This window comes from Tinamus guttatus, unplaced genomic scaffold, assembly GCF_059628265.1.
Source record: "Tinamus guttatus ecotype Peru unplaced genomic scaffold, ASM5962826v1 Tinamus_guttatus_pri_ptg000110l, whole genome shotgun sequence".
Classification (NCBI taxonomy): Eukaryota; Metazoa; Chordata; class Aves; order Tinamiformes; family Tinamidae; genus Tinamus; species Tinamus guttatus.
Window position 1 is genome coordinate 310,434 of NW_028288644.1, and position 69,128 is coordinate 379,561.

Below are 69,128 nucleotides of genomic sequence, written 5' to 3' on the forward strand. Positions count from 1 at the left end.
AAATATATTATTACTAATAAAATATATTTTTAGTTTCAATTACATTTTATCAAGTTCTTAACTTTGAAGTAGTATTTTAGTAGTTTTTTATTACTTTGCTACGTGAATTAACACATATCTGGAGTCAAAACACCATTTGGAATGAGGACTAGAAACTTGACTCTACTAAAAATTAGAATGTTGAATTAAAAAAAAATGACTGTAATCAATAACCATGAAAAATTTAAAACGGAAGTCCCTCCAAAGGAAGAAGCAAATGTTCTTTTTATCTGTTGGCAATATTCTGCTCTCAGCTGGTGTAATAATTTCAAAATAATCATCATCTGTGTGCTTCTTTTTCTTCTCAGAGTGACTCTTAGCATCTTGTTCCTCAGTGTGATGTATGTCACAAAAGAAAAAAATGAAGGACTTATTTTACTATGTATATTTTCCAGTTTTACCAAATTGAGAGATCACTTTGAGAGTAATCCTGTAAGCTCGCAAAACTGTACTCAGTTAAAAGATTATTGTGACATTGTTATTATTGTGACATTGTTATTATAAATTACTGGAGCAACAACTTTCCAAATGAACCATTAAAAGCAAACCAGATTCACTGAACCACAATAAAATTCATTAAAACCTGCTTGGGGCAATGTACAGTGTTTGAAGGCCTTTATCTTTTTACGCATTCATCTATTCTGGTATCTGTGACAAAGTCCTCCACCTCTCTTTTATGTGATGTGAGAGTAAATATTTATTTCAAAAAATCCAACTTCCATATTGTGACAAGCTTTAATGACAATGGTGATGTGTCACAGTTAAATCAGACAACCTACTGTCACACAGAGGAATGGATGAGGGGGAAAAAAGAGTCTTTTTACTACTGAAAGAAGAGATATCATATTCCTTCTGCTCTGGGGACTCTTCTCGAGGCCTTTTGTCTATTGCTGTCTTCCACGTCTGTTCTTAGTGTTTTATCAGGAAGAAGCAGTGATGTTGATTTTCAACAGGGTCCTGTGACACTTCACCCTCTTCTGTTGCCTGCCACAATACCCGCAGTGCTCTTATATTTTGATGTACGTATCTCTTCTCCTTATTCTTCTGTGTCATGTGTTATACCATGCATATATCTCCTTTTCCCACTTTAGGTTTTTTTTATATTACTATTATTTTTTCGCTATGCTATGATCTTGCTGGTATTTTCCAAATTCGGTATTCCTATAGCTCTTAATTTACAGGCGTTATTGCATAAATAAAACACAGGAAAATAAAAGCATAAAATTATTACAAAGCAGTTGGAAGGTTATGTTAAACTGCAGCTTGAAATTTCCTAATTCAAGCATTTTTGAACATTGTTTATTGCAGGAATTAAGCAGTTACATTCTAATTCCCTTGTAGGTGTAATTTGGAAGGAAATTATTATTTTTAATAGATTAAACAGACTTACACAAGAATCTGGCCAAGACTTATCTGTTTGTCTAATGATGTTCCATCTCTTTTTATCTGTTTTCAATAACTTTCATTAATCAAATGAAGAGCAGCATTAGCTGCATCTTTTTGTATTCCTATCAACTTCATAATTAACATGTATCCCTGGGGACTGCTTCATGTTAGTGAGGCAAGGTCTTATTTGAAGGAGAATCTTTCATATCTATTGAAGCAGCTGTTTGAGTGGCTGTATACCTGGCTGAATCAATTAATCATTTTGTTAAACAAAACTGCCTCTCAGCTATGCTAATCAAAAGCAGGCTGATCTCAGTTTCTCCAAGCAACCTCCTGAAACCAAAACAAAGAAAACAGTTTAAGCCTAATAAGCAAACTTTGCTGTTGTAAATAGGCAATGCTTTATTAAGAAGGAAAAAAATCTGAAAGTGATTTTACCAAATTTATGAATATATATGTTTAGGGATATAGACATTAACAAAACAGATATCTCTGATGATCTTGCCTGAAGGCTTATGCTGACTAAACACACAATTTTTGTTTTCTATATCATTTTGAATGTGACATAAAACAAGCTTTTTCTGTATGTTTGCTGTTCTTCACTGAATGTTTGTGAGTAAAGGCAGTAGCAGAGAATTTGAATGGGGAGGGAGGAACAGCATATGCTACTGGTCATAATACAGTAATTAAGCACTGGTTGAGATTTAAAAAAAAAAAAAAAGTCATCGCACATCCTAAGAACTGATCTATTGCAGTTAATCTACATGCAAAACGGTCTGTGACGTAAGAATCTCTGCTGCCAGAACAGTGCCTTGGGAATATTTTACTAGCAGGAGGCACTTGCAAAACGAGTCAACAGTAACTGCAGGCAGCCATTCCCAAATGCCATCCCGAACTGCTGGCTGCCTGAGGAGGACAGGTCTGCAGGAGAAACAAAATCCATGTTGGCCACTGATCTTGGAGGGTGAAACATCAGCCTTAGGTAAAATCTCTTTCAGAATATGTAACTGAAAAACTCAGGCTATATCGGAGTACAAATGCCCTCATCTATTTTATGAACTAGTGGACAAATGAACTAGTGGACTAGTTAACAACTGTGAGGATCTAGAACAGGCAGTGCAAACCAAAAGCCAGTCGGCAGATTTTCAGTATAATACTTAGTAATAGGAATAACAGAGCAATACGTAGCAACCTTGATTTTTGTGGGAAGTGTAGAATTTGTTTCTGATGGACTTCTCTGAGAAATTAAGCAAAATCTGTTTAGAATTGCTACTCTGCTGACCCAACAGAGAGCATTAAAGCAGATCTCTATACTGCCATAACGTGATTGTGTCACTGTATCTAATTGCAGGTGTCTGTGGGGAAACAATCTCGACTCAAAAAAAAATGAAGGCAGGAAGGAAGCATCCAGTGGGTACTGGGCACATGTATGGCCGCACAAGTAAGAGAGTAAACCAGGTGTTAGGTATGTGTAGAATGAACAGGAAATTCATGTGTTTTGTTACGGACAGGAAAGATTGAACATTATAGACACTGGAGAACTGCATGTGAAAAAAAAAAAAAAAAGTTTCTTTTTGAGCAATTGGTTGCTTGTTTGCAGCTTCTTCAACTATGGATGTGTGGTGCACATGCCCTGTGACTGCACAGATGTTTATGGATACAAATGTCAGTCATCTACACGGATGATATGTGCAGTGCATTTCTCTATCAGGCATATGGCATTCCAAATGATATCCCCTCCCCAGTTTGAAGTGAAAGGTGGGAGACTTCTCCATCCTAAAGAATGGAGGTCCTACATCCCTCAGGGGATTACCATTATTCACAGGATCCAGTTTTCTTTCAGGCTGACACTGATAGTGTAAGATACCAGCATATGTACTGCAGAAAGAAATCTTTGTAGAAGGAAGATGGGGCAATGCCTTAGAAGACTGATGAAATATTATGAGCAGGATAATACTGTTAGGGACAAAACAAACAAACAAAAACACACACACACACAGAAAACCTCATTTATTTAATAAAATGCTTTTATGAGGGAGAGTGGAAAGGACAGGTAGGATAGTTGGTGGGCATACAAAATAATGTGTAGCACAGGTTCTGTTCATCTATGACACAATCTCCTTGTCTAGGTCAGTTCCCCCTCTTGCACACACACAGAGTCAGTGAAATTGTTTTAGAGAAGATATCTGACTTTTTACAAGCATTTTTTTTTTTCCTGAAAAATGGAAAATGATGCAAAGTGCTTTTTGTTTGTTTGGTTGGTTGTTTGGTTGTTTGGTTATGTTCCATTTTGTTTTGTTTTTATAAAAGACTCTTTCTTCCATCTTCTCTTAGTGAGGTCTTACTGTCTTTGACCATTCAGCTTTTTTCCTTCCCAGAGGTTGGTCATTGCTTTCAGGAAAAGGCAGTAACCAAGCACAGAAACTGCCCAACTGGCCACACAGTAGGTCACATGGGAATTTAATTTAAGGGATCGTTAGCCCAGAAATTCAGTATCTCACTGTAATTACTGCTGAATGCACTTAGCCTGCTGCCAATTTGCTATCACTGCAAAAGTAAATCTCAGGATCGTTGTTTTTCCTGTTTTTCAGCCAAAATAACTTAGTCCAAACTTTTTCTGAATTTTTTGATAATAATTTCAGTGCCATGGAAGCATTATCTGATGGGACACTTTCTAATGGGGAGTGTAGTTATGTAGTGGGCATAGAGATTGTACCTCTGAATTTTCACACTTGCAACTTACAAGAGACTAAAAAAAAAGTGTAAAGCTATAAATGTATATGTCTTTAATTCCATGTGTAAGACATTTTCATTGTTCATGCTGCCACCTTCCTCTGTACACTGTGTAACTGATAACATATTGCCCTACTCTTTAATAGCCAGCATTTGCTCTTAGTTTTCACACATCGAGCATTCCTGTAATAACCAGAGCCTATCATTCACGTATAAGGCAGTGTGACTACTGTGTACCTAAATACACATTCATTCCAAATGTTGGCCTAATCCAGGCCGAATATGTTTTAGAAGCAAAAGTAATCTAGTTGTTTTTAATATGGTGAATTTTTCTCCTCAGGATTGGCTGTAATGTTTTGTCTCTTCCTCTCTAGTGGCAGATGGTTCTAATCTCCATATTTTTGAGGTCATAACATTAAAACAAAATGTTCACAGAGGATTTTCACTTGTTGAGGGAAATGTCATAGCCCTACCTCTCTCCCATAGAGAATGGAGGCTTTGTTAAGGTTTGCTTTACTGTATAAGAACATTGTTGTCGCTCACTACACCTCTGTTCTTTCCATGTCAAATAAGGATACTACTTCTTTTCCAATCTTTGGAAAACAGTTGAAGCTCTAGTAATAAAATTACACTAACATTTAATGACAGAAGAAAAAAAAAAAAAAGCCAGTCCCGAACACACTGCCAGAGTTGAAAGCGGTTAAAACTGAAGAAAAACATGACATAGTGACTGTGAATGGATTTATTTAATTGATTCCAGCTGCATGTATTGCACTTAGAATTCAATGGACTAATAACGGCTTAATCTCAAGCCTTATGTATAAAAAAAAAAAAAAAAAAGAATAGCCGTGAGGCAGACTGAGACCTAGTTGTGGGACATCTTGACTGGTCTCTCAGAGTGGGAAGAGCTGAAAGAATTTCAAGGTCACAAAGGCCATGTTCAGCCACTTTCAGGGCTGAACATAGTATTTACATCATAAATCTCTCCAAGTGATGAAGGGATCCACAGGTGAACCTTCTAATTCCTCGTCAGTTAGAAGGATGCATATTTTACAGAGAAGAAGATTAAAGCAGAAGATGGAAGTCAGAGAAATGGTGAATGGCAAGGCAGGAGACACTCTCTCTAGATGTACTGCTGCTTTTATACCCTGAGGCCTGATTCTGCCACAGACTTCCTGTGTAATCTGGGCTAAGGCTGTGAATCCAGTTTAATTTAAATATAGGTTTGGTTATCTACATTTCCCAGAGGATATGGGACTTGACTGCTCTGTCATGGCACAATTAAATAAGTTTGGCAGCTGCTAAGAGTGATAAGATAGATACCCTTACAACCCTGCTCCCACCTGTGGGAATTTCTCAGGTCCTTAAAGGTGTTAACAGAAATAGAAAGCCCAGCTTCTCTTCTTTGTGCAAAGGGGGGGTGCTCATGTAACTTTAGCTCATGTCTTGCAAACAATAATTATAAAAATAATCATGAGCCAAGCAGAAAAGGTTATCCATTCAACTTTCTGACCCTAGCTATGTGCTGGGCAGTCCTCCTGTCTGAGTCTCACTGATTTCAGGTGGAGGGAGAGGGTTCTGATCACACAGGCAATGGATGACTTTTGATGCTGTGATCCCTTTATCAACACCTTTAGTAAATGACATCTCTTTGCAGGACAGGAGATCTAAGTGGATGGGCTCTTCCATCTGTGGTAGCTGGAAGGTCTCCACTAAAAAAAGCCTAGCTACATTCAGCATATAATACTCAAGGGAAAGGGACTGTAAACTATGCTGATAGGGTGCTTTTCTACATGCCAAACTAACATGAGACCTATATTAGGTCTCACTCTAAAAAAACAATGAATAAAATCCAAGCCAAAGGTATACAAATAGTCCAATTATCCTGGGCAACATATTACAGGCTTTGGTATCCTCTTCTGTGAAAAGAATACTGAGAAGACAAGAATAAAAGTTAATGCTTATCAAGGTATACATGGTACAGAGTTTTCAGGCACAAATTTACTTTTGAAGTGAATGCTGGAAGGTGATTATATAGTTTCTGTCCCTTACCAAATAAATCTTTATTTTCAAAAAGACTCTGTGGGGAGAGAGGGTGGCCTTTCCTGAGGCATTTTAAGGGCAAAATTTAGGCCAGATCTTTGAGCATGTCTTTGAGCATCTTATTCAGGTCTGGGAATATGAGGGACCAAAATGCCTGGCAGATTTGAGTCTCATTGTAGCAGAAAATGGGTGTTGACCTGAAATTAGCTGTAAGTACTTTTGTTGTCCAAATGTTTCTCTTTGTTGTATCTGAGTGAATTCACCTGTTAGAAAATAAAGCAAGGGGCTTGGTTCTATAAATGATTCCTTAAAAAAAAGTCATTACTGACAGTTAAACCGAATTCTTCAAAAATAAAGAAGACAGTCTCTGGATTTCATGAAGTGAGTCAGACAACGAGGCAAGTAAGTCACTCAAGCAAAAAAAAAAAAATACTGCAAGTTGCATCACTGCCTATACTTTGGATGTGGTTGCAGCAATTGGTAACTGCTCTTAAAAGGGGACACAAACAGAGTTAACATAAAGTAAATGCTTGATTCCTATTGCTTAGCACATGCTCAAAAGCATGTATCTACTTCACTAAATAGACATTGCTACTTCTTAAAGTTGTGTGTAGTGAAGCATTAAAATAGTACAGGAGAGAATAGTTTCTTCCAATCATATAGGAAGCCATTTGTTGTTTCACTGTGGTACATTGAGAGGATTTAATCTCTGGTGATTTTCCAGTTCCTAAAATGGGAATGAGCATATTTAACAGCCCCAGTGCAATACTGCAATGGTAGTTAGTTAAAAGCTGCAAAAACACTAAACATTGTATACTAGTTGGATTAATTAAGAAAACAAACACTTAAAGCAATTACATGAAAAAATAGCATGAAAAAAGGCATTTCATTCACCACAACAACTATATCTGACTGCTTTCCCTCCATCTACAATTTGTCCTCATAGATTCTAAGACCCGTTGGAGGGGCTCTGTTCTCATCAATACCACAAAAAAGTCACCAAATTGAAATAATGCTCTAAAACATATCAATCAAGGGAATCAAAAATGTCAAAACCTTGTCATTTGAACATCTTCACAGCTGAGTATGTTCATGCTTCTAGAACTTTTGTGAGATGAGGAAGTGCTGTTATGCCCATCCCACATGAAGACAGAGAGTGGTGAAACGCCAGCAACTGTGTCACAATGAGGAAGTCCCAAACCTGGGTGGCGCACCCTAACCCTTCTGCATAATCAGGCTATCCATAGGGAGGTCAGCAGATATGACTCAAGACCTACAATGGGACACTTCCGAACAGATGGGACCAGCAAAATACCCTGAAACAGCCCAAATAGCACTTCTTGCCAAGGTTCAACACCAAGCATGCATTTAGCACTCCATGTCTATTTTTAGGCACCTTAGCCCTGTCCTAAAATCCACCCTAAAAAAGGTGCCAGAAAAAAAAAGTGACCTTTTAGAGAGCTGTGGGTGCCGAGAGGCAGCAGCCATCTTCATTTTTACTTCGTTAGCTGCTGATGTAGGCCCTAAAAGCCCACAGAATGTGTAAGTAAGTCTTATTTTGGAAGGAGCAGAATTCCAAAGCAAATGCCACAGATATGAATTTTTCTCCATTTTAGACTTAAAATAAATGTTATGAACTTGACTCTAACTTGACTATTGTCAGTTTAACCTTCTCTTCTCTGTCCTTTACTCTGTTATGTTTCACCATGTCCTGACATTTTCTGGTGGTACTTGTTGTTATCCCTATTATTTATTATTCATGAAATTTTGTCAGTGTTCTCCAGGGTAGATGGATATTCAAGAGGGTGTGTGCATTTCCTTACCAACCCAGGGAATTACTGCTGTTTCATTTTCCTTGTGAGTATCTCAAAGACTTCCTAATGGTGTTTCCAGAACCTCTGCAGTTCATATAAAAGGTTCACCAAGCTCTGGATGATGTTCCAACATACTGATATGAGTTATATTTTCCACTGTGCTGCTTTGAACAGGGCAATGTTTTTCACAGCATGTCACATTGTCCATTCCTTCCTGAGTTAGCAGTGGTTTAAGCACTCAGGGTCACACTGGAAGATCAGCAGGTGAGTTTGGATATGTTCTTCCATACAGCTAATTTATCCTGGAAGAGGGCAACTCACTGTAAAATATTCAGCAGTCTGGTCAAAGGAAGCAACACAAAATTCTGGCTCAGGTACTAATTGTCATGGACTACTTATGATCCAAAGCTTTGCTGCTTCTGAAGTTGCTCAGGTAAAGATCCGGAAATGATTTATAAACCCACAGATGTGAATACAGTAAAAATCGATCTTATGAGTCTTTTGTACTGGGATCATGTTTCCAGAGGGCAGTTCTGGCTATATGGCTTTTGTGAGCTCTGCACAAAAGCAGTCCCGAAGCCTCCAGCTGTGCACTGATGTGTTGCCAGTGTTTCAGCAAGGTGCTCCTGCAAGTAATTCTCGTCTGCATTGTTAATGTCTTTTTTTTTTTTTTTCCTCACAGTTGGGCTTTTCATGTCTCATAAACAAGCAGAAGGAAATGTGTTTAGTAAGCAAGATTATGTGTAACTCCTAAAAATGTGTGCTATTTCTATTAAAAAAGGCAAAGAAAAGCACCAGAACAAAATTAATCTGGTGAGACACACTCTGCCACCTACAGAAAGATTATTGTTTTCCATATTTTTCTGTCTTCAGATGGAATAATTCAGAGATTTTAATTCAAGAAGAGAATCGTGCAACCTGAGCCATATCTGAGTGGTCAGAGACAGCAGATCTACAGCACTTTTCAGACCTGCATGCATGCTGGTGTAGTCTGTCTTCTCCAAACCCTCTGTCCTGCCTTTAAGCTTGTCCTGCCTGCTCTGCTTTCTCTGCAGATGTTTGCTGTGATACTCCCTGCATAAACAATTGACTCGTCCTTCAGACAAAAGTCCCTGGGTTAGATGTGGTTTGGACTTCAAACCTGTTGGATTCACTGCTGTAATCTATATTCTTCTATAATACAGAACAATAAAATTTGCACCATCTTTTCTGCAGATAGCACAAAATGTCTGCCCTGAGCTACAGCAAGTCTTTTAGAAAGATTTACAACTGTCTTTGAAGATCTCAGTTAATCTGAGACTCTCCCATCCTTGGCACTTTGCTCCAATGTACAATTAGCCACTCTTTTTTTTTCTCTCAAGTGCTCTTGCCTCACACTTCCCTGCATCACTTACACTAGCCTGACTGAAGACAAAGAAATACTCTGAACTGGTCACAGCACTTTTTGCTTCAGAAAGTGACCATTTATGACTTCTAACACAAACACACACACAAGAAAAAAGGCAGCATTACCCCACTATATGCTGAACAAGCAACTGCCCCTGTAAAATGGGAAGGGACAGCTCATTGACGACAAATGTGTATGTCCTTCCTTTCTTCTGGAGTGTGTGGGTTTCCTCCATCATCCTTAAGGTGCATAAAGCACTGTGGAACAAGCATGCCATCCTTTCTAAATAGCAGCCTGCTTTCTGGAGTGAAAACCATAGTCAGGCTTAAAGCTGCTAAAACCAAAACTCAGAACAAATCTAACAGGAACTTTTACACTATTTACCTGTACTTGAAGATGAACTGAAAGCTAAAACCAACACTGCATTCCCTTCAAGAGCTCAGCAGCCAAGCACATATGTTTTAAAGGTCCAGTTTAGCTGGCAACACTTCTCATCATCTGTGCTGACTTCTACAGGCGCACCGAGTTAATCAAGCCTCACTAACTGTGAGCTTTCCTTCTGTTATGCCATAACCTCAGCGGTAAATTTTCAAAGCAGTGCATAAGGACTGAGGCCCATAACATTAAAGGGGTGTAGCTAAATCCATATGTGCAGCACAGTCAGAGTCTCCCTTGACACTCCTTTAGAATTCAGTCTTTCAACTGCAAACAGGCAGTTCATAGCCTTGTTACAGAGAGCAGCTGAAGCTACTTTCTAAGTGTAATACAAGCATTAATCTTACTGAAAAAAAATACATTTATTACACAGCATTTTCAGAAAGAAGCAGCTCAGCTTCATAATAAATGAGACAACTTATGTCTCATATTTTTTTAATGCTGCCTTTTTAAAATTTTTTAATGTTGCTTTTGATGGTATGGTGGAGTTATATTCTCTTATTTTTAGAGATCCATATATTTCAGAATCACTTTCAATTCAAAAGCTTGACCCTGGGCAATGATCTTTATGGCCTACACTGCAAGACAAGCTTGTTTTGTGTCATTAGGAGTTCTGGACAAAAGCTTCAGAGTGAAGATTTACTAGAATATAAGAAACTGAATTGAATCTAAAATTCAAACTTCTCAGATTTCTCTGGTTATGTGGAGTTCTTCAGTGTATGTTTTATGGTAATTTTGAGAGTACAATGCAGAGACTCTTCCAGTTGAAGGTGGCAGTTACAAAAGCTTTGGATGCACGTGATATTAATCCTTGCTCTCTTTAAAAACTACTGTTACTATGCAAATAGTGGAGGCAAGCAGAAGGGTGAGCTGCAGAAGCAGAAGCTTAAAGCTATGTCCTACCCACTAATCTTGAAAGAATTTTTCCCTAGCATATAAAGGGCTTTGATCTCATTTCTGTATTATCTGGGAAATTAAAGCTGGTCATTGCTGCTGCCATCATCCTGACACAACTTCAAGTGCACAGCAGGACTTGGAGCTGAGTGTTGGAATTCTGGGTATTCCTTAGGCCCCTGGCACAGACTGCTGATTGGCGCTGTGGTAGTAGTACAGAAAAGAAGGAAAACAGAATCTGACCAGGGTGTAAATGAATAAACTCCTGAGGCTGTTCTCAACATTTGCAGAAAAAACACACAGGGTCACGGGGTCACAGAATGGTTGAGGTTGGAAGGGACCTCTAGAGATCATCTAGTCCAATCCCCCTGCTCCAGCAGGGACACCTAAGGTGGCACAGGGGGGCATCCAGGTGGGTTTGGAAGATCGCCAGAGAAGGAGACTCCACAATCTCTACGTTAAAAAGCACAGGTTCTCTCTCTGCCTCCTTGCTGTCTCACTATGAAAGATGGATATTTTCAGTTGTTTCATCACTGAGCATTCATGCCCTTTGCCTTCATCTTCCAGGTAGCAAAGATGCTATTGTCTTTAGAGGCTGTTGGGATAACCACCCCTGAGCAGCAGGTTCAGTGTTAAGGAGAGAAGCTGAGAGAAATTTGGCCAGGGTTTCTTCTCTCCAGCAGGCACAGCTGCACCCTGGACGGCTGGCAGTCAGGCTTGGGAGCAAGACCCAGGAACATTTTGCCATCTTGTGGCAGTTTATGGGTAAAACATCTCTGAGTGAGGGTGAACACTCCAACCCGTGTGATGAGGATGTGTCAAATGAGGATGTGTTTTCAGCTGGGACTAACTTAGATGGTGACATACTTGATGCAGGGAAGGAATGTGGCATCTGACTGCTTATATTGATAGTGGTGTTCTCCCTTGCAGGAGATCACCTGGATCCCTGTTTTCAGTCCTGCTAAGTCTCCAGGGATTACTTTCTTCTCAATGTCTCTTCAAACTCTGCTTGCTTGCAACTAGTCTCCTCTGTGGTACAGGGACAGCTGTTAAGAATCTGCAGCACCTCAAATCTAGCAACTTCAGATCACCAATGTCTAGCCTGAATTTTGGGTGCATTTTGATGCTTTGGAAGCAGGTTTGGGCTCAGGAGTGGAGAGGACGGAAACACCTTGTATCTACCCGCCACTTATGGGGTTCCTTCTGATAAAACACAGAGGAAGCAAGCAAGCAACTAACTGATCCCTGACAACTTGCATTTCCAAGCTACTCTGTGAAGTGTTTTTTCTCTCCTCCCATAACTTGCCTTTCTCGCTCAGAAGAGTGAGCTATCGCAAAAGATGTCCTCATCCAGACCTTGCACAGTAAGAGGATGAGAACACTTTGCAAGCTTGACCTGGCCAGGTTTTACCTCCCCATTGCAAAACAGGAAGGTAGCTAGCCTGCTTGACCTCCAGTCTCTGGAGCTACCTTCTTTCCTAAGGGTGCAGGAGGTCTGTAGAGAAGGTGTGAAGCTGATTGCATCGTACCACATTGCACAATGCATCCTTTACATGTTGCATGAAGTGCTACGCTGGCCTTTGTAAATGGCTTACACTCTAGGCATCCTGAGCTCTTAAGACAGTGGAGGGCACCGCTGTTAACCTCCTCCTATCCTGTTTTGCAGTTCTCAGAATTGCCTTTAATCTCTTTGCTTCAGAAAGCTCCACTTGTAGCCCATTTACCATTCTTGCCCACAGTTAGGTGATTTTTCTTTCTCGTGCTCCCTTTGCTCCATCTGGCTGAGCTTCACAGACTCTCTTTCACTGACAAGCCCTGGGTAGCCTACTTGTAAAGGAGAGGCAGTGAGATTTCTGAGCCAGCTGAAGAAATTGCTCTGCCTCACAGTCTGCTTGTCACCTACTACCTCACTAAGCCCTCCTAACCAGGTTGGCCAGCCTTTTGGCAAAGAGACGTGTGCCCCTCTTGCTGGGAATGATGGGACCCATCTCAGCAAGAGGGGCACACGTCTCTTTGCCAAAAGGCTGGCCAACCTGGTTAGGAGGGCTTTAAACTAGGCAAGAAGGGGGAAGGGGAGTGTCACACAGACATGGCAAGCAGTACCGCGCAGCCTAGGTCAGATGGCGTCCAGCGGGAGTATGGTAGTGGAGAAGTGAGGATAGGAAATGATCACGGAGGGTCCTCTTTCACCCCTCCTGGGAAACCTGTGGCCTCTGTTGCTTCCCTGAAATGCCTGTACACCAATGTGCAAAGCATGGGGAATAAGCAGGATGAACTGGAGATCTGTGTGCGGTCCCAGCGTCATGATCTCACTGGAATCACAGAGACGTGGTGGGATAGCTCGCACGACTGGAGTGCTGCCATGGAAGGCTATGTGCTCTTTAGGAAGGACAGGCTGGGAAGGCGAGGTGGTGGAGTTGCTCTTTATGTGAGAGAGCAACTGGAATGCATGGAGCTCAACCTGGGAGTGGAGGATGAGTGAGTTGAGAGCTTGTGGGTAAGGGTTAAAGGGCAGGCTAATGTGGGAGACACTGTGGTGGGTGTCTGCTACAGGCCACCTGACCAAGACGAGGAGGTTGATGAGGCCTTCTATAGGCAGCTGGATATTGCCTCACGGTCACAGGCCCTGGTTCTCATGGGGGACTTCAACTACCCCCACATCAACTGGAAGGACAACACAGCCAGGCACAAACAGTCCTGGAGGCTCCTGCAGAGCGTCAACAATAACTTTTTGACGCAGGTTGTGGAGGAGCCGACGAGGAGAGGTGGGCTACTGGACCTCATGCTATCAAATAGGGAGGGCCTAGTAGGAGATGTTAAGGTGGGGGGTAGCCTCGGCTGCAGTGACCATGAGTTGGTGGAGTTCAGGATTCAACAAGGAGGAGGCAAGGCTGTAAGTAGCCTTGCAACCATGGACTTCAGGAGGGCCAACTTTAGCCTCTTCAGAGACCTCCTCGGTAGAATCCCATGGCCTAGAGCTCTAGAAGGCAGGGGGCCCAAGAGAGCTGGTTAGTTTTCAAGCAGCACTTCCGCCTCGCCCAGCAACAGTGCATCCCTGTGTGTAAGAAGTCAGGCAGAGGGGGCAGGAGACCTGCGTGGATGAGCAGGGAGCTTGTGGCAATGCTCAAGCAGAAGGCGACGGTATACAGAATGTGGAAAAAAGGACAGGTCCCCTGGGAGAAATACAGGAACGTAGTCAGGGAATGCAGAGATGCAACAAGGAAAGCTAAGGCACGATTGGAACGCAATCTGGCAAGGGACGTTAAAAATAATAATAAAAAAATTCTTCAAATACATTAACAGCAAAAGGAAAATCAGGGAAAACGTGGGTCCGCTGGTGAATGGGGTGGGCACCCTGGTTATGAATAACACAGAAAAAGCAGAGTTGCTGAATGCCTTCTTTGCTTTGGTGTTTACCAAGGGCAGCCCATTAGGGCCCCAGGCCCTAGGGACAAGAGAAGAAGCTGGTGGAGAGGAAGACCTGCCCTGGGTAGAGGAAGATTGGGTCAGAGAGCACCTAAGGAACCCACAAATATACCCACAAATCCATGGGCCCTGATGGGATGCACCCTAGAGTGCTGTGTGAGCTGGCAGAGGTCATAGCTAAGCCGCTCTCCATCATCTTTGAAAGATCCTGGAGAACGGGGGAGGTGCTGGAAGACTGGAAGAGGGCCAATGTCACGCCAGTCTTCAAAAAAGGCAAGAAGGAGGACCCAGGCAACTACATGCCGGTGAGCCTCACCTCCATCCCCGGAAAAGTGATGGAATGGCTCATACTGGCCCTTGTCTCCAGGCACATGGAGGACAAGAAGGTGCTCAAGAGTAGTCAGCATGGATTCACCAAGGGGAAATCTTGCTTGACTAACCTGATAGCCTTCTATGATGAAATGACTGGCTGGATAGACGAGGGGAGAGCGGTGGATGTTGTCTATCTCGACTTCACCAAGACTTTTGACACTGTCCCTCACAACATCCTCCTGGGCAAGCTCCGGAAGTGTGGGATAGATGAGTGGACAGTGAGGTGGATTAGGAACTGGCTGGATGGCAGGGCCCAGAGAGTGGTGATCAGCGGTGCAGAGTCTAGTTGGAGGCCTGTAGCCAGCGGGGTCCCCCAGGGGTCAGTCCTTGGTCCAGTCCTGTTCAATTTATTCATCGATGACATGGATGAAGGCACAGAGTGCTCCCTCAGCAAGTTTGCTGATGACACGAAACTGGGAGGAGTAGTCGATACCCTAGAGGCCTGCGCTGCCATCCAGAGGGACCTGGACAGACTGGACAACTGGGCGGTGAAAAACCTCATGCAATTCAACAAGGCCAAGTGCAAGGTCCTGCACCTGGGGAGGAATAACCCCAAACACCAGTACAGGCTGGGGACTGACCTTCTGGAGAGCAGCTCTGCAGAGAGGGACCTGGGTGTCATGGTGGATGACAAGTTGACCATGAGGCAGCAGTGTGCTCTTGTGGCCAAGAAGGCCAATGGGATCCTGGGGTGCATTAAGAAGAGCGTCTCCAGCAGGTCAAGGGAGGTGATCCTGCCCCTCTACTCAGCCCTGGTGAGGCCACATCTGGAGTACTGTGTCCAGTTCTGGGCCCCACAGTACAAGAGGGATGTGGAGCTGCTGGAGAGAGTCCAGTGCAGGGCCACAAGGATGATTAGGGGCCTGGAACATCTGCCCTACGAGGAGAGGTTGAGGAAGCTGGGCCTGTTCAGCCTGGAGAAGAGAAGGCTGAGAGGGGATCTAATCAGTGTATATAAGTACCTCAAGAGAGGGAGTGCAGAGGATGGTACTGGTCTCTTTTCAGTGGTGGCCACTGATAGGACTAGAGGAAATGGCCAGAAACCGAAGCAGCAAAATTCCACAGGAACTTAAGGAAAAAATTTCTTAACAGTGAGGGTGACAGAGCACTGGAACAGGCTGCCCAGAGAGGTTGTGGAGTCTCCTTCTCTGGAGATCTTCAAAACCCGCTTGGATGCAGTCCTGTGCCACATGCTTTAGGTGACCCTGCGTATGCAGGGGGGTTGGACTAGATGATCTCTAGAGGTCCCTTCCAACCCTAAGCATTCTATGATTCTATGATTTGCTGCTTTGTCCTTGTGACTGTTGGCTTGACCTCCACCTTGGCTGCAACACGCTTCCCTTCACCTGGTGTTTGAAACTCTCACTTTTTCTGCTGATTTGCTTTAAACTTGGCCTTGGCACTTGCCTCCTTTAACTTACAACCTGATCTCCCTTTTACCTTTGCCTCTGGCCTTTTGTAAATTTCTTGTTTCCTCTCCACACCTTTCGGACACTTCCCATAATGTTGAGAAAGTCAAGTGGAAGCTTTAGGAATCATTTCTTGATTGGAACAATTTCCCCTCCCGCCTACTAAGGTTGGACAAGACCATTGGAGAGACATCACTACAGACTTGTCTTCCAGCACAGTGGCAGCTCTGGGCCTGGAAAAGCAAGGTTTTTTTGTTTGTTGCTGCTGCTTTTCTTTGTAATCTGACTTCATAGCAGCTAAATATGTTGAAGGCTTAACCACGCTAGGATTCAGGAAAAAATAACACTTCTGCAATATTGCCTAGAAGATAGGTTTCTAGCTCAGCTAGATTACTGGTATGTTTGAGATAACCGGCATAAGCACGGAAGGATTTGAGACAAGAGGGAGAGGGAAAAGGAATCCTGCCAAATGTCACACTTGTGACATTTGTGACATAAGGGTATTACACTTTTAATTGCAGACACTAGCAGCCCAGACCATACTCCAAAAATTTCTGCTCCACCTTCTATGTGGGACAATCTACTTGTTGTTCCTTCTCCTCCTCCTTTATCATCTGTCAGAATCTATCCCATGGTCTCTAATGTGCTGTCTAATCCTGACACTTCCCAGCCAGGGGGGAAGGGGTAGGTACCAATCCCCCTCCTCCAGTGCTTACTGTATTTACTGATCAACCCAACGCAAAAAAATAGCTTGAGAGAATAACCAAAGTGCCCAGAGAACCATTTGTTGTCAACGATGATGAGAAGACAGGAGGCCATTCCTGTATTTGAGGAGAGTGCAACTCTAGTTACCTTCAGAGGGAGAAAAAGGAAGTGAAGACATCATGCTAGCAGTATGCTACCATTTTCAAAACTGAAGGAAACATGAAAACACCATGAAAATTGTCATGACCGGGCCATGTCCTGATTTCTGGGTGCTGGACATGAACTTCTTAACATGCATTGCATAGTCAGGTGCTGTTTTTTTTTTCTCTGTGGGTGCATTTTTCAGTCATTCTGCAGGTGTGTAAGGCCACAAGGATGCAGCAAAGAGCAGCACTGGAATCACCTTTAAGCCAGAAAAAGAGTGCAGTAGCAGCATGGTGTTCTGTAGCACTTCTGCCTTGAACCTTTTAGAGCAAACTGTCAGTATCTCTGAAGTCCACTTGCTGCCTGTTGGAGGGAGAAGGCTAATGAGCTCACGGGAGGTGATTCTACTTCTCTATGAGCTGACTAGCACCAAAGCAAGGGGGAAAACAAAACAAAAACAAACAAACAAACAAAACAGATTTAGAATTGCAAAGGGCTGGCATCAAAACATAGGAGAATAGGCATGTGGGGAATGGCAGATGTGTGTCCCCACCAGGGAGTGCTCTGGGGGATGAACAGGGCTCATGCTGCAGTGTGACATCACATCACGCCTCGCGCCACCTCACACGTGTGTGTGTGAGGTCACAGCCAGACAGCCCTTATAGGCGCGCATGGCCGGGGCCACCCTCAGCCCGCTGCTCGGGGCTCAACGCGGTCTCGCGACTCGTTGTGCTTAGCGGGTTTGCTCCTTCTGGGGCACTTGGTGTCTTTTTGCCTAATCGGGTGGAAAGGCTCTGTGTGCGTGAGGGAGTGAGTGAAGATCTGGTTCCTCGCAGCAATGGCGAGGAGGCAGCCTCTCCCGCGGCAAGGGCGCCGCCGGGGGGCACGGGCAGCTCCTGCGGAGCAGGACGCCCCGGTGCTGCAGAGGGCCGAGGTGGCTGTGGCTGCCCTCCGCGTGGCCAGGGAGGTCCACGTGAGCACCACGGAGCGCGCTGGGGGAAAGGCTGGTGAGTGTCGCGCTGCTGAGTCTCTCTACGTAACGCCCTCGCGTGTCCATCACCCTTGAGGCTGGTGCTTTGTGTCACACGTGGAGCGGATCCATGTCTGTGTCCCCCTGACCTGACTTGCCCGGGCTGTGCTGCGCTGCACAAATCCCAGAATCACGGTCATGGTGAGGGATTAGAGCAGGCACACAATTCCGCTGCAGCAACCTACTACTTCCCTGTTGTTTGGCTGCTGTGTAGCCGTGGGATGCACTGCTGAACCCAGCCTGGCTGAGCTGTGGCAGCAGCGCCTGCAGGGGACGGCTCCTCAGCTCCCCGATGTGTCCTTCTGCGAGGCACAACCTTGGCCCTTACTTTACCCATGGAGGCAGCACGTGCAGCTCAGTGCGTCCCTCCCGTGCAGAGCTGAAAGGCCTGGGGATCCCGCAGGAGGCCCCACAGGAGGTGGAGAGGACCTCACTTTGCACTCTTCCTTCGTGCCTAGGGATCTTCCACCGTATTACCAGCTGCCTGGCGATGCTCCTTCTCTTAATAAGGAGACTTTCTGGCATCTGTGTCTCCACCCTGTGAGTATCTCCCACAGTCCTATCCCCTTAGAAAATCATCAGTGTGTCCCTAATCTCAGAGGAGAGGACTTTTGCTGTTATAGCAAGAGAGAAAGCAAGAACACTACAAGGACTGTTTTCTCTCTTCACTTGGGACATCTCTCCACTTCCCTGGAGGCCTTTTCTCTGTCTGGTGGAGGTGCTCTTGTGGCACTTTCCTGTAGGAAGGCCTGCCAGGCCTGCCAGCCCTACCACTTTAGTAGTAACACTCCCTCTTTTGTAGGAAAAGGGTTCCCCTAAGAAACAATGTATTCGTGAAAGCTCTCCTTGGGACCTGTGTTGGTATTGGTGAGTATTTGTGAGCAAAGAGCTGCCAGCAGTAAGCAGCACGGAGCTGCTGGAGGCCGGAGGCCCTGGAGTGCCCTGGAGTGGGGCACCGTCCTGCTTCCCCTTCCTGCACTTCAGGGAGCTCCAGAGATGCTCTCTACGGGGAGTTCCCATTAGCCTAGTAACCCCGCTCTTCCTTGCTGCTGTGAATTTCAGTTGCTGGCTACTGTGTGATGATGATTCCAGCATGGACTCTGCCGGGATTATCAGATGAACCGACAGAGATGCCTGGTGGAGAGAGACAGGTAACTCCTGCAAAGGAGAGGGGCTGACGTGGGTGGCATCCATCCCCAAATACTGCCATGCCCTGCAGCGGGAAGCTCAACAAAGCTTCAGCTGGATCTTGAGCTGAGCTTGAGCTGGAGCTGGAGCTTGAGCTGGAGCTGGCTTGCCAGAGTGAAGTGGCAGGTCCTGCTGGGCTTCCTCCAGCAGCATCTGAGGGAAGCCCTGGCCGTTGTGGTAGCGGCTCTGCTCATGGAAAGCTCTTGCCTTTCAGGGGCTCCTGGGATGGCTCTTTCCAGACCTGAATGCTAACAGGTGAGACAATATCTGTCTGGGGACTCATTTCATGGCATAGTGTCAGCTGGGCATGTGCCACTTGCATGTGCGAGCAAGACTCCTTGCGTCGGCCACAAAAGCTAAAGCTGGAGGGGGAAGGGAAAGCCCTGCCAAAGCGGGCAGAGCAAAAGGGGCCCAAGCACAGGGAGCTCTTCTCTCCTCTGGGCTTAGAGGCTCCCTGCAGGGGATGGGCAGCTCTCAAACAGCAGCTTCTCTCTCTCTGCAGGGACTTGGTCACTTTGCTGGCTAAACAAGCCAAACAAATGGAGCTTCTCAGAGGGGAGGTTTTGCGCCTGAATGCTGAGATGGGGAGTATGAAGCAGGTGATGCTCCATTTTGTGATGGAAGGCTTGGATGAGCGGAAGCGCTGACAGGACCCTAGTCGTGGTGGTTGTTGCTTTCTTCTGGTTTATGGGAGCCCCCCTGCCTTTCACAGGCACTATTTGATGGAGCCTCTCTGTCACCCAGACGGGTGTTGCTGGGCACTTTCTCAGAGCAGAGGACTCCCGACACGCTTTGCCTGCAGTGCCGGAGACTCGACTAGCTCTGGCCCGGCCCCCACAGCAGGCCTGGGGCTCAGGAGGACTTTGTGGGAGCAGCTGGCGCTGGCAGGGCCTGAGCCCATCTCCTGGCTGAGCTAGAGGGTGGGGAGGATGGAGAGCAAGCTGTGCTGCCCCATGGCCCCACTCTGGCTGTGCACACGCATGGTCTTCCCCATTGCATGGGTTTCCTAGAAACACTTGTGAAAGAATGGAGCCTTTCAGGTCTCTGCACAAGGTTGCTCTTGCACTTTATTAGCCAGGCTCTTCTCTTTCCTGTGTGCTAGTTCTAGGAGTAGCCCTGCTGAGCTGCCTGCTGAGGTGGAGATTACCTCTAGTTGTTTCTCTCTTTGCCAGGAAGTGCAGCAGATGAGAGAGGCCCTGTTTGATGAAGGCCAAGTGCCCCTCCCTGACTGGGCTCTGCAGACCACAGGTGAGGACACAGGCAGACAAGTCTCTGCATGATGTGTGTGTGAACATAGGGAGGCTGCGTGGCAGCCCCTGCTCACCGAGGTGCTGGGAGATGAAAGGACACGTGGGGGTCCACGAGCAAGGCTGTGTCAGGGGGGCTGTCTGTGACCCACACCCACTCCTGTCCTGGGGATCCGTGCTGCCGCCTCTGGCACTGCCCTCTAAGTTTTCTGTGCCCACGCAGCGGTTCCCTTCCTCTTCCCTGAGCTTTCCTGTCCACCCAAAGGGGAAGGCTGCACTGTGCTGCACGTTGCCACAGCAAGACCTCCGCTTGGCCTCCAGCTGGCAAGCAGAGTTACAAATGCCCTGGAAGCAGCCTGGCTGTGGCACCTTGCAGGCAGCAGCTTCATCTTCTTTGCAGGCGCTGTAATTGACCTGCAGAGAACTTCCCGCACTTATGACTGGGGAGAGCGTTGGCTCTGCAAGGCTTTCTGGTTCCTGTGTGCTTCAAAGCCACCAGATACCATTTTGCAGGTAACAGTGCAGAAATCCTCATTGGGGCTTTAGTTCCTTCCTGGGAATTACAGCAATAGGCCAGGGCACCTGTCCTGCATTCAGAACTGCTGTTCTTGTCCCTAGCAGTGATTCTTCACACCCAAGGCTTTTACTTGATAGAAAGCAGTGACTCCTTTAGGAGTGGAACTCCAAGGAAGTAAACTCCGGGATGGCACCTGCAAATCCTCCAGATAGCATTTTGCAAGTGTCAAAAGAGAACAGTGAGGGGAAGGAGTCTCTCCTTCACAGTCCATTTGGTGGGACCAATCTCTGCTGGGCCGGTAGAGATGTTTGTGCAGAGCCCTGAGTCTGGGGTGAGGTGGCAGATGTCATGGCCCCGACAGGTCTTCCTTCCCTCATTCAGCTGTAGAGCCTGCTTGAGCAGGGGCAGGAGGTCTCTGCTTTTCTGTCCTGCCTCCCACGTGCTCTTCATTTTGGAGCAGAAATGCAAGACATAGGCAAAGGGCTGCCTGTACTTCCAGTTCCCCTGGCACTGGCACTAGTGGTGTCCCCCTCACAGCCTGCTCATTCCTTGCTGTCCTGTTCTGCTTGCAGCCTGACATGACACCTGGGCAATGCTGGGCTTTCCAAGGCTCTCGGGGGCACGTGGTCATTCAGCTGCCTTCTCGCATCTGGCCAGCTGCTGTCACTCTGCAGCACATTTCCAAGGCTGTCTCCCCAAGCGGCACGGTCAGCAGCGCTCCCCGAGACTTCACTGTTTCTGTAAGTCTGTGCTGCTTGGGCTGGGGTCGTGGGGAAAAAAATGCCACGGGGACAAGGGCCATTCACTTGCTGTGCTGCCTGCCCCTTTTGGGCCTTGGCGTCCCGAGGCTGATGCTGGTGCTTTGTCTTGAAGGGAGTGGAGAAGGAGGGAGAAGAAGAAACTCTCCTTGGAACATTCATGTATGACGTGGAAAGAGAGGCCATTCAGACCTTCCCTCTGAAGGTAGAGGAAGCGCGTGTGGGCTAAGGCCAGGCAGAATGAAGGTTTCCTCTTAGGTCTGTTGCACAAAGACCATCCCCAGGTGCAGCGCAGGCAAGGGATGGTCATTGAGACCTGCTCTTACCAGGGCCATGTCCAGGAAAGGGAGGTGTGTGACTTGTAGTGACCTTCTTTGTCCCCCAGCAACCATATTTCTTCTTCCCATGATTTCTTTACAGCATGAGCTCTCCAGAGCCTTTCAGTTTATAAAGCTGGAGGTGCAGAACAACTGGGGAAACACCGAGTACACCTGCATTTACCGAGTGCAGGTTCACGGGAAGGTAGCAAGACAGACGTCATTCCAAGATCCCAAAGACATGGGGAGAGCTGATCTTCATAACCAATAAAAATATGTAAAAAGAGAAGGCTGGCCCAAGGAAATGGCACAATAAGTGTGGTGTAAGAGGAGGTGTGGGGCAATGGCATTGCCAAGGGAGCATTCGGCCCAGGGTACTGACAGGGGCTGGGGGTGCAGGTTCACGGGAAGGTGGCAAGACAGACATCGTTCCAAGATCCTGAGAAAATGGGGAGAGCTGCTGTTAATAGGAAATAAAAATATGTAACAATAAAAGGCAGGAGCAAAGAAATGCAACTATAAGTGCGGCGTAAGAGGACGTCTGAAGTAATGGCAGTTCCAGGGGAGCCCTGGGCCCGGGGTACTGGCAGGCACTGGGGTAACGGCAGGACAGGGGGTTCTGTGCTGGACACAGGGTATGAGCAGGGTGGGGAAATGGCCCGCGAGGTAACACCATGCTCCACATAGCAGCACGGCCCGTATTGAACACAAGAGCCCGGTAGAGCAGCAGGACAGGGCAGAGCGGAAGGTCTGCGATAACGACAGGGCAGGCGGTAGCAGCAGCCCCTGTTCTGGCAGTCCTGGAGCAGGGGCACCCCGGGCAGCCTCTGGCTGCGCTAATGGCAAGGCTCCGGTAGTGGCACGAGAAGGTAAGGGCACAACTGGGGTGCCAGGAGCCCTGGGGACAGCAGCCTCGGCAGTAGGACCCCTTCCATTATCCGCACGTGTCAGGAGCCCCACATGACATGGGCAAAGATCGCCAGCGACAGCGCTCCTTGGCAGCTGAAGCTCTCCCTTCTGCTTCTCGCTTTGCTGCTTGTGCCCAGTGCTAGGGGAGGCCAAAGTGCTGCTGGAGTGTGCGGCTGCATGCAGCACCTCTGAAACAGGCAGGAGCTGCTGCCTGTGTGTGCGGCCCTTTTGTGACACATGACAGCCATGCATGGTGGGGGCTTGGAGGCATCACACAGTTCTGCAGATGCCGCCAGCTCAGGCTCTGCCGGATTCTTGCCTGGGAAGAGTCTTCAGAGACAAGGAGGAGTTGCTCCAGACCATCTTCTCGCTGGATGCGCTCCATGCTCCCAAAAGAGTGCAAAGGGGGAGAAGGGCTCTCTTCCTGCGGAGAGGCTCTTTCTCAGACTCTCTGCCTGCTAGAGGAATGCTCAGAGCCAGGTAGCTGTGAAACAATGAGCCTGATGCTTGGAGGAAACTGAGCTACAAAAAGACCACAGAAGCAGACTGGCTTAAAATACCTTTTTTTTTTTTTCCCAAATAATTCCTCCCTCCAGGCTCCGGGTGTGGTCTTGGCCCACATGACGGCTTTGGGGTTCCTACGATGCACGTGGTGCTGAAGGTATGGAAAGCTTCAGCCCTGCCACTGTTTCTTCTGGAAAACACGACTTATGGTTGAACAAGTAAAACACTACAGAGGTGTCCATTGTCTTAATTAGCTAGGGGACATAAGGTTGGGATACAAACAAGCCAGGAGAGACACTGGGTTCAGCAGCACAAGAGAAGGAGAAGGCTCTGGAGCAGAGGATTGTGCCAGGGGACCTTTTGTAGAAGAGTAAAACCATGGTCAAAGCCATGAGGCAGGAAGGTGGTGGCAGTGTGAGGAAGCGCTGCCTCACCCAGCGGGCAGTGCCAGCCCTTCATGAGAGGCAGCTGTGAGGCAGTGGGGTGATGCCAGAAGGGAAGGCGGGGGCAGCCCCGTGCCTACAAGAGCAGTTCTCAGGGAGGGCAAGGAAGCAAGGCCTCGTGCAGTCCTTAGCATGGCCATTAGCTACCTAGCGCAGCCCTTAGTTAGCGTGGCCCTTAGTGTCAGGGCCAGGGTCAGTGTGATCCTTAGTACGGGAGTGGGCAGTCTTCCTCCACGCTCAGGAGGAGAGCTCTCCTCATGGTATTTAACTCTCTGAAGAATTAGCCACACACTTCACTCTGCAGGAAGCAGCTCTAAAAAGCCTCTGGTGACACAGATGGAGCTGCCACCCCACACACGGCAGTTCAGGTCTCCAGCTACAGGGAATGTCTGAGCCTGTCACTGTTACCAAGGAGCAGCAGAGACAACACACGTGTTAGGAGGCCTCCCAGGGGCGCGGGGAAGGGACAACACTAGAAGCCTCCCTGGTCTTGTGTGACCATCTGAGTATTATCTGCTCTTCCAGATTGGCAACAAACAAAGCAGTCAATCCGAATTCCATCAAAAGAGTGTTCAGGGCATAGGGCAGGTGGTTTGATGGAGTGGGAGCGCATGTGGTCTTCTCCTCACCTCAGTGTCAGGGAAGAATGCAGAGAGGAACATGAAAAGCGACTTACGACCCACACGGCTAAGCATTGGTGTCATTCCCCCACACCAGGCTCTCCTCAGGGTAGATGCTGCCTTTGGATCATAGAATCATAGACTCATTAAGGTTGGTAAGGACCTCTAGAGATCATGTAGTTTAATCCCCCTGCACACATATGGTCACCTAGAGCACGTGGCACAGGACTGCATCCAAGCGGGTTTTGAAGATCTCCAGAGAAGGAGATTCCACAACCTCTCTTGGAAACCTTTTCCAGTGCTCTGTCACCCTCACTGTTAACAACGGTTCCCTTAAGTTCCTGTGGAACTTCTGATGTTTCACTTTGTGGCCATTACCTCTAGTTCTGTTGGTGGCCACCACTGAAAAGAGCTCTGCCCCATCCTCCTCCCTCCTTCCCTTGAGCTATTTATAAACATTGATCAGGTCCCCTCTCAGCCTTCTCTTCTTCAGGCTGAACAGGCCCAGCTCTCTCAGTCTCTCCTCATAGGGCAGATGTCACAGGCCCCTGATCATCCTTGTGGCCCTGCACTGGACTCTCTCCAGTAGATTCATTTCCCTCTTGTACTGGGGGGCCTAGGACTGGACACAGTACTGCAGATGTGGCCTCGCCAGGGCTGAGTAGAGGGGCAGTCTCCCTCGACCTGCTGGAGACACTCTTCTTAATGCACCCCAGATCCCATGTGGGATTCTGGGGTGCATTAAGATATAGGATAACCAACAACAGTGAGGGAAGCCTGCAGGCCTTGTGTGAGTGTAGGTGAAATGGTCATGGAGCCAGGGAAAAAGGGCATCACCACTGTGGAAGCACCGTGGGCTGCCCTTTGAAACCTCTTTGGAACAACCAACCCCACATTCCTCTCAGAACAAAGGACAGCCAGCCTGCAAAGGCAGCGCAGGCCCCTCGCGGAAGCGGGTGCTGAGCAGAGCTTCCTTGAGGGCCATCAGTGCAGGGTCTCCTTTAAGGAACCAGCTCCCACAGGCCAGGCTCATTTCATGATTTTGGTCTTCTCCGTGTAACGTAACGGCACGGGGCCCGTTCTCAGCCTCCTGAGGCTGAAGCTCTGCCTCCTGCCCCTGGCCTCTCTCTTTCTTCATGCGTGGGAACTGTGGCCCAAGAGCTAGAACTCCACTGCTGTTGAGAGTGTGCACCACGGGAAAGGCAAGGCGGAGAGCGTTAAAGGCTTTATGAGCAAGGCTTCAGCATTGGATCCCTTCCTCTGCCAGTGCCACTGCAATGCCAAAGTACAGAAAGGGAGGATTTTCTGTCAACACCGATGAGTCTCCTGTGGGTGCTCCAAATGGAGGAGGCATGTTGGAGGTTCTACTCAGGAGAACAAAGAAGAAAAGAGACTACAAGAACTCCAATGAGCTCCAAGGAGACTCATAAGGCAGCTGCGGCCTGCCAAGTCTGATGAGCACATTCCTCCACGTGAGAAAGGTTGAAATGATGAGATGCTAACAAATTCTGCCCTGCACTCTTGGCCTTTTTTTTTTTTTTTCCCTAAAAGAGGGGTTTTTCAACAGCAGCAGTTGCAACGGCTTGCATGTTGAACATTGAAAGTATATGTTCATTGTCCTCATGTAAGCTTTTGAAAAAGGTCTCTGTGACAATGAAAGATCATCCATCATTGTGCTGAGAAAGCAGGGGCTGCCAAAGTGCGTGTGTGTGTGTGCGTGTGTGTTTGTGCATGCGAGATGCAGAGGCAGTGCTGAAGGGAGCAGCATTTGCAGCCGGGCAGGTACAGCGGTGCCAGGTCACAAGCCAGCCCCGAGGCGGTTCTGCTCCACAGCTGCTCCTCCCAATGCTCCCCCGGTGCCCGTGTGAGTGGAGGGGTGCTGCTGGCAATGGGGCAAAGGCAGCATGGGTGGAATGACCGAGCCTGGGGCAATGGCCCAGGCAGGACTCAAGGCCTGCGGGAACAGGGCATTTGCAGTGAGATAGGTTAAGGTTGGTTAAGGGCAGGGATCAGAGTCACAACAACCCTGGGGGAAAGGCTGGCTCAGTGTGATGGTTCAGGGTAAAAGCCCCTCTAATGAAGGCAGCCAGGAGCCCATTCACAAGGGGAAAATATGTGAGGAAGTCAGAGAGTCCAGAGAGGAAAGTTTTGTACAAAGCATACTTGGTGACTGCACTCGTGGGCTTTTGAACAGTTGGGACTAGGCATCTGTGCAGCAGCAAAGTAAATTATACAATACGGTCTCACAGATGCTGACATGAAATCCTAGTCCCACAGAAAGTAAAGTTCTCAGGCAAGGAGTATCCTCTGAGCTGAAGTCTGCTGCCTCAGAGGGCCCCTTGGTTCCAAGGCTTCCTTTTGGTTAGGACTGCTAAGCTTCACACCTGTAGAAATACTTGCAGTAGCAACATTAGACCATCTGTGGCACAAGAGCTTCAAATCTGGAAAAGGAGGAGTTCTGTGGCTCTTCAGCTCAGCAATGTGCCACTGATGCGAGCAAGAGCCACGGCACTGACCCTGTCTGTGCAGGCAGCCCATGGGGTCAGTGCGTCCCTGCAGTGGGGAGCTGAGAGATATGGGAATCACACAGGAACGGCCACAGGAGGGAGACCTCATTTTCCACTGCTTGCTTTGACCAGCAAACAGTTCCCATATCACCAGCTACCTAGTGAAGGGTATTATATTCCTGCAATAGGACTGTTCAGCACCTGCATCTCTGCCATGTCTCCCAGCTGCCCCACAGGTCTGTGCGTTGAAAGATCTAGGTAATGTCAGCTGGGAAGTGGCCTGCTTTTACAGGAAAAGAGAAAGCAAGCACAGCACAAGGACTAGCTTCTGTCTTCACTTGGGACATCTGTCTGCTTGCCGTGATCATTAGCACTCCTCTTTGAAGGTACTCTTGAGGCACTTTCTTGCAGGAAGCTCTGCCTGGCTGGTGAACACAGCTGGCAAAAGCCACGGGCACCCAGGAAAGCAAATTTAGCACCTGAACAGAAAACACATTCTCCCTTCAACCTGATTCACATAGATTTATCTGCACCTTGTGTTTGCAGTGACTCAGCAAGGGGGCCTATGGGCAATTGCCAAGCTCTCAGGGTCAATCCTGTGAAATGCCTATGCCTGGTCCAATGAAAGGGAGGAAGTCTTTTGTTGAAAACTTTGTTGAAGACGCTGATTTGTTGATCCTTGCAAAGCGTGCACAGAAAAAGTCTCAACGTTTTGGGCATGCAGGAGCCCCTTCCACACGCATGGTCTTGGAGGAGGGTGCCGGGCATGTGAGGAGGCTGCAGCCAGGGGAAAAAGCTGGGTATGTTTGTTCTGCCAGTGACCAGGTAGATCTGGCGGTTTATTTCACTGTGCCCGCTGGTGGCAATGGGAAGCAGATTGCACAGGGAGTTATGACCAGGCCGTGTCCTGGTTTGGGAGTCCTGGTTGACAACAAATTAGCCGTGAGGCAGCAATGTGCTCTTGTGGACAAGAAGGCCAACGGGATCCTGGCCTGCATCAGGAGGAGTGTTGCAAGCAGGATAAGGGAGGGGATCCTGCCCCTCTACTCAGCTCTGGTGAGGCCACACCTGGAATCTTGTGAGCAGTCCTGGGCTCTCCAGTACAAGGGGGAGGCGCAACTTTGAGAGAGGGTCCAGCGTAAAGCAACAAAGATGATTAAGGGACTCGAGCATCTATTGTATGAGGAAAGACTAAGTGAGCTGGGCTTGTTTAGCCTGGAGAAGAGAAGATTGAGGGGATCTTATCAACATGCACAAGTACCTGAGGGGAAGATGTAAAGAGAATGGGGCCAAACTCTTCTCAGTGGTGGCCAGTGAGAAGACAAGGCAGGACAAGGTGGGGACAAACTGATACACAGAAGTTTCATGTCCATAGGCAGAGGAACTTCTTTACTCGTTGGGTGGCAAAGCCGCCCAGAGAGGTTGTGGAATCTTCTTCTTTGGAAGGAGATCTTCAAAACCCGTCTGGATGCAATCCTGTGCCACATGCTCTAGGTGCCCCTGCTGGAGCAGGGGGTTGGCTTCGATCTTCGAACTAAGAAGGAGTTACAGGGATTCCTTGGAGCTGTGGGATTTTGCAGAGCATGGATACTGGGGCTGGGGGAATTAACAATCCCCCTGACCTGAGGGAGGCAATTGTGCGGAAAATATCGCTGTCAAGAACTGAATGTCCAAAAGGAGACAGAGGAGTCCTAAAACTTTATTCGAATAAAGGGAGAGTCCACCGGACATATCCCTGTGGGGTCTCTCAAATTGCTGCGGGACGCAGCCCCCCTTTTATCCTAATTTCCCACCCGAGGGACGCCCTCTCCTTTTCCCCATTGGCCAAGGTACTCAGAAGTTACAGCCTTCCCGGCCTGCCTACACCCAACTCCGGCCTCCCGCCATCTCTTCTCACCTGAACTCACCAACTCCTTTGTCCCCCTTGCTGAAGAATGTGGGGGAATTGCCCTATTTCCCTCCTTTGTAAAGGCCCCCATATCCTTGCAGATCGCTCTTTTTGTCCTTCTCGGCTCATGGCTCCTCTCGGTCTCCCCTCCCTTCGTCCTGCTCTTCAGCCAAACTGTGGAGAAACCCCCTTATTGATGAATACAGAAACTTGAGCATTCCGCTCACAATGAAGAAGAAAAGGCAGAATCCACTGCATGCATCCCTGAAATCCCTGAAAGAAACCAAGGTTTTTGAAGCATAGGAGTTTTGGCATCTGCAACTGCTCTCAGACACCTGCATCATACTAAGCCCTTTTGTATGAGCAGGACAGAAAGAGAAATGCCAGTGGAACAGTAACACAGAAATGAGGACTCCACTAGAGACCAGCAGATTATTCTTCTCAACTAGATGGGAGTGCAGTGAGGGGGCCATCCTGCACCAGGCGGGAGGCAGCAGCAGTGGTCAGGGTCGTTCTTGGAGGAAAACGGCTCCCCGCTGCACCCGCCATACCAGACGTGCCCAGCACTAAGGGTCGCTTTGACCCCCAAGGGCAGAGCGAGGGAGCCTGACAACAGCCAATCAGGGAGAAGAAAGGCTCTAGCCAATCAGGTGAGACGGGAGCCGCTCCCTGCTGTTGTGGGGGGCGCTGCTTTGGCCAGAGACAACCGGCCTCGAGACAAGGAAGGGGAGCGATGGAGAGCAGGGAGACCCAGGGCCCATCCATGTGCCAGACACAGCTGGTGCGGGGAAGCAGGTGGTATAAGCAGACTAGGACCAAATAAGGAGGAAAAAAAAAAAGATCTGCAAAAGGTCTGCATCTGCAATAAGATCTGCATGGAGCCCTGGAGAATAGGCATGGGGATGCTGGCACATGTGTGTCCCTGCCAGGGGGTGCTCTGGGGGATGTGATGGACTCAAGCTGCAATGGGACATGACACCACGCCTCGCGCTGTCTCCCGGGTGTGTGGGAGCTCATGGCCTGCCACCCCTCACAGCCTTTGAGCAAGCAGCAGACTTCTAGAATGGCTTATTTCCTGCTTTGATGGAAACAAGCTACTTGTGAGTGGGGGTAGGCAGAGCTGGATTCTTGCTCACAAAAGAGATGCTGGTTTCTCTAGGCTAAAGATGTCCCTGAACCTCCTGCTGTTTGTGTGTTTTGTTCTTGGTGAGTACGCCCTTTTTGTGCAAAGAGCAGTCGGCAGCAGCACAGAGCTGCTGGATGAGGGAGAGCCTGGCGTACCTCTGGGGCACGGTCTTGCTTCCCATTTCAGCGCTTCCAGCAGCTCCAGAGAGCTGCATGCAGGAGCCCCTTCCACACGCATGGTCTTGGAGGAGGGTGCCGGGCATGTGAGGAGGCTGCAGCCAGGGGAAAAAGCTGGGTATGTTTGTTCTGCCAGTGACCAAGTAGATCTGGCAGTTTATTTCACTGTGCCCGCTGGTGGCAAGGGGAAGCAGATGGCACAGGGAGTTATGACCAGGCCGTGTCCTGATTTGGGAGTCCTGGTTGACAACAAATTAGCCATGAGGCAGCAATGTGCGCTTGTGGCTAAGAAGGCCAACGGGATCCTGGCCTGCATCAGGAGGAGTGTTGCCAGCAGGTTAAGGGCAGGGGATCCTGCCCCTCTACTCAGCTCTGTTGAGGCCACCCCTGGAATCTTGTGAGCAGTTCTGGGCTATCCCGTACAAGGGGGAGGTGCAACTTTGAGAGAGGGTCCAGCGTAAAGCGACAAAGATGATTAAGGGACTCGAGCATCTATTGTATGAGGAAAGACGAAGCGAGCTGGGCTTGTTTAGGCTGGGGAAGAGAAGATTGAGAGGGGATCTTATCAACATGCAGAAGTACCTAATGGGGGGATGTAAAGAGAATGGGGCCAAACTCTTCTCAGTGGTGGCCAGTGAGAAGACAAGGCAGGACAAGGTGGGGACAAACTGAAACACAGGAAGTTTCATGTCCATAGGCGGAGGAACTTCTTTACTCTTTGGGTGGCAGAGCACTGGAACAGGCTGCAGAGAGGTTGTGGAATCTCCTTCTTTGGAAGGAGATCATCAAAACCCGTCTGGATGCAATCCTGTGCCACATGCTCTACGCGTCCCTGCTGGAGCAGGGAGTTGGCTTCGATCTTCTCCAGAGGTCCCTTCCAACCTCAACCATTCGGTCATTCTGTGTGATTCTGTGATTTCTGGGGACCAGACATGGACTTCTCAGCATCCTTGGCATGACTGAGTGCAGTTTTCCGTTCTCTGTGGTGGCAGTTTTCATTGACTTGGTTGGTGTGTCATGCCACAGGGATGCAGCAAAGAGACCTGCTGGCACCACCTTTACACCAGAAAAAGAGCACAACAGCAGTATGCTGCCCCGTGGCACTTCTGCCTTGAACCTATTGGAGGATCCTATGAGGACCTCTGAAATGCACTTGCTCCCTCATCCCAGGAGAAGGCTGGCTCACGAGAGCTCCCTCTACTTCTCTGGCTCTCTGCTGGTTAGGGCCAAAGCAGGGCAATAGGAAAGTCCTGCCTCATGCTTTCTGCACTCCAGAACTCCTCATCACAGGAGTAATAATTCCTGCTGCAATACATGACTCTTCAAAAGACAGTATTACCATACTTCCTTACCTATGGAAAGAAAAACTAAGAAAGAACAACAACAAAATCCGTAGTGATTTGGCTGTGCAAGGGGCTGGTATTCACGCGTGGGAGAAAAGGCAGTTGGCGAGCAGAAAAGTTCCTTCAGATCAATACAAAGCTACTCTTGGTGCTCGGTGGCTGCTCACACCTAGCCCAAATAGAGTTGGGATCCCTAATTTCAAGAAATGGCTGCCAAGGAAAGCATCCTGAAAGGGCCAATTTACAAAAGTTTGACTCCGGACACCAGATTAGGTTCTTCTCTGTCACTCTGTGTGGCAAGGCAGCTGAGTGAAAAACACCAGGGTGCCTGAGGTCTGGAGAAGCCACCCCTTTTTCAAGAGAGGGCTTTCTTGGAAAGGGCTACTTAGGCAACGGTCCAGTATTGAAGGAAAAGGACCTAAGAGGCTGATGCACATAAGAAAGAAGTGCTTTCTGTCAGGCCTCTCATAATAGTGGGACTCCATGTGAGGCTTCGAGATAAGCATGCAGAGAGGTGAAGGAGAAGATCTTGGTCGCAGAAGCGGAGAAAAGGAGAGCAGGGACGAAGAGCCTAAAGGGTTTCTTTTCTCTGCCAGGAGTTATCCAATTTAATGGAGGAATCTAATAGCGCAGGAGGAAAAATGAAACATGGAGAACCACCAGCCCGTGACGGAAGAGTGTGGACAAGAGCAGTGCTGTAGGGAAGGAGGGACGCGTGGTCTGGGGCCACTCGGAAGGATGGCAGATGTGTGTCCCTGCCAGGAAATGCTCTGAGGGGTGAACAGGGCTCATGCTACAGTGTGACATCACATCACGCCTCGCGCCACTTCACACATGTGTGTGTGAGGTCACAGCCAGACAGCCCTTATAGGCGCGCAGGGCCGGGGCCACCCTCAGCCCGCTGCTCGGGGCTCAACGCGGTCTCGCGACTCGTTGTGCTTAGCGGGTTTGCTCCTTCTGGGGCACTTGGTGTCTTTTTGCCTAATCGGGTGGAAAGGCTCTGTGTGCGTGAGGGAGCGAGTGAAGATCTGGTTCCTCGCAGCAATGCTGTGGAGACACACTCCCCAGCAGGAACAGGGATTAGAAACATCTTTTGCCATCCTGGATGCCAGGCTGCTGCAGGGGTGCCATCAACACGGGGCTGTCTCCGACACAGCTAGCCAGGTGCCCTCAAGCAGCAGTGAGCACACTGAGGGCAATGGTGGTAAGTGCCACTCGGCTGAGTAGTCTCTCAGAGCAGCCCATTCCTCGGCCGTTCCCTGTCTGCACTGGTGCTTCATGTGACACATGTTCTGCTCTCCAGCTTGCTTTGACCAGGCCCTGCAGAAACAAAACGTTCACAAAATCACTGTCACGGGGATGATTTTAGCCCAGTCATGTGACTACCATGCAGTGATCTACAATTTCCGAAGGAGAAAAGCCTGGCTGAGCTGGGGCAGCAGCGCCTCGAGGGGACAGCTCCTCAGTTCTCTGCTGCAGCCTCTGCTGTGAGGCAGGGCCATGGCACGCACCCTGCCATTGGAGGCAGCTCGTGGGGCTCAGTGCATTCCTCCTGCGAGGCTGAAATACTTGGGGATGCCACAGCAGGGAGCACAGGACAGACGCTTCACTTCCCACTGCTTTCTTTGCCCAGGGCTCTTCTGCTTTGGTAGACAGCCAGTGATTGCCTTGTGGAGAATCTTGGGAACCTTCATTTCCACCATGTGAGTAGCTCTCCTCCATGCCCCATATGCGATAAACACTTATGCCATCTCAAGTGGAAACTGGCCTGTTTTCATAGCAGAAGGGAAAGCAAGGACACCACAAGGATTTATTTTCTCTTTTCACTCGCGACAATTGTCTGCTTCGCTGGACGTTTATCATCCCTCTTCTGAAGGTGCTCTTGGGCACTTTCTTGGAGGAAGCTGTGCCTGGGTAGTGAATGGTGCTGACCAAAGCCACGTGCCTTTCGGAGCACAGATGGGTCAGCTTTCTGTCAGCAGCACACTTCTAGAATGAGTAGCTTCTTTTCAGCTTTGGCAGAAACAAGCTCATTGTGAGTGGGAGTATGCAGAGCTGGAGGCTCGCTTATAACATGGCTCCCTCTTTTTCTAGGCTAATGATGTCCCTGAAACTTTTGCTGTTCTTGTCTTTTGTTCTTGGTGAGTATGCCCTTTGTGTACAAAGATCTACCTGCAGTAGTACAGGTCTGCTGGATGACAGAGGCCTGGGGCACGGTCCTACTTCCCATTCCAGCGCTCCAGGGCGCTCCAGAGATGCTCTCTACAAGGCGATCCCATTAGCTTAGTAACCCCACTGTTTCTTGGTGCTGTGAATTACAGTTTGTGTCTACTGGGGTCTGATGCTGCCAACATGGACACAGTGGGCCAAAGGAGCATCAGAGGTCAGTGAGTGTTAATGTGGGACGGGTAACTGCAGCAAAGGGGACGTATTGGCGGAGGGCTGGATACATCCCCAAATATCCCCACTGCTGCAGAGAGAAGCCCAGCAAAGCTTTCCTTTGGCAGAGTGAAGCAGCAAGTGCTGCTGGGCCTTCCTGGAGCAGTGTCTGCGAGAAGCCCTGGCAGTTGTGCTAGCGGCTGTCCTGATGGAAAGCTCTTGCCTTTCAGGGATTGCTGCGATCGCTGTTGCCGGAGGTGGAGGCCAAAGAGTGAGATAATATCTGTCTGGGGATTCATTTCATAGAGTAGTATCAGCTGCCATGTGCTGTTTGTGCAGCTCAGCAAGGTCCTTTGTGCTAGCTGTTTGCTAAAGCTGGAGGGTGAAGGGAAAGCACTGCCAAACCAGGCAGAGGAAAAGAGCCCCAAGAACAAGGAGCTCTTCTCTCCTCTGAGCTTAGAGGTTCCCACAGGGGATGGGCAGCTCTCTAAGAGCAGGTTCTCACTCTCTGCAGGGACTTGATGAGATTGCTGGCCGAACAAGCCGATTTGATGAAGGTTCTCAGGAGGGAGGTTATCCATCTGTTTGCACAGATCGAGAGGATGAAGCAGGTGATGCTCCATTTTGTGAAGGAAGGCTTGGATGAGCAGGAGCGCCGACAAGACACTAGTTGCGGTTGTTGTTGCTTTCTTCTGCCTGCTGCAGCCACGCTGCCTTTCACAGGGGCTTGTTGGTAGAGCTTCTCTGCCACTGAATCTCTTCTAGACAGGTTTTATTGGGCTCCTTTGGGAACAGAGGACTCCCGACACGCTTTACCTGCAGTGCTGGAGCCTCGGTTAGCTCTGGCCCTGCTCCTGCAGCAGGCCTGGGGCACAGGAAGACACTGTGGGAGCAGCTGGCACTGGAAGGGCCTGAACCCATCTCCAGGCTGAGCTAAAGAGTGGGCAGGGTGGAGACCAAGTGTTGCAAACTACCCCATGGATCTACTCTAGCTCTGTACACAGATGTTATTCCCCACTCCTCACATTTCTCAGAGTTACTTCCAAAAGAATTGAGCCTTTCAGGTCTTTTCACAAGGCTGGTCTTGCACTTTATTAGCCAGGCTCTTCCCATTGCTCTATGCTAGGTGGAGTGGCCCTTCCGAGCTGGTGTTGAGGTGTCAATTTCCTGTGTTGGTTCCTGTCTTTGCCAGGAAGTCGAGGAAATGAGAGAGGCCCTGTTTGATGAAGACCACGTGCGGCTGCCTGCCTGGGCTCTGAAGACCTCAGGTGAGGACGCAGGCAGACAAGTCTCCGTGTGCCCTGCGTGTGAACATAGGGAGGCTGCGTGGCAGCCCCTGCTCACCAAGGTGCTGGGAGATGAAAGGACACGTGGGGGTCCACGAGCAAGGCTGTGGCAGAGGGGCTGTCTCTGACCCACACCCACTCCTGCCCTGCGGCTCTGTGCTGGTGCCTCTGGCACTGCCCTAGCAGCTCTCTTGCTCTCCCCTGAGCTTTCATCTTGACCAAAAGGGCATGGCTTTGCCATGCACAGAACAGGATCACAGCTTTGGTCTGTCCTCCATCCTTGGCTTTGGCTATCTCTCAGCATCCGCACACCTGGCTTGTCCTGCTGCTGTGAGTGAGCAGTAGTGGCCAGGCGCAGTGAGTGCGCTTTCCCGAGACACCTGGGCACCTCAGACAGGGTGCCGCTTAGTGTGGCAGGCAGAGACACAGCTGGCACGCAGTGTTAGGAATGTCCTGCAAGAAGCAGGGCTGTGGCATCTCACAGCAGCTCCATGTCCTTTTCAGGTGCCTCCATTGATAGGCGACGGACATCCAGCAGCTATGCATGGGGAGGCAGTTGGATCTGTAGGGCTTTTGGGTTCCTGTGTGCTCCAAATCCACCAGATAATATTTTGCAGGTATAGTAGAGGGAATCAGCAAGACTGCTTTAGTTTCTTCCCACACAGCTGGGTGGAAAGCCCCAGGGCATCTCCCCTCTGCGCAGCATTGCTGCTCATTCCCCAGGACCGGGCTTCCTGACTCCTCAGGGTTGTCTTGATAGAAACCAGCTCCTTCCTCTCTCAGGCGAGAGAATCTCATGAACTGATCTCAGTGGCCACATGCAGCTTGCAGTGCCTGGTCACAGTTGGGCAAAGGAGTCTCTGCCTCGAGGCCCTTTTCTGAGGGGATGGCATGTGGCGGCTCCTCTAAATCTGATCGGCAGGGAGGTGTGCCCTGGCAGGTTTTCTGTACCCCGTAAGGTCTTCCTTTTCTCCAACTTTTTGAGTTTCCCTGAACAGGCGGGGAAGAAGGCCTCCTGCTTCAACAACAACGTGCACAACACATAGAGTAAGGGGAGCCTGTGCTTCCCATCACACAGGTTGAGGTGAAGCCCCCATCATTCCCTCAGCATTCCTTGCTGTTGTTTTCTGCTTTCAGCCTGACATGACTGCTGGAGACTCCTGGGCTTTCCGAGGCTCTAAGGGCCAAGTGGTCATTCGTCTGGCTGCACGCATTTGGCCCAGTGCTCTCACTGTGCAGCACCTCCTCGAAAGCGGTGCTGCAGGTTGCAGCACCAGCAGCTTCCCCAGAAACATCGCTGTCTCTGTAAGTCTTTGTGGGGCACAAGCGGCTGAAAGGAAAAACCACAGGCGAGGCTTGCTACTCTTTGCCCACGTGCTAAGATGCCTGTGCTCTCTGCTGAGCACACCTGGCAGTGCCTGAGGGGGCCATTTCAGGCACTGTGGTGCTTTCACGCCTCTCAGGATTTGACTTGTGCCGGGCTTTTTGGGCAAGCATCTGAGGACAAAACTTGGAGAGGACAGTTAGCTGCATGACAAAGTGTGCCAGACTCCTGCTCAAGGCCTGGGAGAGGCCAGGGTTGTAACAGGTCCTAGGGGTGCTGAGTGTGTTTCCCCCACCTCGGCTCCTGCGTGATCTCTTTGTGCTTTGTCTTGGAGGGCCTGGATGAGGAAGGAAAAGACACTCCGCTTGGCACCTTTACCTATGACATTGGGAAGAAGGACATTCAGGTGTTTTCCCTGAAGGTACCGTGAGTGCGTGTGGCCAACACCAGGGAGGGAGGCTGACAGGTTGGCAATTGCATGGTGGAGCTAGTGTTCCCAGCGGCTCCTGGCAGGGCAGAAGGGCCGCACCACGGTCGAGGGACACACATGGGGTTTAGGGGGATGAGCAGCAGCAGCAAAGGCAGAACAAGGCCTGGGGACATTTTCTCCTTTGCATGGCCAGCAATGGCAGAGGTTCATATGCCAACTGTAGTTGTTGCTGTTTCTATGCCAATAATGCTCTTCTGCTTTCCTATGTTTTCTTTCCAGAGTGAACGTTACAATGCCTTTAAATATATAAAGATTAATATCCTGAACAACTGGGGAAACAGAAAATACACTTGTCTTTATCGAGTGCAAGTGCACGGAAAGAGAGCCACACAGGACTAATGTCGTTATTTGGAAGATATCAGGAAAACTTTTAGTAAATAAAAACATTCATAATTAAAAAAAAAAAAAAAAGAAAAAGCTGTGGATGTTGTGTTTGGTGTAGATTGCTGTCAATTCCCTGATGCTGTCGCTTCCAGCACATTTCACATGCAAGGACATCCACCGTGGGAGGGGGAGGAACGACCACCCCTGCAACGACCACCCCCCACAGCGCCCGAGATGGACGTGGATCCGATTAAAGCACCGATCCCGGATGGGTTGGACGACAATGCAACGAGAATGCAACGAGAACTTCCGGAGCAAGCGGAGAGAATGACGGAGTTATTGGAACAGATGCGGCAATTAGACGGCGGGTCCAGGGCAAGGGATGTGAAGGCAGCATATAAGGCTGCCCATAAGGCTATAGTAGAGGGGTTGGAGAATGTGGATAAACAATTGGGGCAGTGGGAGGCGCGAAAAGGCACTTCTAGCTTTAAGGCGGTGACTGAAGAGGTTTTGGGACAGAAAAAAAGAGTGGGTACTGCAGATGGTCAATGAAGGGAGTATGACACTTGATGAAGCAAAAAATTATCTGCAGGCAAAGTTTGGCCTGGAGGGCTGCCTTTTGGGCAGGGAGGTCGAGGAGTTATGGAAGATTCAAAAGAAACGGGAAGCAGCTGGAGGAAGCGATCCAGCTGAGGAGGCGTTGTTGTCGTGGCTTCGAGCCACTGTAAGTGGAAATGGTGGTGGGGGAAAGTGTAAGGATATGGCGCCACCTGTTGATCCAACTTTTAACGCGGGAGCACGGTATAAGGGGTTGATAGAGAATGCTCGGTTACACGGGGAATTTGTATTAGCTCCACTAGCAGCCCCTGTAATAGTGGGAGCCCAGGTCCTCAAGTGGGAACCTTTAGATTGGAAATTGGTGCAAAGTTTACAAAAAAACAATGATGCAATATGGACATGATAATAAGCTAGTTCGAAACCAAATCTCTGCTTTGTTTAAATATTCTAATATGGTTCCTGCAGACAGCAGGGCTATAATGGAACTTCTGCTTTCCTCTACTACCTATATGCTCTGGCTAGCGAAGTGGCAAGAAAGGTTGGAAGAAAAGCAATTGGAAAATTTAAATTGTAGTATGGATGATCCATTAAGGATTGCCACTCTCGACCAACTGATGGGAAATGGGTGTTATCAGGCACCCGAGGCCCAAGCAGCGCTTCATCCTAGAATATTACAACAGTCGAAAAATGCAGCTTTAGCAACCTTTCTTGCCCTGCCACAGATAGGAACACCTCAATTACCACATACCAAAATAGTACAAAAGCCAGACGAGCCTTTTTTCGGCTTTGTCGACCGGCTAAAGGATGCCCTGGATATGGCACCTAATGTGCCTCCAGAGATGAAAGCGATATTGGCTAAGGAATTGGCAATACAAAACACGAACCAACCCTGTAAACAACTGTTTGCTACTCTGCCACCAGGGGCCTCAATTGTTCAAATGATAGAAGTATGTTCCCGAGTACCAATGGTTGAGGAAGAGCAAAAGGCTAAAATGCATGCTGTGGCTTTGGCCGCAACCCTCAAGGAGGGGAGAATGTCTGGAAAGGGGGATAAAGGATCTCACGGAGTGTGTTTTCAATGTGGCCAACCAGAATATGTGAAAAGGAGGTGTCCCAACAAATTTAGGTGTGGGCCCGAAAGGATTTAATGGGAACTGTGCAAAATGCCAAAAGTTTGGGCATAGGGCAGCAGAGTGTCGGTCACGATTTTATAAGAACGGTACACCGTTGCAGGGAAATGGGAGCTGCCGCGTTATGAGGGACGTGGCGAACAAATATCCCCAAACGATGGCTGCCTCTGCGAACTCTCCTCCGCAACTTGCGGAAGTGCAGGAGTCGATCTGGCCGTGGCAAAATCCACAATAATTAGAGAGTCTACGTGCACTGGTCCCCTGGGGAGGGGCCTATCCGCTTTGGTGATTGGCTGTTCCTCAGCTTCAAAAATGGGCATTTTTGTTCTACCAGGGTGTATTGATGCTGATTACTCTGGAAATATTGGTATAATGATAAAAATTTTCAACCCTCCTATTACTATTCCAGCATTGAGCAGGATAGCCCACATGATACCTTTTTGAGCCATAGTTCCTAATCCTGGACAGGCCCAGCATGGAAACAAAGGCTTTGGATCTTCTGGACCCCCCCAGGTCGCCTTTTGTGAAAAGTAACTGCTCAGCATCCGACAAGACTCGTGAGTATGGTGGGACCGGATGGTGTTCATCTTACTGATGTTGCCATGATGATTGATACAGTGGGAGGAACCACCGGAGCAAAACGTAGTATGGTTCCCATTACTGTTACAATCAAAGATCCCCAGAATGAGGAGGGTCCACCGTTGAAGGCCGTGGTGTACATCTACATAGTGCAGGCACCGGAGCCTCTACTGGGCCGGGACTGCCTGGCTCAGGTGAAGCTCTACCTAGCCACAGCCTCAAACCTTCAAAATTTAGCCTAGAGGCCACTGTCTACCTGATGCGCCCATCACATGCAATACCCCTGAGATGGAAGACTGAAGAACCAATATGGGTAGAGCAGTGGCCGTTAAAATCAGAGAAGCTCGAGGTAGAGCATCAATTAGTGAAAAGAGAATTGGAGATGGGACACATTGAACCTAGTACTAGCCCCTGGAACACACCGATTTTTGTAATACAAAAGAAGGATAGATTTAAATTCTGACTACTACATGATTTAAGGGCGGTAAATGAGAGAATGGAGGATATGGGGGCGCTACAGCCAGGCCTTCCACTACCGTCAGCGGTCCCAAAAGACTGGCTGGTGGTGGTAATGGACATTAAGGACTGCTTCTTTTCGATTCCGCTAGCGCCCCAAGACTACTGCAAATTTGCCTTTACCCTCCCATCCACTAACCTCTGCGAGCCAGCTCAGCGGTACCAGTGGAAGGTCCTTCCCCAAGGCATGAAAAATTCGCCTACGATATGCCAAGTGCTGGTAGCCAAGGCCTTGTGGCCAGCTAGGCAAAGGCACCCTGGAGCGGTCATCATCCACTATATGGATGATCTCCTGCTAGCAGCCCAAACAAATAGGGAGCTAGATATCCTAGAAAAGGAGGTGATGGAGAATTTGCAGGGAGAAGGCTTATTCTTACAAGAAGCAAAGACCCAGAGGGGCGATTCGGTTCAGTACCTAGGGACAGTCATCAAACCTGCGACGGTCCTCCCACAACCCGTGAAATTGTGCAGATACATAAAAACGCTGCATGATGCCCAAAAGCTCGTGGGAGCCATACAGTGGCTCAGACCCATGCTAGGTATACCCGCGGACCTGATGCAACCGTTATTTGCATTGCTTCGCGGGCAGCACCCATGGGAGGAGAAACAGCTTACTCCGGACGCTATCCAAGCGTTGGACAGAACTGAGGAACTAGCGAACCAGGGGCGACTGGATCGCTGGGACCCAGGCCAGCAATTGGGCCTTTACATTGCAATAACCAGTAAAGGGGCCATTGCAGACCTGGGTCAAGGCAATCCAGAAAGGCCTTCGGTATTGTTGTGGCTGACCTCCAACCAGGTAACCACTGCATTTGTGACATACACACAAGCAGTGGCCGGAATAATAACCAAGGGTCACGCCGCATCAGTTAGGCACTTTGGAAAGGACCCGGAGTATATCTGGGTGCCCATTAAAAAACAGCATTGGGAGGAGGTTAATCAGTATCAGGAACACCTGGCGCTTGCATTAGAAGGATATTCGGGACGTGTCTGCCATGGTCCCACCCTGGAACTATATAGACACCTGCCTGTGGTTATGCCCAGAGAATCCTTACGGGTGCTCACGAAACCACAGCCCGGTCGCACAGTCTTTACTGACGCATCCTCCCGCACGTGTATGGCGGTAGTGGTCTGGCAGGAGCCCGAGGGCTGGCAACGGGTGAGAATATACGAGCCAGGTACTAGTGTCCAGTACCTGGAGGCTCGAGCCGGTGCCCATGCCCTGGGATTGTGGCCGCACGAGCATGTGAACATCGTTACTGACTCTATGTTCGTGTACAAGCTCTTACAGCACATGGCAACTCCGGGCTGGGCAGGAACACAAATAGCCATAATGCTGGAGGAGGCACTCCAAGGGAGACAAGCCACAGTATCTGTGCTCCACGTGCGGAGCCACTCTAACATCCCTGGGTTCTACCAACAAGGGAATGATGTGGCGGACAAGGTAGCACAAGGGATATGGACCGTGTAACAAGCACGGGCCCTTCATGAGGCGATCCATGTGGGCGCAAAGGCGCTTGCAAAGAGCTGTGATATCACACTGAGCCAGGCGAGAGACATTGTCGCCACCTACCCGTACTGCCAAAAGGGGGTACTCTGGGGTGCAGGGGTAAACCCGCGGGGACTGAAGCCGAATCAGGTCTGGCAGACGGATTTTACCCTCTGCCCGGCGCTACGTCCTCAGCCATGGCTAGCAGTGACCGTGGACACGTACAGTGGCTATATTATTGCCACTCAACACCGAAAGACGACTGCTCAAGCAATACAGCAGCACTGGGCGTCGGCTATTGCCATATTAGGTGTTCCAAAGGTCATTAAGACGGACAATGGCCCATGCTTTGTAGCCCAATCCACCAAACAATGGGCTGCGGCTTGGGGCGTTGACCTCAAGCATGGGATTCCATACAACAGTCAGGGTCAGGCTATCGTGGAAAGAGCCAATCAAACCCTCAAGCGGAAGCTCAAGGTTCTTGGGGAGGGGGAAGGATATGCCCAAGGTATCCCCGTAGGTAGACAGGCGGAAATACTCATGAAAGCACTATACTCATTAAATCATTTCATTCGCGGGGAAGACACAAAATCTCCCCAAGAAAAGCATTGGGCGGTCAAGGCCATAGAAGAGGGGCCGTGGGTTCAGGTGAAGGACCCAGAAACAGGAAAATGGGAAAAAGGGTGGATGTTGGTACTGCAAGGACGAGGCTATGCAGCAATAAAGGGGGATAGCGGGATAAAATGGGTACCTGCCAGATGGGTGAAACCTGACCTAACTGGTGGGGAAGAGAAGGGTCTTTCTCTCTCCTCAGAGACGGTACCTGGGACGCCCCCTGAATGCCTACTCCCAGCTGCAGGAGCCGAAGGTGGCTGAGCGCTGTCGTGCACCAGTGCACGGGGGAACCGGAGAAGCGGCACAGAAGAAATCTCAGTGGACGGAACAACAACGCCCCCAAAGGTGTATTCTGCTTATAATTACTATTGCTTTCGCTTTAACTGCTAAGCTTCCACGAGGTAGCACTGAATCATGGGCCCGACGGTGGGCTAAGGCACATAACGCTTCTCATTATTGCCTTCCCACTGGGATAGGAAATGCTGACCCACTAGCGTGTTTTATGTTCGTGGGCTACGAGGCGGAGACAGGAGGACTAAGTGAGGAATGCCCTCTGACAAAATACATCAGGAACGCCACCAACCTTACCGTAGTCACATCGTTCAGCAGCATTGACATATGCTCCCATCAGTCATCCCAGAAACAGAGTAGTCACAATTGCGGAAGATACACGGTACAGGTCAGTATACTGAGAAGGAAACGGAGCCTGCAATTAACGCATGATTGGTCCCAATGGTGGACACCATTTCTGAGGAATGAGAGCTTTAATGACACTTCCCCTCAAGCGAACTTTTCAGGGCAATTACAATACTTTAATGGGACGCACTGGTCCTAATGCCCCTAAGGTACAACGACTTTGACCAGACACTCAAGGTGCCGAACGGAACGGCGAGATATTTTTGCCGAGATAGGGAGTCCGCAAGGGAATGGTCCGTCCCTGAAGATATGTTTAAATAGTCGGGATGGGTCGGAAGCGGGAATAAGTCACAGAGTGCATTGTGTATGCTAGCTGTAGCCTACCGACCCGAATCCGATATACCCATGAGCGAAAGGGAGTATTACACCCCACTAAAGGTACCCCTGGGCTACCTCGGACAAAATCCCATATTAGTATGGATCAACCCAAATAGAACGGAACTAGGGGTGACATGGAAACCCAGAACGCAGATAGAAAAGGTACTCCCCTGGATAGAGGTGACAGCCAGGGAGCCAGGAAATGATACGAATATCACTCTCCCTGGAAGTCTCACTACAGCAGATTTGAACAAGCCTATAGAGTGGTGGCTGCTACAGAGGACAGCTTGCCTAGCCTCCCCAGTGGTGTTGTGGTGTGAGGGAACGGCTTATAGTTGCATACCAGTAGGAAGAGAGCTCGGGCTCTGTGCAATAGGATACCTGCACCCGGCAGTGCTTCCTATACAAAGCAAACGCCAAAAGAGGGATTCAGACCTGAAAATACTCAACGAGCCTGAGATTTTGTCGAATGGCAACTGCACGGGTACTGGACTACTAAACAGCTACGTTACAGTGCCGGTGGGCATTCTGTCCGTCTTTATGCCCTGGCTTACGGGGCTAGCCCAATCCGCCCAGATAGACATAATGTCATGCCTCATAAGAGAAAACAATGAAGCAATTAGACAGCTAAGCAGAGAAGTTGCCAAAGGATTCAGGGACGTAGCGAAAATACTCAAGGCCCAACATGAAGCAATAGAGGTGCTTTTCAAGATCGTGCAGGCTGGGGGGTGTAGATCTCAAAGGTTCCGGAATTTGTCCTTCTGCTGCCTAACCACAGAGGATTATGAAAAGATAAGCAGACGGGCAGAGGTTATCCAGCGCATAGGGCACGATCTAACTAGAGTAATCGCAAAGAACCCGATAGGCTGGAGTTGGCTAACAGACATCGGTGGGAGTGTATGGGCATGGCTGATGTCATGGTTCAGCTGGGACTGGTTATGGAAGTTAGGCATCATAGCGCTGGTAGTGCTTGTAGTAATTTTTGTGGGACACCGCTAATAACATGTATTTTAAGGCATATTATGCGGCAGATAGCTTCGCTGCGCACGTGGGACCGCTCACGGATGCAGTACCACCAGCTTGCTCAAGACTTAGAGCTTTAACGGCATGGGGAGGGGGAGATGTGGGAGATGGCAAGGCTAAACGACAGGGCCCGGTGCTCGGAAGATCTCGCGATGTATGGAAAGCGCAGGAGTAAGCAGGCATAATCCGTATAAGGCAAAATATGCAACCCACGCACGCTATTGGTTAACGCGCAGCCCTTCGGCATCGAGCACGAGCATAAAAGACGCTGACACGTAGCAATAAACGCCATTTGAAGCATCCTCATATTGGTGTCTGTACTTCTTTGGCCCGGGCGCGGGGGTGGCGCCCGTGCCGCCTCGGACAGCGATCATCAGTTGCCAAACCAAAGGCAGCACAGGAGGACTTTGTGGGAGCAGCTGGCGCTGGCAGGGCCTGAGCCCATCTCCTGGCTGAGCTTGAGGGTGGGGAGGGTGGAGAGCAAGCTGTGCTGCCCCATGGCCCCACTCTGGCTGTGCACATGGTCTTTCCCATTGCATGCGTTTCCTAGAAATACTTGTGAAAGAATGGAGCCTTTCAGGTCTCTGCACAAGGTTGCTCTTGCACTTTATTAGCCAGGCTCTTCTCTTTCCTGTGTGCTAGTTCTAGGAGTAGCCCTGCTGAGCTGCCTGCTGAGGTGGAGATTACCTCTACCTGTTTCTGTCTTTGCCAGGAAGTGCAGCAGATGAGAGAAGCCCTGTTTGATGAAGGCCATGTGCCCCTCTCTGACTGGGCTCTGCAGACCACAGGTGAGGACACAGGCAGACAAGTCTCTGCGTGATGTGTGTGTGAACATAGGGAGGCTGCGTGGCAGCCCCTGCTCACCGAGGTGCTGGGAGATGAAAGGACACGTGGGGGTCCACGAGCAAGGCTGCGGCAGAGAGGCTGTCTCTGACCCACACCCACTCCTGCCCTGGGGCTCCGTGCTGGTGCCCCTGGCCCTGCCCTCTAAGTTTTCTGTGCGGACGCAGCGGCTCTCTTCCTCTCCCCTGAGCTTTCCTGTCCACCCAAAGGGGAAGGCTGCACTATGCTGTGCTTTGCCACAGCAAGACCTCCTGGTCTACCTGGGCAGGTAGAGATGTTTGTGCAGAGCCCTGAGTTTGGGGTGAGGTGGCAGATGTCATGGCCCCGACAGGTCTTCCTTCCCTCATTCATCTGTAGAGCCTGCTTGAGCACGGGCAGGAGGTCTCTGCTTCTCTGCCCTGCCTCCCACGTGCTCTTCATTTTGGAGCAGAAATGCAAGACATAGGCAAAGGGCTGCCTGTGCTTCCAGTTCCCCTGGCACTGGCACTGGTGGTGTCCCCCTCACAGCCTGCCCATTCCTTGCTGTTCTGTTCTGCTTGCAGCCTGACATGACACCTGGACGGTGCTGGGCTTTCCAAGGCTCTCGGGGGCACGTGGTCATTCAACTGCCTGCTCACATCTGGCCAGCTGCTGTCACTCTGCAGCACATTTCCAAGGCTGTCTCGCCAAGCGGCACGGTCAGCAGCGCTCCCCGAGACTTCACTGTTTCTGTAAGTCTGTGCTGCTTGGGCTGGGGTCGTGGGGAAAAAAAATGCCACAGGAAGAAGGGGCATTCACTTGCTGTGCTGCCTGCCCCGTTTGGGCCTTGGCGTCCCGATGCTGATGCTGGTGTTTTGTCTTGAAGGGAGTGGAGAAGAAGGGAGAAGAAGAAACTCTCCTTGGCACATTCACGTATGACGTGGAAAGAGAGGCCATTCAGACCTTCCCTCTGAAGGTAGAGGAAGCGCGTGTGTGACTTGTAGTGACCTTCTTTGTCCCCCAGCAACCATATTTCTTCTTCCCATGATTTCTTTACACCATTAGCTCTCCAGAGCCTTTCAGTATATAAAGCTGGAGGTGCAGAACAACTGGGGAAACACGGAGCACACCTGCATTTACCGAGTGCAGGTTCACGGGAAGGTGGCAAGACAGACTTCATTCCAGGATCCCAAAGACATGGGGAGAGCTGATCTTTATAACCAATAAAAATACGTAAAAAGAGAAGGCTGGCCCAAGGAAATGGCACAATAAGTATGGTGTAAGAAGAAGTGTGGGGCAATGGCAGTGGCAAGGGTGCACTCGGCCCGGGAAACTGACAGGGGCTGAGGGTGCACGTTCACAGGAAGGTGGCAAGACAGACATCGTTCCAAGATCCTGAGAAAATGGGGAGAGCTGCTGTTAATAGGAAATAAAAATATGTAACAATAAAAGGCAGGAGCAAGGAAATGCAACTATAAGTGCGGCATAAGGGGACGTCTGAAGTAATGGCAGTTCCAGGGGAGCCCTGGGCCCGGGGTCCTGGCAGGCACTGGGGTAACGGCAGGACAGGGGGTTCTGTGCTGGACACAGGGTATGAGCAGGGTGGGGAAATGGCCCGCGAGGTAACACCATGCTCCACATAGCAGCACGGCCCGTATTGAACACAAGAGCCCGGTAGAGCAGCAGGACAGGGCAGAGCGGAAGGTCTGCGATAACGACAGGGCAGGCGGTAGCAGCAGCCCCTGTTCTGGCAGTCCTGGAGCAGGGGCACCCCGGGCAGCCTCTGGCTGCGCTAATGGCAAGGCTCCGGTAGTGGCACGAGAAGGTAAGGGCACAACTGGGGTGCCAGGAGCCCTGGGGACAGCAGCCTTGGCAGTAGGACCCCTTCCATTATCCGCACGTGTCAGGAGCCCCACGTGACATGGGCAAAGATCACCAGCGAGAGCGCTCCTTGGCAACTGAAGCTCTCCCTTCTGCTTCTCGCTTTGCTGCTTGTGCCCAGCGGTAGGGGAGGCCAAAATGCTGCTGGAGCGCGGGGCTGCGTGCAGCACCTCTGAAACAGGCAGGAGCTGCTGCCTGTGTGTGCGGCCCTTTTGTGACACATGACAGCCATGCATGGTGGGGGCTTGGAGGCATCACACAGTTCTGCAGATGCCGCCAGCTCATGCTCTGCCGCATTCTTGCCTGGGGACGAAAGAAAAGGAGGAGTTGCTCCAGACCTTGCTCCAGAGACAAGGAGGAGTTGCTGCAGATCTTCTCGCTGGGTGGGCTCCGTGCTCCCAAAAGAGTGCAAAGGGGGACAAGGGCTCTCTTCCTGCGGAGAAGCTCTTTCTCCGGCTCTCTGCCTGCTAGGTGAATGCTCAGAGCCACGTGGCTGTGAAACAATGAGCCTGATGCTTGGAGGAAACTGAGCTACAAAAAGACCACAGAAGCAGACTGGCTTAAAATGCCTTTTTTTTTTTTTTTTTTTCCTCAAATGATGCCTCACTCCAGGCTCACGGTGTGTGCTCTTGGCCCACATCACAGCTTTGGGGTTCCTAAGCTGCACGTGGTGCTGAAGGTATGGAAAGCTTCAGCCCTGCCACTGTTTCTTCTGGAGAACACGCCTTATGGTTGAGCGAGTAAAACACTACAGAGGTGTCCACTGTCTTAATTAGCTAGTGGACAAAAGGTTGGGATACAAACAAGCCAGGAGAGACACTGGGTTCAGCAGCACAAGAGAAGGAGAAGGCTCCGGAGCACAGGATTGTGCCAGGGGACCTTTTGTAGAAGAATAAAACCATGGTCAAAGCCATGAAGCAGGAAGGTGGTGGCAGTGTGAGGGAGCACTGGCTCACCCAGCGGGCAGCGCCAGCCCTTCATGAGAGGCAGCTCTGAAGCAGTGGGGTGGTGCCAGAAGGGAAGGCGGGGGCAGCCCTGCGCGTACAAGAGCAATGCTCAGGGAGGGCAAGGAAGCAAGGCCTCGTGCAGTCCTCAGCATGGCCATTAGCTACCTAGCGCAGCCCTTTTAGTTAGCATGGCCCTTAGTGTCAGGGCTGGGGTCAGTGTGATCCTTAGTGCGGGAGTGGGCAGTCTTCCTCCATGCTCAGGAGGAGAGTTCTCCTCATGGTATTTAACTCTCTGAAGAATTAGGCACACACTCCACTCTGCAGGAAGCAGCTCTAAAAAGCCTCTGGTGACACAGATGGAGCTGCCACCCCTACACACGGCGGTTCAGGTCTCCGGCTACAGGGAGTGCCTGAGCCTGTAACTGCTACCAAGGGGCAGCAGAGACAACACACGTGTCAGGAGGCCTCCCAGGGGCACAGGGAAGGGACAACACTAGAAGCCTCCCAGGTCTTGTGTGACCATCTGAGTATTATCTGCTCTTCCAGATTGGCAACAAACAAAGCAGTCAGTCTGAATTCCATCAAAAGAGCGTTCGGGCATAGGGCAGGTGGGTTGATGGAGTGGGAGCGCACGTGGTCTTCTCCTCTCTCACCTCAGGAAAGAATGCAGAGAGGAACATGAAAAGCGACTTACGACCCACACGGCTAAGTCATTGGTGTCATTCCCCCACAACAGCCTCTCCTCAGGGCAGATGCTGCCTTTGGAGCATAGAATCACAGAATCATTAAGGTTGGAAAGGACCTCTAGAGATCATGTAGTTTAACCCTCCTGCACACATATGGTCACCTAGAGCACGTGGTACAGGACTACATCCAAGCGGGTTTTGAAGATCTCCAGAGAAGGAGATTCCACAACCTCTCTTGGCAGCCTGTTCCAGTGCTCTGTCACCCTTACTGTTAACAGTGGTTCCCTTAAGTTCCTGTGGAACTTTTCATGTTTCACTTTGTGGCCATTACCTCTAGTTCTGTTGGTGGCCACCACTGAAAAGAGGTCTGCCCCATCCTCCTCACTCCTTCCCTTGAGGTATTTATAAACATTGATTAGGTCCCCTCTCAGCCTTCTCTTCTTCAGGCTGAACAGGCCCAGCTCTCTCAGTCTCTCCTCATAGGACAGATGTTGCAGGCCCCTGATAATCCTTGTGGCCCTGCGCTGGACTCTCTCCATTTCCCTCTTTTACTGGGAGGCCTAGGACTGGACACAGTACTGCAGATGTGGCCTCGCCAGGGCTGAGTAGAGGGGCAGGATTACCTCCCTCGACCTGCTGGAGACACTCTTCTTAATACACCCCAGATCCCATGTGGGATTCTAGGGTGCATTAAGATATAGAATACCCAACAATAGTCAGGGAAGGCTGCAGGCCTTGTGTGAGAGTAGGTGAAATGGTCATGGAGCCAGGGACAAAGGGCATCACCATTGTGGTCGCACCACGGGCTGCCCTTTGAAACCTCTTTGGAACAACCAACCCCACAGTCCTCTCAGAGCAAAGGACAGCCGGCCTGCAAAGGCAGCGCAGGCCCCTCGCGGAAGCAGGTGCTGAGCAAAGCTTCCTTGAGGGCCATCAGTGCAGGGTCTCCTTTAAGGAAGCAGCTCCCAAAGGCCAGGCTCATGTCATGATTTTGGTCTTCTCCGTGTAACGTAACGGCACGGGGCCCGTTCTCAGCCTCCTTGAGGCTGAAGCTCTGCCTGCTGCCCCTGGCCTCTCTCCTTCTTCATGCGTGGGAACTGTGACCCAAGTGCTAGAACTCCACCGCTGTGACAGTGTGCACCATGGGAAAGGCAAGGCGGAGAGCGTTAAGGGCTTTATGAGCAAGGCTTCAGCATTGGATCCCTTCCTCTGCCAGTGCCACTGTAATGCCAAAGTACAGAACGGGAGGATTTTCTGTCAACACCGATGAGTCTCCTGTGGGTGCTCCAAATGGAGGAGGCATGTTGGAGGTTCTGTTCAGGAGAACAAAGAAGAAAAGAGACTACAAGGAGAACTCCAATGAGCTCCCAGGAGACTCATAAGGCAGCTGCGGCCTGCCAAGTCTGATGAGCACATTCCTCCACGTGAGAAAGGGTGAACTGATGAGATGCTAACAAATTCTCCCCTGTACTCTTGGCCTTTTTTTTTTTTCCCCTAACAGAGGGGTTTTTCAACAGCAGCAGTTGCAATGGCTTGCATGTTGAACATTGAAAGTATATGTTCATTGTCCTCATGTAACCTTTTGAAAAAGGTCCCTGTGACAATGAAAGATCATCCATCATTGTGGTGAGAAAGCAGGGGCTGTGAAAGTGCCTGTGTGCGTGTGTGCATGCGAGACGCAGAGGCAGTGGTAAAGAGAGGAGCATTTGCAGCTGGGCAGGTGGAGCGGTGCCAGGTCACAAGCCAGCCCTGAGGCAGGTTCTGCTCCGCAGCTGCTCCTCCCAATGCTCCCCCGGTGCCCGTGTGAGTGGAGGGGTGCTGCTGGCAATAGGGCAAAGGCAGCATGGGTGGAATGTCCGAGCCTGGGGCAATGGCCCAGGCAGGACTCAAGGCCTGTGGGAACAGGGGATTTGCAGTGAGATAGGTTAAGGTTGGTTAAGGGCAGGGATCAGAGTCACAACAACCCTGGGGGAAAAGGCTGGCTCAGTGTGATGGTTCAGCCCGTCTAACGAAGGCAGCCAGGAGCTGATTCACAAGGGGAAAAAAATGTGAGGAAGTCAGAGAGTCCAGAGAGGAAAGCTTTGTACACAGCATGCTTGGTGAGTGCACTGGTAGGCTTTTGAACAGCTGGGACTAGGCATCTGTGCCGCAGCAAAGTAAATTATACAATGTGGTCTCACAGATGCTGACATGAAATCCTAGCCCCGCAGAAAGCAAAGTTCTCAGGCAAGGAGTATCCTCTGAGCTGAAGTCTGCAGCCTCAGAGGGCCACTTGGTTCCAAGGCTTCCTTTTAGTTAGGACTGCTAAGCTTCACACCTGTAGAAACACTTGCAGCAGGAACATTAGACCATCTGTGGCACATGCTGCCTTTTGGCTTCAATTGCCTCATCGTTACCTCGAGCGAGCACGGGCGCCACCACCCGGGAACCTGGGCCAAATGAGCACAGACACCAATATGGTGGATGCAGCAAACGGCGTTTATTGCAGGGACATCCGAACTTATATAGGGTGCCTGTGTGCGGAAGCGCGCCCCCGTAGCCAATAGCATTAACATTGCCTTATACGGGCACGTGCCCATCTCCCCTGCACGTGCCCATCTCCCCTATTCTTTCCGCATAGCACGAGATCTTCCGACCGCCGTACCCTACATCTCCCCCTCCCCTAGACATCCTATGTCAACGTAAACGTCCCATGTTAACCCAAACATCCTATGTTAACCTAAACATCACTACTTTGAACGAATTAGGCACGACAAAACGGGCATGCCGCAAAAGATGCCTACTAACACTATTATAGCTATTAATCCAAACCTCCATAACCAATCCCAATTGAACAATAACAGGATAACACACAAGTGCGGCGGCCTTTTCCCATCACGTCTACGAGGGTTTCACTCCTCCAGATTCCTCGTCTCCTCCAGACGGGCGTACAGGTTACGAGGACGTCCCACAATTCGGTCCTGTAAGAGAAGACTTATTAGTCTTAAGGTCCGGCCTCACCCATCTTGCCGGCACCCATTTAATTATTCCCTGCTGTCGCACAGCTGCATAACCCCTTCCCTGGGTTACCAGGTCCCAGCCGGGTTCCCAAACCCCCTGTTCCGGGAATCTGACCAGAACTGGAGGTCCATCCTCCACAGCTGCGACCGCCCAATGTTTATCTATTGGCGTCTTGTTCTCGTCACCCCGGACAAAGTGGTTTAGCGAGTATAACGCTCGCATTAAAATTTCTGGTTGCTTCACCACGGGGATTCCTTGGGGATGTCCTTCCCCCTCCCCAAGAACCCTAATCTTCTCTTTGAGTGTTTGGTTCGCTCTCTCAACTATAGCCTGCCCCTGACTGTTGTATGGGATTCCATGTACCAGACGGATCCCCCACTTCTCGGCCCAGTCCTGTGTGGACTGAGCCGTGAAGCAAGAGCCGTTGTCTGTCTTGATGGTGTGTGGAACACCTAGCCAGGCAATGACAGTAGTCCAGTGTTGCTGTGCGGCACGTGCAGTCACCTTGCGGTGCTGCGTAGCCATGATTATCCCACTGTGCGTATCCACCGTGACGGCCAGCCATAGTTGCGGCTTCAAGAGAGGGCAGAGGGTAAAGTCAGACTGCCATATTTGATTCGCCTGCAGTCCTCGTGGGTTGACTCCTGCTCCCCAAAGGCTTGACCGCTGGCAGTACGGGCAAGCTGCCACCACGTCTCTAGCCGCCACTAGTGGGATCCCGCAATGCTTTGCTAACGCTTTTGCTCCTATATGTAGGTACTCGTGCACCTCTCGGGCATGTGCAGCAGTCCAAACCCCTTTTGCAGCCTCATCAGCTTTCTGATTGCCTTCTTGGTAGTATCCCGCTAGGGAGTCATGGCTTCTTACATGCACAATGGAGGCCGTGGCCGTTCTATACTGTAACGCTTCCTCCAGCATGACTGCTATTGGGGTTCCTGCCCATCCGGGGGCGGCCATGTTAAGCAGTAGCTTATAAACAAACATTGAGTCTGTAACTATGTTCACATGCTGTCCCGGCCAGATTCTCAAAGCATGAGCGACCGCAGTAGCTTCCAGATATTGTACACTACTGCCCGGTACGGTAATCCTGACCCTTTTCCAGGTAATATCACGCCATACTACAACAGCTGAGTCAGTTGTGGAGGAGGCATCGGTGAAGACCGTAAGGCCCTCCCTCGGCTCGCTCAACACTCGTGGGGTGCACCGTAGTGCAACGAGTGGCAGGTGCCGGTATAGTTCCAAGGCGGGGCCGTATTTCACCTCCCCAGGGTACCCTTCTATGGCCACGAGCAGACTGCTCTGCTTTTGCATCGCTTCATCCCATAATTCCTTTTTAATTGGCACCCACACCGCAGTCGGTTCAACGCCAAAATGTCTAATGCATGCGGCCCTGCCTTTAATGATTAGCTTAGCCATCGCCGTTAAATAGGACATGTAGGCTGTTGTCAGTTGTTTGGACAAGATCCACCATAGGGCATGTGGTCTCTCAGGGTTCCCTTGTCCTAACAGCCCCACGGCTCCCCTTTTTGTTACATTTAGGTATAGCTCAACAGGGCGCGCCGGGTCCCACCTGCAAAGGTGGCTTTCAGAGGCTAGGCTTTCGATCTTTTTTAGGGCCTCGATAGCTGCGGGCGTCAGTTCCCGCTTCTCCCATGGGTGCTGGCCCTTCAGCAGTTCGAACAACGGTGTCATGAGGTCGGTAGGTATGCCAACCAAGGCACGCAAGCATTGAATCGCCCCTACCAACTTCTGAACATCATGTAAGGTTCTCACCTCCAGGTCAAGTTTGATCGGCTGTGGACGGACGGTTTCAGGAAGGATTTGTGTCCCTAAGTAAGACACCGAACTACCTCTCTGCGTCTTTGCCTCCTGAATATACAGCCCTTCCTGCTGTAGATGATCAACCACCTCCTTTTCCAGTTTGTCAGTGGCCTGCTGCGTGGCTGTAGCCAGCAGCAAATCGTCCATGTAATGGATGATCACCGCCCCGGGGTGGCGGTCACGAATGGGTTGCAATGCTTGGGCCACTAACCTCTGGCAAATAGTTGGGGAGTTTTTCATTCCCTGAGGGAGCACCTTCCACTGATATCTCTGCGCTGGCTCTGTCAGGTTCGCAGCTGGGACTGTAAAGGCAAATTTCTCACAGTCCTGAGGGGCCAGTGGGATTGAGAAGAAACAGTCTTTGATGTCCATTACCACGACCGGCCATCCTCGAGGGATCGCCGCGGGTAGTGGAAGCCCCGGCTGAAGAGCCCCCATGTCCCTCATTCTCTTATTTACCTCTCTTAAGTCGTGTAGCAATCTAAACTTACTTTTATCCTTCTTTAGAATGACAAAGATAGGCGTATTCCATGGGCTCAGGCTCGGCTCTAAATGTCCTTGATCCAATTCGCGTTGTATAATGGCCCGTGCGGCCACCAGCTTCTCTTGAGTTAAGGGCCACTGCTCTACCCACACCGGCTCCTCTGTTTTCCATTTCAAGGGAATGGCCTTGTTAGGGCTCAACAGGTAAGCAGTGGCCCCTACGCTAAATTTGTCAGGCGAATGCCGAGTTGAGCCAATACGTCACGCCCGATCAGGGATTCCTGTATTGTCACTATGAATGGGCGGACAATCGCTTGCATGGGGGGCCTTCCCGGGTCCTCTAATTCACACGCCAGAGGCACAGCACTGCATTGCGCGTCCGTTGTTCCCCCCACCCCATCTAGCAAGCCCGCTGGGGATGCCGGCCAGGTGGCCGGCCAGTTGCTTTCTGGTATGCACGTTACATCTGCCCCTGTAACACGGGGTCTCTGCTGGCAGCCTAGGACCAGGGCCACCTGGCTTCGTTCTCCTCTTGTTGTCCTTGTCCTCCCTCCCCAGGGTGCCCCGTCGGATACGCCCTGGGGCTCTGCTTCCACCCTCCTTGCGGGGGGGCGCGCACTCGCGGAGAAGGGCGGCCCCCCCTCGCCCCTCCCCGCCCGGAGTTTCCCTGCGGCCTCCGGCAGTCTCGGGCCCGATGCCCTTTGGCCGTCAGCTCCCCCACGGAGTCCCCCCCCCCGGAGGAGGAGTCTGACCCCTCCCCCGCCTCCTCTCTCAACATCGACAAAGGCGCTGGCCGTCTCCCGGCGGCGCCATTAACCCGCTGGGGGGCCCTCCGAGGCGGTTCATCCTCTTCTGGAGGGTATTGAGGTCGCAGGAGCATCCCTGGAACCCAATCTCTGGGGTCGTCCACTACTATCGGCATCGGTGGGGCTGTCGGGACTAGACGTTCCCCTTGATTTACGTGGCCGCCACCTCCCGGATCGTGCTCAGCAGGGGACTGGTCTAACCGCCGCCCCGCGGCCTGCAGTTCCTCCCAAGGGTACGCAGGGGGCCTCCCCTCCCCATCCCTGGCTGCCGGATAGACTTGTGGCGCTTCTTCCGCCCCCCCCATTCTCGGCTCTCCGGCCCCGGACTCCTTTCCACCGGCCTCTTCCCCTTCCCTGACCACATGTCTCGGAGCCCCCGCAGTATCGGTCACGCCCTCTGCCTCCCACGCGGTTTCCCAGGACTCGCTCTCTTCCCGAGTTCTTTGTAAAAGTTGCCTGATAGTTCCCCAAGTCTTCAATTCTTTTGCCGATTTACTACTCATACTGTACTCCGCTAGTGCAGCAGTACAGTCTGCCCAATGCTGGGGAAACACAACATCCCCGGCATTGTGAATCGCCCCATCCTTTCAGGAGCCGCTCGATGCAGTTTCATAGAAACATCTCATTCCCGAGCACACACTAACACGACCTTCACCGTCGTCGCCCCATCCTTTCAGGAGCCGCTCGATTAACTGCACTAAGTTTCACAGAAACATCTCATTCCCGAGCACACGCTAACACGACCTTCACTGTCGCGCCTCCATGGAGTTCTCGCCGCTTCCCGGCCGCCCCGTCTTTCAGGAGCCGCCCGCCGAATCACGTCGAGGTCACCACTTGCTGCCTTTCGGCTTCAATTGCCTCGTCGTTACCTCGAGCGAGCACGGGCGCCACCACCCGGGAACCCGGGCCAAATGAGCACAGACACCAATATGGTGGATGCAGCAAATGGCGTTTATTGCAGGGACATCCGAACTTATATAGGGTGCCTGTGTGCGGAAGCGCGCCCCCGTAGCCAATAGCATTAACATTGCCTTATACGGGCACGTGCCCATCTCCCCTGCACGTGCCCATCTCCCCTATTCTTTCCGCATAGCATGAGATCTTCCGACCGCCGTACCCTACAGGCACAAGAGCTTCAAATCTGGAAAAGCAGGAGTTCTGTGGCTCTTCAGCTCACCAATGTGCCACTGATGCGAGCAAGAGCCATGGCACTGACCCTGTCTGTGCAGGCAGTCCCTGCCGTGCGGAGCTGAGAGACACGGGAATCACACAGGAACGGCCACAGGAGGGAGACCTCATTTTCCACCGCTTTCTTTGACCAGCAAACAGTTCCCATATCACCAGCTACCTAGTGAAGGGTATTATATTCCTGCAATAGGACTGTTCAGCACCTGCATCTCTGCCATGTCTCCCAGCTGCCCCACAGGTCTGTGCGTTGGAAGATCTGGGTAATGTCAGCTGGGAAGTGGCCTGCTTTTACAGCAAAAGAGAAAGCAAGCACAGCACAAGGACTAGCTTATGTTTTCACTTCGGACATCTGTCTGCTTGCCGTGATCATTAGCACTCCTCTTTGAAGGTGCTCTTGAGGCACTTTCTTGCAGGAAGCTCTGCCTGGCTGGTGAACACGCCTGGCAAAAGCCACGGGCACCCAGGAAAGCAAATTTAGCACCTGAACAGAAAACACATTCCCACCTCAACCTGATTCACATAGATTTATCTGCACCTTGTGTTTGCAGTGACTCAGCAAGGGGGCCTATGGGCAATTGCCAAGCCTCTCAGGGACAATCCTGTGAAATGCCCATGCCTGGTTCCATGAAAGGGAAGAAGTCTTTTGTTGAAAACTTTGTTGAAGACGCCTATTTGTTGATCCTTGCAAAGCGTGCACAGAAAAAGTCTCAATGTTTTGGGCATGCAGGGGCATGCAGGGAATAAGCTGGGTATGTTTGTTCTGCCAGTGACCAGGTAGATCTGGCGGTTTATTTCACTGTGCCCGCTGGTGGCAATGGGAAGCAGATTGCACAGGGAGTTATGACCAGGCCGTGTCCTGGTTTGGGAGTCCTGGTTGACAACAAATTAGCCGTGAGGCAGCAATGTGCTCTTGTGGACAAGAAGGCCAACGGGATCCTGGCCTGCATCAGGAGGAGTGTTGCAAGCAGGATAAGGGAGGGGATCCTGCCCCTCTACTCAGCTCTGGTGAGGCCACACCTGGAATCTTGTGAGCAGTCCTGGGCTCTCCAGTACAAGGGGGAGGCGCAACTTTGAGAGAGGGTCCAGCGTAAAGCAACAAAGATGATTAAGGGACTCGAGCATCTATTGTATGAGGAAAGACTAAGTGAGCTGGGCTTGTTTAGCCTGGAGAAGAGAAGATTGAGGGGATCTTATCAACATGCACAAGTACCTGAGGGGAAGATGTAAAGAGAATGGGGCCAAACTCTTCTCAGTGGTGGCCAGTGAGAAGACAAGGCAGGACAAGGTGGGGACAAACTGATACACAGAAGCTTCATGTCCATAGGCAGAGGAACTTCTTTACTCGTTGGGTGGCAAAGCCGCCCAGAGAGGTTGTGGAATCTTCTTCTTTGGAAGGAGATCTTCAAAACCCGTCTGGATGCAATCCTGTGCCACATGCTCTAGGTGCCCCTGCTGGAGCAGGGGGTTGGCTTCGATCTTCGAACTAAGAAGGAGTTACAGGGATTCCTTGGAGCTGTGGGATTTTGCAGAGCATGGATACTGGGGCTGGGGGAATTAACAATCCCCCTGACCTGAGGGAGGCAATTGTGCGGAAAATATCGCTGTCAAGAACTGAATGTCCAAAAGGAGACAGAGGAGTCCTAAAACTTTATTCGAATAAAGGGAGAGTCCACCGGACATATCCCTGTGGGGTCTCTCAAATTGCTGCGGGACGCAGCCCCCCTTTTATCCTAATTTCCCACCCGAGGGACGCCCTCTCCTTTTCCCCATTGGCCAAGGTACTCAGAAGTTACAGCCTTCCCGGCCTGCCTACACCCAACTCCGGCCTCCCGCCATCTGTTCTCACCTGAGCTCACCAACTCCTTTGTCCCCCTTGCTGAAGAATGTGGGGGAATTGCCCTATTTCCCTCCTTTGTAAAGGCCCCCATATCCTTGCAGATCGCTCTTTTTGTCCTTCTCGGCTCATGGCTCCTCTCGGTCTCCCCTCCCTTCGTCCTGCTCTTCAGCCAAACTGTGGAGAAACCCCCTTATTGATGAATACAGAAACTTGAGCATTCCGCTCACAATGAAGAAGAAAAGGCAGAATCCACTGCATGCATCCCTGAAATCCCTGAAAGAAACCAAGGTTTTTGAAGCATAGGAGTTTTGGCATCTGCAACTGCTCTCAGACACCTGCATCATACTAAGCCCTTTTGTATGAGCAGGACAGAAAGAGAAATGCCAGTGGAACAGTAACACAGAAATGAGGACTCCACTAGAGACCAGCAGATTATTCTTCTCAACTAGATGGGAGTGCAGTGAGGGGGCCATCCTGCACCAGGCGGGAGGCAGCAGCAGTGGTCAGGGTCGTTCTTGGAGGAAAACGGCTCCCCGCTGCACCCGCCATACCAGACGTGCCCAGCACTAAGGGTCGCTTTGACCCCCAAGGGCAGAGCGAGGGAGCCTGACAACAGCCAATCAGGGAGAAGAAAGGCTCTAGCCAATCAGGTGAGACGGGAGCCGCTCCCTGCTGTTGTGGGGGGCGCTGCTTTGGCCAGAGACAACCGGCCTCGAGACAAGGAAGGGGAGCGATGGAGAGCAGGGAGACCCAGGGCCCATCCATGTGCCAGACACAGCTGGTGCGGGGAAGCAGGTGGTATAAGCAGACTAGGACCAAATAAGGAGGAAAAAAAAAAAGATCTGCAAAAGGTCTGCATCTGCAATAAGATCTGCATGGAGCCCTGGAGAATAGGCATGGGGATGCTGGCACATGTGTGTCCCTGCCAGGGGGTGCTCTGGGGGATGTGATGGACTCAAGCTGCAGTGGGACATGACACCACGCCTCGCGCTGTCTCCCGGGTGTGTGGGAGCTCATGGCCTGCCACCCCTCACAGCCTTTGAGCAAGCAGCAGACTTCTAGAATGGCTTATTTCCTGCTTTGATGGAAACAAGCTACTTGTGAGTGGGGGTAGGCAGAGCTGGATTCTTGCTCACAAAAGAGATGCTGGTTTCTCTAGGCTAAAGATGTCCCTGAACCTCCTGCTGTTTGTGTGTTTTGTTCTTGGTGAGTACGCCCTTTTTGTGCAAAGAGCAGTCGGCAGCAGCACAGAGCTGCTGGATGAGGGAGAGCCTGGCGTACCTCTGGGGCACGGTCTTGCTTCCCATTTCAGCGCTTCCAGCAGCTCCAGAGAACCTCTCTGCAATGGGGGTGGCATTAGCCTGGTAAATTGGCTATTTCTTGCTGCTGTAAATTATAGTTGGTGCCTACTGGGGTCTGATGCTGCCAACGTAGACACAGTGGGCAAAAGGAGCACCACAGGTCAGTGTGTGTTAATGTGGGACAGGTAACTGCAGCAAAGGGGACGTATGGCAGGGGGCTGGATGCATCCCCAAATCTCCCCATTGCTGCAGAAAGAAACCCAACAAAGCTTCCCTTTGGCAGAGTGAAGCAGCAAGTGCTGCTGGGCCTTCCTGGAGCAGTGTCTGCAGGAAGCCCTGGCAGTTGTGGTAGTGGCTATGCTGATGGAAAGCTCCAGCCTTTCAGGGACTGCTGCAATGGCTCTTGCCAGCTGTGGAGGCCGAAGAGTGAGACGGTATGTCACTGGGGATTCATTGCACAGAGTTGTATCCGCTGGCATGTGCAGTTTGCACACCCCAGCAAGACCCTTTCTGTTGGCCTTTTGCTAAAGCCGGAGAGTGAAGGGAAAGCACTGCCAAAGCAGGCAGAGGAAGAGGGGCCCAAGCACAGGGAGCTCTTCTCTCCTCTGGGCTTAGAGGCTCCGGGCAGGGGATGGGCAGCTCTCAAAGACCAACTTCTTGCTCTCTGCAGGGACTTGGTGAGATTGCTCTTCCAAAAAGCCAATTTAAGGAAGGTTTCCAAGAGGGAGGTTATCCATTGGTTTGCACAGATAGAGAGGATGAAGCAGATGATGATTGAAAAGCTCTGACTCAAACCGCTAGATTCTGTTCTTCTCTATCACTCTGTGTGGCAAGGCAGCCGAGTCAAAAAAAAACAGGGTCCTTGAGTTGTGGAGACGCCAACCCTTGTTTCAGGAGAGTACTTTCTTGGAAAGGACTGCTTAGGCACCTGGCTAGTATTGAAAGCAAAGATCCTAATAGGCTGATGCACTTCTGAAGTGCTTTCTGTCAGCCTTCTCATAATGGTGTGACAGCTTCTGAGTCTTTGGTTGTAAGCATACAGAGAGGTGAAGGGGAAGATGTTGGTCTCAGAAATAGGGAGAGCCTAAAAGGTTTCTTTTCTCTGCGAGGGGGTGTCCAACTTGATAGAAGACTCTAAAACTGCAGGAGGAGAAATGGAAGAGGAGAACAATCTGTCCATGAGGGATGAGTATGGACAGGAGCAGTGCTCTCATGAAGGAGGGATGAGTGGGCTGGTACCACTCTGGAGGATGGCAGGTGTGTGTTCCTGCCAGGGTATGCTCTGGGGCATGTCCTGGGCTCAGGCTGCAATGGGACATGACACCACACCTCGCACCACCTCACATGTGTGTGTGAGCTCACAGCTGGCCAGCCCTTATAGGTGCATAGGGCCAGGGCCACCCTCAGCCCACTGCTCGGGACTCAACGCGGTCACGTGACTCGTCGTGCTTAGTGCATTTCCTCCTTTTGGGGCGTTTTGTCTCTCTTTGCCCAATTGGGTAGAAACTTGTTGTGTGTGGAAGGGAGACAAGACCGTGTTTCCTCGCAGCAATGATGAGGAGACACACTCCCCAGCAGCAACAGTACCTCTAGCGGGCAGCAGCGTCTTTCGCCATGCTGGATGCCAGGCTGCTGCAGGAGCGCCATCAACTTGGGGCTGTCATCGACACGGCCAGCAAGGTGCCCTTGAGCAGCAGTGAGCACACTGGGGGCAGTGCAGGTAAGTGCCGTTCTTTGGAACGGTCCCCTAGAGCAGCCCGTCCCTCGGCCATTGCTTGGCCACACTGCTGCTTCATGTGACACGTGGGAAGGACCCATGTCTGCGCTCCATGACCTGGCTGTACCAGGCCCTGCAGAAACAACACAATCACAAAATCACTGTCACAGGAAGAGCTTTAGTACAGTCATGTGACTGCGATGCAGTGACCTACAATTTCTGAAGGAGAAAAGCCTGGCTGAGCTGGGGCAGCAGCGCCTCGAGGGGACAGCTCCTCAGCTCTCTGCTGCAGCCTCTGCAGTGAGGCAGGGCCATGGCACGCACCCTGCTGTTGGAGGCAGCTCATGGGACTCAGTGCATTCCTCCTGCGAGGCTGAAATAACTGGGGATCCCACAGCAGAGAGTAAAAGCGAGACACCTGACTTGCCACTGCTTTCTTTGCCCAGGGCTTTTGTACTTTGTTAGCCACTCAGTGATAGCTTTGTGGAGGTTCTTGGAAGCCTTCATTTCCCCAACGTGATTATCTCTCCCCCATGCGACACAGGCGATAAATGTGCAGTAGGTGTGTTCTCTTCTTCTGGGGCACTTGGTGCCTTTTTCTGTCTTTCAGGTGGAAGGGCTCTGTGAGTATCTCTCGTGGCGCATCCCCCCAGAAAATCATCAGTGTGTCCCTAATCTCAGAGGAGAGGACTTTTGCTGTTTTAGAAAGAGAGAAAGCAAGGACACTACAAGGACTGTTTTCTGTCTTCACTTGGAATATCTCTCCACTTCCCTGGAGGCCTTTTCTCCCTCTTGTGGAGGTGCTCTTGTGGCACTTTCCTGTAGGAAGGCCTGCCAGGCTTGCCAGCCCTGCTGCTTTAGTAGTAACACTCCCTCTTTTGTAGGAAAAGGTTCCCCGTAAGAAATAATGTGTTCGTGAAAGCTCTTCTCAGAACCTGTGTTGGTATTGGTGAGTAGTTGTGAGCGAAGGGCTGCCAGCAGTAAGCAGCACAGAGCTGCTGGAGGCCGGAGGCCCTGGAGTGCCCAGGAGTGGGGCACCGTCCTGCTTCCCTTTCCTGCACTTCAGGGAGCTCCAGAGATGCTCTCTACGGGGAGTTCCCATTAGCCTAGTAACCCCGCTCTTCCTTGCTGCTGTGAATTTCAGTTGCTGGCTACTGTGTGATGATGCTGCCAGCATGGACTCTGCCAGGATTATCAGATGAACCGACAGAGATGCCTGGTGGAGAGAGACAGGTAACTCCTGCAAAGGAGAGGGGCTGATGAGGGCGGCATCCATCCCCGAATACTGCCATGCCCTGCAGCGGGAAGCTCAACAAAGCTTCAGCTGGAGCTGGAGCCTGGCTTGCCAGAGTGAAGTGGCAGGTCCTGCTGGGCTTCCTCCAGCAGTTTCCAAGGGAAGCTCTGGCAGTTGTGGTAGCGGCTCTGCTCATGGAAAGCTCTTCCTTTCAGGGGCTCCTGGGATGTTTTTTTCCAGACCTGAACGCTAAAAGGTGAGAGAATATCTGTCTGGGGACTCATTTCATGGCATAGTGTCAGATGGGCATGTGCTACTTGCGTGTCCGAGCAAGACTCCTTGCGTTGGCCACAAAAGCTAAAGCTGGAGGGGGAAGGGAAAGCCCTGCCAAAGCGGGCAGAGCAAAAGGAGCCCAAGCACAGGGAGCTCTTCTCTCCTCTGGGCTTAGAGGCTCCCTGCAGGGGACGGGCAGCTCTCAAACAGCAGCTTCTCTCTCTCTGCAGGGACTTGGTCACTTTGCTGTCTAAACAAGCCAAACAGATGGAACTTCTCACAGAGGAGGTTTTGCGCCTGAATGCTGAGATGGCGAGTATGAAGCAGGTGATGCTCCATTTTGTGAAGGAAGGCTTGGATGAGCAGGAGCGCTGACAGGACACTAGTTGTGGTGGTTTTTGCTTTCTTCTGGTTTACGGGAGCCCCCCTGCCTTGCACAGGGACTTTTTGGTGGAGCCTCTCTGCCGTTGATTCCCTTCTCCCAGACGGGGATCGCTGGGCACTTTCTCAGAGCAGAGGACTCCCGACACGCTTTGCCTGCAGTGCCGGGGACTCGACTAGCTCTGGCCCGGCCCCCACAGCAGGCCTGGGGCTCAGGAGGACTTTGTGGGAGCAGCTGGTGCTGGCAGGGCCTGAGCCCATCTCCTGGCTGAGCTGGAGGGTGGGGAGGGTGGAGAGCAAGCTGTGCTGCCCCATGGCCCCACTCTGGCTGTGCACACGCATGGTCTTCCCCATTGCATGGGTTTCCTAGAAACACTTGTGAAAGAATGGAGCCTTTCAGGTCCCTGAACAAGGTTGTTCTTGCACTTTATTTGCCAGGCTCTTCCCTTTCCTGTGTGCTAGGTCTAGGAGTAGCCCTCCTGAGCTGCCTGCTGAGGTGGAGATTACCTCTACCTGTTTCTGTCTTTGCCAGGAAGTGCAGCAGATGAGAGAGGCCCTGTTTGATGAAGGCCACGTGCCCCTCTCTGACTGGGCTCTGCAGACCACAGGTGAGGACACAGGCAGACAAGTCTCTGCATGATGTGTGTGTGAACATAGGGAGGCTGCGTGGCAGCCCCTGCTCACCGAGGTGCTGGGAGATGAAAGGACACGTGGGGGTCCACGAGCAAGGCTGTGTCAGGGGGGCTGTCTGTGACCCACACCCACTCCTGTCCTGGGGCTCCGTGCTGCTGCCTCTGGCACTGCCCTCTAAGTTTTCTGTGCCCACGCAGCGGTTCCCTTCCTCTTCCCTGAGCTTTCCTGTCCACCCGAAGGGGAAGGCTGCACTGTGCTGCGCGTTGCCACAGCAAGACCTCCGCTTGGCCTCCAGCTGGCAGGCAGAGTTACAAATGCCCTGGAAGCAGCCTGGCTGTGGCACCTTGCAGGCAGCAGCTCCATCTTTTTTGCAGGCGCTGTAATTGACCTGCAGAGAACTTCCCGCACTTACGACTGGGGAGAGCGTTGGCTCTGCAAGGCCTTTTGGTTCCTATGTGCTGCAAAGCCACCAGATACCATTTTGCAGGTAACAGTGCAGAAATATTCAGTGTGGCTTTAGTTCCTTCCTGGGAATCACAGCGATAGGCCAGGGCACCTGTCCTGCATTTAGAACTGCTGCTCTTGTCCCTAGCAGTGATTCTTCACACCCAAGGCTTTTACTTGATAGAAAGCAGTGACTCCTTTAGGAGTGGAACTTCAAGGAAGTAAACTCCAGGGCGGCACCTTCAAATCCTCCAGATAGCATTTTTCAGGTGTCAAAAGAGAACAGTGAGGGGAAGGAGTCTCTCCTTCACAGTCCATTTGGTGGGAGCAAACTCTGCTGGGCAGGTAGAGATGTTTGTGCAGAGCCCTGAGTCTGGGGTGAGGTGGCAGATGTCATGGCCCCGACAGGTCTTCCTTCCCTCATTCATCTGTAGAGCCTGCTTGAGCACGGGCAGGAGGTCTCTGCTTCTCTGCCCTGCCTCCCACGTGCTCTTCATTTTGGATCAGAAATGCAAGACATAGGCAAAGGGCTGCCTGTGCTTCCAGTTCCCCTGGCACTGGCACTAGTGGTGTCCCCCTCACAGCCTGCCCATTCCTTGCTGTCCTGTTCTGCTTGCAGCCTGACATGACACCTGGGCAATGCTGGGCTTTCCAAGGCTCTCGGGGGCACGTGGTCATTCAGCTGCCTGCTCGCATCTGGCCAGCTGCTGTCACTCTGCAGCACATTTCCAAAGCTGTCTCGCCAAGTGGCACGGTCAGCAGCGCTCCCCGAGACTTCACTGTTTCTGTAAGTCTGTGCTGCTTGGGCTGGGGTCGTGGGGAAAAAAATGCCACAGGAAGAAGGGGCATTCACTTGCTGTGCTGCCTGCCCCGTTTGGGCCTTGGCGCCCCGAGGCTGATGCTGGTGCTTTGTCTTGAAGGGACTGGAGAAGGAGGGAGAAGAAGAAACTCTCCTTGGCACATTCACGTATGACATGGAAAGAGAGGCCATTCAGACCTTCCCTCTGAAGGTAGAGGAAGCACGTGTGGGCTAAGGCCAGGCAGAATGAAGGTTTCTCGTCAAGCCTGTGTCACAAAGAGTTCTGTGACGAAGTCTCAAACAGGGTGGGGTTGGTCAGAGAGGCCTGCGCTTAGCAGGGCCACATCTGGTAGAGGGAGATGTGTGGCTGGTAGTGACCTTCTTTGCACCCCAGGAACCATATTTCTTCTTCCCGTGATTTTTTTACAGCATGACCTCTCCAGAGCCTTTTAATATATAAAGCTGGAGTTGAAGAGCAAGTGGGGAAACGTGGAGTACATCTGCATTTACAGAGTGTAGGTTCACAGGAAGGTGGCAAGACAGATGTCATTCCAAGATCCCAAGAACATGGGGAGAGATGATCTTCATTACCAATAAAAATATGTAACAAGACAAGGCAAGGCCCATTGAAAATCCTACGATAAGGGTGGTGTAAGAGGAGGTGTGGGGTAACGGCAGTTCCAGGGGAGCCCTGGGCCCGGGGTACTGGCGGGCGCTTGTGTAACGGCAGGACAGGGGGTTCTGTGCTGGACACAAGGTATGAGCAGGGTGGGGAAATGGGCCGCGGGGTAACACCATGCTCCACACAGCAGCACGGCCCGTATTGAACACAAGAGCCTGGGAGCGCAGCAGGCCAGGGCAGAGCAGAAGGTCTGGGATAACGGCAGGGCAGGCGGTAGGGGCAGTCCCTGTTCTGGCAGTCCTGGAGCAGGGGCACCCCGGGCAGCCTCTGGCTGCGCTAATGGCAAGGCTCCGGTAGTGGCACGAGAAGGTAAGGGCACAACTGGGGTGCCAGCAGCCCTGGGGACAGCAGCCTCGGCAGTAGGACCCCTTCCATTATCCGCATGTGTCAGGGAGTCCCACGTGACACGGGCAAAGATCGCCAGCGACAGCGCTCCTTGGCAGCTGAAGCTCTCCCTTCTGCTTCTTGCTTTGCTGCTTGTGCCCAGCGCTAGGGGAGGCCAAAGTTATTGCTGTCTGCATGCACTCTCTTCTGTTTGGAGAATGGTGCATTTAAGAACTGAAGTCCATAAAGGAGACAGCAGTGCTAAAACTTTGTTTGAATAAAGGGCCCATTCACCAGCTATGCCCTTGTGGGTTCTGTCAAAGTGCTGCTAGGCGCAGCCTCTTTTATCCTAATTTCTGATCGAGGTATTCCCTCTCCTTTTGCCCACTGGCCAAGCTACGCAGAGGTCACAGACCCCCCTGGCCGTTACATAACTGAACTCCCTGCCCCTCTCTTCGCCTGAGCTCCGCTGGCTGCTTTGTCACGCTCACCAGCCGAGAACGGGGAGCAATTCCTCCATTTGTAAAGACACCAACGCTCAGCTCCGCTCAGTTCCTCCCGCCCACCCCACATATGCTCCTTTGTCCCGCTCATGAGGGCATGCGGAGGAGCTCCGTTGCGTGTCAGGACGCGGGGCCGCCCCACTGTGTGCGAGGACACGGGACGGCTGCCGCCATGTTCGGGACGCTCCCTTCTTCCGCCCGCTTGCAAGATGTCGGGCGAGCGGTCGAGCGGAAGTGACGTCTCGGCGGTGCCGGCCGCGCGCGGGAAGTGACGCCGCGGCCGATCTTGGCTTCCGCGCGGCGCCGCGCAGCCCCTGCGCTGCCCCGCTGGCGCCGCGGCTCCGGTAGCGGCTCCGGTAGCGGCCCCGGCAGCGTCCCCGGTGGCGGCAGTGGCCCCGGCTCCGGCAGCGGCCCCGGTCGCGGCAGTGGCCCCGGCTCCGGCAGCGGTCCCGGCAGCGGCCCCGGTCGCGGCAGTGGCCCCGGCTCCGGCAGCGGTCCCGGCAGCGGCCCCGGTCGCGGCAGTGGCCCCGGCTCCGGCAGCGGTCCTGGTAGCGGCCCAGCTCGCGGCAGTGACCCCGGTTCCGCGGCGGCGATGTCGGAACCGCGGCGCCGCCCGGGCGACGGTGCCCGCCGCCGGCACCCGGCAACGGGGCAGTGCCCGCGGCGACCGCGCCCCAGCGCCGTCTCGGCGGCCGCCCGCGCCCGGCGGCGCCCGGCCGAGGAGCCCGTGGCGACGGTGAGTGCGGCGGGACGGGCCCGGCGGCCGTTAGTGGCGCCGGGGCCGCCGGCGGGGCTGGGGAGCCGTTAGTGGCGTTGGGGCCGGCGGCGGGGGCGCCGCGTGTTCTGTTCCTCCTCCTGAATCACTTTTTTTGGGGGGGAAGTGTGCCCCAGATTAACCCTTGTTGATGACAACGGTGTTGGAAAAGAATAGTGGCAAAACAGTGACTTAAGGGTGGGGAGGAGGACAAGAGCCTGTGTGTAGTCGCCAAAAATGCCAGCGTGTTTCAAGTTCCAGTTAAATTGTGCCATGCTCTAAGCTCTGCTTGTGCTGACAGAAAGAGCAAGACCTGGATGTGCTTTAGTATTTTAAAAATTACGCGTTTCAAATGTAGATGAGCTAAATCTCATCACTTCAGGTATTAGCTGACAGAAATATCTTTGTGGATTCAACAAAAAAAATGTATTATTTTGCTATGATATCGTAAAGAATTCACTGCAGGTGTGCTGGTAGTGATCTCTTGTATGTGTTTCTCGGACCATTTTTGAAGCTGCTTTGTATGACTGTTGTCCATCTACTAACCATAACCCTTACTATGTGTATATGTTGCTTTCCATATTCATATTTGATGCATCTTACTTTATATATACTTTCTAGCAGGGCAGAAACTACAGAGTGCTGACTGTTGGGAGACTTTCCCTGAAAATACAATGCCAGTCAGTTACCCTTATGCATCATCCCTGAAGAGCTTTGTAGGCAGAGTCTGCAGCAAGGAACTATCTGCCAAACAAAAAGGTGCAGTGCGAAAAGGTGTCATTCATAAAAGAAGAATATGGAGTTGAAAAGCAAAAAAAAGCGTTCCTTTCCAAATAAGAAGGAACAAACACCAGTGTCAAGGCTGGATGCCTAAGAATGAGAATAAAAACGATGTTTTGGCTAACAGTACTTGTCAGTTACTGAGATTTCTGGTAGGTCCACCTCCATAAGTGAGTAGCTGTTTTAGAACAAGATAGAAGCTCTGCTGAATACATGGTCACACAGGCTCTTACTTTCCTTTAAAATAGATTGTAGTTTAAACAAGGGCTTGAAAAAAATGTAGGAGGGAGGACAGTTCTGCACTTATTAGGGAAGGCAGATTAGTTTACCTCAGAGGGTAAAGCAGGATTGCTGGAACTGCGGTTCCTAAGTCTGGGCAACTTTCACAGTCATTTGCTTTTTTTCTGTGTTGGGATGGAATTTAACTATGGCTTCTAACTTCTTGATAGAAGCAGTATTCTAAGGAGAAGACAAGAAAAGGACTTACATCATCGTGTCTTTTTCTTTAATATCTTGTCAAAGCTTATCATTGCTTTTTACAACCTAAAGGAAAAATAGCACAGGTTTCTTTGCCTAGACTTTCACATTCTTTCATCTCAGGAAGGCTAATGATGTTCTGGTGTTTCTCTTTTTTAGAACATGTCTTCGTCAGAATTTGAAGTGGATAACAACTTCTCTCCAAAAGCTAGCACAAGCAAACTGCATCAGACAGTGCCAACAGATGCATCTCCTGACTCCAAATGCCCTATCTGCTTGGACAGATTCGACAACGTTGCATATCTAGATCGTTGTTTGCATAAATTCTGTTTCCGTTGTGTCCAGGAATGGTCAAAAAACAAGGCAGAATGCCCGCTCTGCAAACAACCGTTCCATTCCATTTTCCATACAGTTCGTGCTGAGGATGACTTTAAGGAGTACATACTGAGACCATCAGAAAACGGCTCTTTTGCCAGCCCTGATGGCCGGAGATTTCGTTATCGTACTACGTTAACAAGAGAACGTCGCACTTCATCTTACCATCGTCACACTTCCTCTTCTCGAAGGACGCTGTCCCCTCCTGATAATGGGATATTGTTTGAAGGGCTGTCAAGCGAACCAGTGCGGCAGAGAGATGGAGAGATTCAGCAGATGATAAGGAGGCTTGCCTCAAGGAGGCAAGCTAGCGCAGAGGGCAGGTCTCTGCGGCAGATTCAGGAGGAGGACATGATCAACTTCCGCAGAGCTCTCTATCGCACCGGTGTGCGTGTTCGTAGTATTCAGGATGGTGGCCGCTATCGAGATATTTCAGCAGAGTTTTTCCGCCGGAACCCTGCTTGCCTTCACAGGTTGGTTCCCTGGTTGAAGCGGGAACTTACAGTCCTGTTTGGTGCCCATGGATCTTTGGTTAACATTGTACAGCATATCATCATGAGTAATGTGACGAGGTATGATCTGGAAAGCCAGGCCTTTGCTGATGATTTAAAGCCATTTTTGCTGAATCGTACTGAACATTTCCTACACGAATTTGTCAGTTTTGCCCGATGTCCTTTTAACCTAGAGGCGTATGATCAGCATGCCAACTATGACTGTCCTGCTCCATCATATGATGAAGGAAGTCACTCAGATTCATCAATTATTACAATATCTCCAGATGAAGCAGATTCTCAAGGTCCAGATCGCAGTTCCTCCATGACTGGTATAGATCAAGCTCCCTGGGATGATGAAACTCCAGGGCCCTCATATTCCATCTCGGAAGAGGTTCATGCAACCATCGCTTCTTCTTTGGA

General features: G+C 50.8%; 4 protein-coding genes and 2 pseudogenes across 4 annotated transcripts in view; all 6 read left to right on the top strand.

The window, feature by feature from the left end:
* The first annotated feature begins 17,625 nt into the window (after positions 1-17,625).
* On the top strand, positions 17,626-22,115 carry LOC148595355 (SUN domain-containing protein 5-like). The gene is made up of 7 exons (XM_088520995.1): positions 17,626-17,794; positions 19,453-19,604; positions 20,178-20,253; positions 20,653-20,765; positions 21,342-21,509; positions 21,643-21,732; positions 21,948-22,115. Exons 1-7 carry the CDS (start codon positions 17,626-17,628, stop codon positions 22,113-22,115), a joined length of 936 nt encoding a protein of 311 aa, XP_088377121.1.
* A 1,281-nt stretch (positions 22,116-23,396) lies between these two features.
* Positions 23,397-37,178, top strand: LOC148595356 (sperm-associated antigen 4 protein-like). Its single transcript, XM_088520996.1, has 6 exons — positions 23,397-23,414; positions 34,932-35,007; positions 35,530-35,642; positions 36,163-36,330; positions 36,684-36,770; positions 37,059-37,178. Exons 1-6 carry the CDS (start codon positions 23,397-23,399, stop codon positions 37,176-37,178), a joined length of 582 nt encoding a protein of 193 aa, XP_088377122.1.
* Positions 37,179-37,397: 219 nt separating this feature from the next.
* Positions 37,398-39,295, top strand: LOC148595357 (endogenous retrovirus group K member 21 Gag polyprotein-like; annotated as a pseudogene).
* Positions 39,296-39,453: 158 nt separating this feature from the next.
* LOC148595358 (SUN domain-containing protein 2-like) lies at positions 39,454-46,115 on the top strand. The gene is made up of 6 exons (XM_088520997.1): positions 39,454-39,624; positions 44,800-44,875; positions 45,140-45,231; positions 45,473-45,640; positions 45,775-45,873; positions 45,954-46,115. The coding sequence occupies exons 1-6, from the start codon at positions 39,454-39,456 to the stop codon at positions 46,113-46,115; spliced, it is 768 nt and encodes a 255-aa protein (XP_088377123.1).
* Positions 46,116-59,234: 13,119 nt separating this feature from the next.
* LOC148595359 (sperm-associated antigen 4 protein-like) lies at positions 59,235-64,916 on the top strand (annotated as a pseudogene).
* A 3,082-nt stretch (positions 64,917-67,998) lies between these two features.
* The window catches only part of TOPORS (TOP1 binding arginine/serine rich protein, E3 ubiquitin ligase), a 3,077-nt gene continuing 1,947 nt past the window's right edge, over positions 67,999-69,128 (top strand). The window contains exon 1 of the mRNA XM_010219831.2: positions 67,999-69,128. This exon is cut by the window's right edge and continues 1,947 nt beyond it. Coding sequence (XP_010218133.2) covers positions 68,002-69,128 — 1,127 coding nt within the window. The 5' untranslated portion in view covers positions 67,999-68,001.

Coding starts and splice junctions, on each gene's coding strand:
- LOC148595355 (XM_088520995.1), top strand. CDS start 17,626: ATGGCGAGGAGGCAGCCTCTCCCGCGGCAAGGGCGCCGCCGGGGGGCA. Junction 20,766..21,341: donor CACCAGATACCATTTTGCAG/GTAACAGTGCAG, acceptor TTCTGCTTGCAG/CCTGACATGACACCTGGGCA. Junction 21,510..21,642: donor CCCGAGACTTCACTGTTTCT/GTAAGTCTGTGC, acceptor TTTGTCTTGAAG/GGAGTGGAGAAGGAGGGAGA.
- LOC148595356 (XM_088520996.1), top strand. Junction 35,643..36,162: donor CACCAGATAATATTTTGCAG/GTATAGTAGAGG, acceptor TTCTGCTTTCAG/CCTGACATGACTGCTGGAGA. Junction 36,331..36,683: donor CCAGAAACATCGCTGTCTCT/GTAAGTCTTTGT, acceptor TTTGTCTTGGAG/GGCCTGGATGAGGAAGGAAA.
- LOC148595358 (XM_088520997.1), top strand. CDS start 39,454: ATGATGATTGATACAGTGGGAGGAACCACCGGAGCAAAACGTAGTATG. Junction 45,641..45,774: donor CCCGAGACTTCACTGTTTCT/GTAAGTCTGTGC, acceptor TTTGTCTTGAAG/GGAGTGGAGAAGAAGGGAGA. Junction 45,874..45,953: donor TCCCTCTGAAGGTAGAGGAA/GCGCGTGTGTGA, acceptor TTACACCATTAG/CTCTCCAGAGCCTTTCAGTA.